The sequence below is a fragment of the Tupaia chinensis genome, unplaced genomic scaffold (genome assembly GCF_000334495.1).
Source record: "Tupaia chinensis unplaced genomic scaffold, TupChi_1.0 Scaffold000238_1, whole genome shotgun sequence".
Lineage (NCBI taxonomy): Eukaryota > Metazoa > Chordata > Mammalia > Scandentia > Tupaiidae > Tupaia > Tupaia belangeri.
This window is the reverse complement of record NW_006159716.1, coordinates 4,185,920-4,257,894: the sequence shown is the minus strand read 5'-3', so window position 1 is coordinate 4,257,894 and position 71,975 is coordinate 4,185,920. Positions and strand designations below refer to the sequence as shown.

At 45.4% G+C, this 71,975-nt stretch overlaps 1 pseudogene; it reads left to right on the top strand.

Moving 5' to 3' along the window:
* The first annotated feature begins 49,837 nt into the window (after positions 1 to 49,837).
* Positions 49,838 to 58,294, top strand: LOC102473671 (elongation factor 2 pseudogene; annotated as a pseudogene).
* The last annotated feature ends 13,681 nt before the right edge of the window (positions 58,295 to 71,975 follow it).

Here is a 71,975-nt window from a genome sequence, read left to right as displayed (position 1 = left end):
CCCCCCCCACAAGATGAGGCTACTGTTGCTGATCCTGACCGTGTCCCTGATTCCAATGAGTCAAGCTAAACATCACGAATCCCCTTGCATCTTGCTGTATAATCAGACGGCTGTGTGGATCCCCAAGAGTGGATCCAGAAGTGGCCCACACCCTGTCTTCCTGGATCGCCCAGGCCGCTGTGCACCTGAAGGAGTGGGTGGGAATGGGCTCCCTGGCACTGTTGATCGTGTTCCTGTGTGCTCTATGCCTCTTCTGCCTACTCAAAATGCTCCGCCAACAAAAGCGTGATCGCGCGCTTGTAGCACAAGCCTTCGCAACTATTGAAATAGGACAGTCGCCAGAGATGTAGCTCGTGGATTTGGGCAAACCTTAATGGCAGGATGACAGCATTGTTACTGCACTCGGGGCCCCTGAAAGGGATGCCCTGAGGAGGGCATGACCAGCTGCATATGGGTCGACACCGCTATTTCCCATCCCCAATAAATCGGTGTCGGACAGGTGGGCAATTGGCTCGATGCCCTAGAGCATAGAACAGTTTGCCTAACATGGTCCTCAAACATCTAGGGGCTGAGTCCTCTACCCACTCCTGCTTTAAAAACAAAAAAGGGGGACCTGTGGAGCGCCCCCGCGCATTACCTACAGCGCTCATCTTAAAGATGGCACCTACCGAAAGCTCACTAAGCGCTCGAAGTTGTAAACAACTTCGAGGAAGTGGTGCGCGAGGAGCGTGGAGAGCACGGGAACATTACATGCAGCCAATCCCTACCCGAGAACTGATTTCCGCACACATGGACAAAGTCCCGATTGGCCAGGGGCCGTTTATAAAGTCCTAGGGTTGGGGAGGAAGGGAAGAACTTCTGTATTCAGAGCCTGGGGAAATAAAGTGCTGAAGAGAAGACAGCCTCCAGAGTCGTCTGTTGCGCGGCACCTAACCCTAGCTCAAGCCATTTACCTGACCCTAACTCCTGGCCCTGAACATAATGAAAAACAAAACCGTCAACCTAAGCCGGAAACTAACCCTAATCCTCATGCGTAAGCCTCGTTCTTACCCAACATCTAACCAGAACACACACCTATCACAATTGGAACTGTAAAACTAACCCTAGACTCTTACCATAAACTTCACCCCTAACTCTGACCATGACACCGACCCAAACAGAAACACTTACCGAAACCCCACACCTAAGCCAAAAACTCACCAATAAACCTAACACACAATCAAACAGTAATTGAAAAACCAACAATCACCCTAAAAGTAACTGAGAACCTATCTTCCAACCATAACCAATACCCCAAAAACTAAAGGTCAGATTTCAACCTGTCTGAAGCCTAGCCCGGACCCTGACCCTAAGCCTAATACTCACACCTATTCCTCGCCCTAAATCTAAATTTAACACAAATGGTACCCTCCTGTTACCAGAACCCGAACCCTAATCCTAGCTCAAGCCATTTACCGAGCCATAACTCCAGGCCCTAACCGTCACGCTAGTGAAAAATATCAATTGAACACGGAAAATAACCCTAATCATCATGCATGTGACTCGGTCTGACCCTAAATCTAACCATAACACACCCCTAACATCACTGGAACCATAACCCTAACCCTAGCCCCTAACCCTAAACTTCATCCCTTACCCTGACCATAATCCCGACCCCAATAGAAACGCTAACCCAAAACCCACACTTGTCCCAAACACTCACTCCTCAACCTAAGAGTCAATGTAAGCCATAATTCCAACACTTCCATAACCCTGCGCCTAACCCTGACCCTATTTTTAACCTTAACCCAGACCCCTAAACCGAATGGACAGCCATCACCCAGACTTAAACCAAGGCAGGACCCTGATTTTAAACCTAATATTCACACCTACCCCATGCCCAAAACCTAAATTTAACACAAACGGTATCCTGCTGTCACCAGAACCCGAACCCTAACCCTAACTCAAGCCATTTACCTAACCCTAACTCCTGGCCCTGAACATAACGAAAACCAAAACCGTCAACCTAAGCCGGAAACTAACCTAATCCTCATGCATAAGCCTTGTTCTGGCCCAAAATCTAACCAGAACACACACCTATCACAATTGGAACCGTAAAACTAACCCTAGACCCTAACACTAATCTTCACCCCTAACACTGACCCTGACACCGACCCAAACAGAAACACTTAGCGAAACCCCACACCTAATCCAAAAACTCACCAATAAACCTAACACTCAATCTAACAGTAATTTAAAAACAAACAATCACCCTAACAGTAACCGAGACCTTATCTTCCAACCCTAACCGATACCCAAAAAACTAAAGGTCAGCCTTCAGCCCGTCTGAAGCCTAACCTGGACCCGGACCTTAAGCCTACTACTCACACCTATCCTTCGCCCTAAACCTAAATTTAAAACAAACGGTACCCTCCTGTTAACAGAACCCGAACCTTAACCCTAGCTCAAACCATTTACCAAGCCCTAACTCCAGGCGCTAACCGTCACGCTAGTGAAAAATATCAATTGAACACGGAAAATAACCCTAATCATCATGCATGTGACTCGGTATGACCTAAATCTAACCATAACACACCCCTAACATCACTGGAACCCAAACCCTAACCCTAGCCCCTAACCCTACACTTCATCCCTTACCCTGACCCTGATCCTGACCACAATAGAAACGCTAACCCAAATCCCAAACTTGTGCCAAACACTCACCCCTCAACCTAAGAGTCAATCTAGGCCATAATTCCAACACTTCCATAACCCTGAGACTAACCCTGACCCTATCTTTGACCTTAAACCAGACCCGTAAACCTAATGGACAGCTGTCACCAAGACGTAAACCATGGCTGCACCCTGACACAAACCCTAATATTCACACCTATGCCGCGCCCTAAACATAAATTTAACACAAACGGTATACTCCTGTCACCAGAACCTGAACCCTAGCCCTAGCTCACACCATTTACTAAACCCTAACTCCTGGTCCTGAACACAACGAAAACCTAAACCGTCAACCTAAGCCGGAAACTAACCCTAATCCTCATGCATAAGCCTCGTTCTGACACAAAATCTAACCAGAACACAAACGTATCACAATTGGAACCGTAACACTAACCCTAGACCCTAACCCTAATCTTCATCCGTAAATCTGAACCTGACACCGACCCAAACAGAAACAACTTAGCGAAACCCCACACCTAATCCAAAAACTCACCAATAAACCTAACACTCAATCTAACAGTAATTGAAAAACCAACAATCACCCTAACAGTAACCGATACCCTATCTTCCAACCCTAACCGATACCCCAAAAACTAAAGGTCAGCCTTCACCCCGCCTGAAGCCTAGCCCGGACCCTGATCATCAGCCTAATACTCAAACCTATCGCTCGCCCTAAACCTAAATTTAACACAAACGGTACCCTCCTGTTACCAGAACCAGAACCCTAACCCAAGCTCAAGCCATTTACCGTGCCCTAACTCCAGGCCCTAACCGCACGCTAGGGAAAAATATCAATTGAACATGGAAAATAACCCTAATCATCATGCATGTGACTCGGTCTGACCCTAAATCTAACCATAACACACCCCTAACATCACTGGAACCCTAACCCTAACCCTAGCCCCTAACCCTAAACATCATCCCTTACACTACCCCGACCCCGACCCCAATAGAAAGGCTAACCCAAACCCAACACTTGTCCCAAACACTCACTCCTCAACCTAAGAGTCAATCTAAGCCATAATTCCAAAACTTCCATAACTCTGAGCCTAATACTGACCCTATCTTTGAACCTTAACCGAGACCCGTAAACCTAATGGACAGCCGTGACCCACTTAAACCTAGGCTGGACCCTGACACTAACCCTAATATTCACACCTACCCCGCGCCCTAAACCTTAATTTAACACAAATGTATCCTCCTGTCACAAGAACTCGAACCCTAACCCTAGTCCATTTACCTAACCCTAACTCCTAGCCCTGAACATAACGAACACCAAAACCGTCAAAATAAGCCGGAAAATAACCCTAATCCTCATGCATAAGCCTCGTTCTGACCCAAAAACTAACCAGAACACACAGCTATCACAATTGGAACCGTAACCCTAACCCTAGACTCTTACCATCAACTTCACCCCTAACTCTGACCCTGACACCGACCCAAACAGAAACACTTAGCGAAACCCCACACCTAATCCAAAAACTCACCAATAAACCTAACACTCAATCTAACAGTAATTGAAAAACCAACAATCACCCTAACAGTAACCGAGACCCTATCTTCCAACCCTAACCGATACGCCAAAAACTAAAGGTCAGCTGTCACCCCGTCTGAAGCCTAGCCCGGACCCTGACCCTAAGCCTAATACTCACACCTACCCTCACCCTAAACCTAAATTTAACATAAACGGTACCCTCCTGTGTCCAGAACCTGAACCCTAACCCTAGCTCAAACCATTTACCGAGCCCTAACTCCAGGCCCTAACCGTCACGCTAGTGAAAAATATCAATTGAACACAGAAATAACCGTAATCATCATGCATGTGACTCGGTCTGACCCAAAATCTAACCATAACACACCCCTAACATCACTGGAACCCTAACCATAACCCTAGCCCCTAACCCTAAACTTCATCCATTACCCTGACCCTGATCCCGACCCCAATAGAAACGCTAACCCAAACCCCACTCTTGTCCCAAACACCCACCCCTCAACCTAAGAGTCAATCTAAGCCATAATTCCAACACTTCCATAACCCTGAGTCTAATACTGACCCTATCTTTCAACCTTAACCCAGATCCCAAAACCTAATGGACAGCCGTCACCCAGACTTAAACCTAGGCTGGACCCTTACACTAACTCAAATATTCACACCTACTCCGTGCCCTAATCCTAAATTTAACACAAACGGTATCCTCCTGTCACCAGAACCCGAACCCTAACCCTACCTCAAGTCATTTACCTAACCCTAACTCCTGGCCCTGAACATAACGAAAACCAAAACCGTCAACCTAAGCTGGAAACTAACCCTAATCCTCATGCATAAGCCTTCTTCTAACCCAAAATCTAACCAGAACACAAACGTATCACAATTGGAACCGTAACACTAACCCCAGACCCTAACCCTAATCTTCACCCGTAAATCTGACCCTGACACCGACCCAAACAGAAACACTTAGCAAAACCCCACACCTAATCGAAAAACTCACCAATAAACCTAACACTCAATCTAACAGTAATTGAAAAACCAACAATCACCCTAACAGTAACCGAGACCCTATCTTCCAACCCTAACTGATACCCCAAAAACTAAAGGTCAGCCTTCACCCCGTCTGAAGCCTAGCTTTGACCCTGATCATCAGCCTAATACTCACACCTATCCCTCGCCCTAAACCTAAATTGAACATAAACGGTACCCTCCTGTTACCAGAACCAGAACCCTAACCCAAGCTCAAGCCATTTACCGTGCCCAAACTCCAGGTCATAACCGCACGCTAGGGAAAAATATAAATTGAACATGGAAAATAACCCTAATCATCATGCATGTGACTCGGTCTGACCCTAAATCTAACCATAACACACACCTAACATCACTGGAACCCTAACCCTAACGCTAGCCCCTAACCCTAAACTTCATCCCTTACACTACCCTGACCCCGACCCCAATAGAAAGGCTAACCCAAACCCAACACTTGTCCCAAACACTCACTCCTCAACCTAAGAGTCAATCTAAGCCATAATTCTAACACTTCCATAACCCTGAGCCTAACCGCGACCCCATCTTAGCATCGTTCTGACTCAGAAACTAACCAGAACACACACCTATCACAATTGGAACCGTAACCCTAGCCCTAGATCCTAACCATAAACTTAACCACTAACTCTGACCCTGACACCGACCCAAACAGAAAAACTTAGCGAAACCCCACACCTAATCCAAAAACTCACCAAGATACCTAACACTCAATCTAACAATAATTGAAAAACCAACAATCACCCTAACAGTAACCGAGACCCTATCTTGCAACCCTAACCGATACCCAAAAAACAAAGGGCAGGCTTCACCCCGTCTGAAGCCTAGCCTGGACCATGACCATAAGCCTCATACTCACACCTATCCCTCGCCCTAAACCTAAATTATACACAAACGGTACCTTCCTGTTACCAAAACCCTAACCCTAACCCTAGCTCAAGCAATTTACTGAGCCCTAACTCCAGGCCCTAACCGTCACGCTAGTGAAAAATATCAATTGAACACGGAAAATAACCCTAATCATCATGCATGTGACTCGGTCGGACCCTAAATCTAACCATAACACACCCCTAACATCACTGGAACCCTAATCCGAACCCTAGCCCCGAAACCTAAACTTCATCCCTTACCATGACCCTGACACCGACCACAATGGAAACGCTAACCCAAAGCCCCCACTTGTCCCAAACATTCACCCCTCAAACTAAGAGTCAATCTAAGCCATAAGTTCAACACTTCCATAAACCTGAGCCTAACCCTGACCGTATATTTTAACCTTAATCTAGACCACTAAACCTAAAGGACAGCTGTCACCCAGACTTAAACCTAGGCTAGACCCTGACACTAACCCTCATATTCACACATACCTCGCGCCCTAAACCTAAATTTAACACAAACGGTATCCTCCTGTCACCAGAACCGGAACCCTAACCTACCTCAAGCCATTTACCTAACCCTAACTCCTGGCCCTGAACATAACGAAAACCAAAACCGTAAACTTAAGCCGGAAACTAACCCTAATCCTGATGCATAAGCCTCATTCTGATCCAAAATATAACCAGAACACACACGTATCATAATTCGAACCGTAACCCTAACCCTAGACCATAAACCTAAACTTCACCCCTAACATTGACCCTGACACCGAACCAAACAGAAACACTTGTCGATACCCCACACCTAATCCAAAAACTCACCAATAAACCTAACACTCAATCTAACAGTAATTGAAAAACCAACAATCACCCTAACAGTAACTGAGAACCCATCTTCCAATCCTAACTGATACCCCAAAACTTAAAGGTCAGCCTTCACCCCGTCTGAAGCCTAGTCCGGACCCTGACCCTAAGCCTAATACTCACACCTATCCCTCGCCCTAAACCTAAATTTAACACAACCGGTACTCTCCTGTTACCAGAACACGAACTCTTACCCTAGCTCAAGCCATTTATGAGCCCTAACTCCAGGCCCTAACCGTCACGCTAGTGAAAAATATCAATTGAACACGGAAAATAATGCCAATCATCAAGGATGTGACCCGGTCTGACCCTAAATCTAAACATAACACACCAATAACATCACTGGATCCCTAACCCTAACCCTAGCCCCTAACCCTAAACTTCATCCCTTACCCTGACGCAGACCCCGACACCAATGGAAACGCTAACCCAATCCCCACACTTTTCCCAAACACTCACCCCTCAACCAAAGAGTCAATCTAAGCCATAATTCCAACACTTCCATAACCCTGAGCCTAACCCTCACCCTATCTTTTAACCTTAACCCAGACCCCTATACCTAATGGACAGCCGTCACCCAGACTTAAACCTAGGCTGGACCCTGACACTGACCCTAATATTCATACCTACCCCGCACCCTAAACCTAAATTTAACACAAACAGTATCCTCCTGTAACCAGAACACGAACCCTAACCCTAGCTCAAACCATTTACCTAACCCTAACTATAGGCCCTAAACATAACGAAAACCAAAACCGTCAACCTAAGCCGGGAACTAACCCTAATCCTCATGCATAAGCCTTGTTCTGACCTAAAATCTAACCAGAACACACACCTATCACAATTGGAAACGTAACCCTAACCCTAGACCCTAACCCTAAACTTCACCCCTAACTCTTACCCTGACACCGAACCAAACAGAAACACTTAGCGAAACCCCACACCTAATCCAAAAACTCAACAATAAACCTAACACGCAATCTAACAATAATTGAAAAACCAACAATCACCCTAACAGTAAACGAGACCCTATCTTCCAACCCTTACCGATACCCCAAAAGCTAGAGGTCAGCCTTCACACCGTCTGAAGTCTAGCCCGGACCCTGACCCTAAGCCTAATACTCACACCTATCCCTCACCCTAAACCTAAATTTAACACAAACGGTACCCTCCTATTACCAGAACCCGAACCCTAACCCTAGATCAAGCCATTTACCGAGCCCTAACTCCAGAACCTAACCGTCACGCTAGTGAAAAATATTAATTTTACACGGAAAATAACCCTAATCATCATGCATGTAACTCGGTCTGACCCTAAATCTAACCATAACACACCCCTAACATCACTGGAACCCTAACCCTAACCCTAGCCCCTAACCCTAAACTGCATCCCTTACACTGACCGTGACCCCGACCCCAATAGAAAGGCTAACCCAAACCCCACTCTTGTCCCAAACACTCACCCCTCAACCTAAGAGTCAATCTAAGCCATAATTCCAACACTTCAATAACCCTGAGCCTAACCCTCACCGTATCATTTAACCTTAACCAAGACCCCTAAACCTAATGGACAGCCGTTACCCAGACTTAAACCATGGCTGGACCATGACAGTAACCCTAATATTCACACTTACCCCGCGCGCTAAACCGTAATTTAACACAAACGGTATCCTGCTGTCACCAGAACCCGAACCCTAACCCTAACTCAAGCCATTTACCTAACCCTAACTCCTGGCCCTGAACATAACGAAAACCAAAACCGTCAACCTAAGCCGGAAACTAACCCTAATCCTCATGCATAAGCCTCGTTCTGAACCAAAATCTAACCAGAACACACACCTATCACAATTGGAACCGTAACCCTAAACAAAACCCTAACCCTGAACTTCACCACTAACTCTGACCCTGACACCGACCCAAACAAAAAAACACTTAGCGAAACCCTACACCTAATCCAAAAACTCACCAATAAACCTAACACTAAATCTAACAGTATTTGAAACACCAACAATCACCCTAACAGTAACCGAGACCCCATCTTCCAATCCTAACCGATGCCCCAAAAACTAAAGGTCAGCCTTCACCCCGTCGGAAGCCTAGCCCGGACCCTGACCCTAAGCCTAATACTCACACCTATCCCTTGCCCTAAACCTAAATTTAACAGAAACGGTACCCTCCTGTTACCAGAACCCAAACCCTAACCCTAGCTCAAGCCATTTACCTAACCCTAACTCCTGGCCCTGAACATAACGAAAAACAAAACCGTCAACCTAAGCTGGAAACGAACCCTAATCCTCATGCATAAGCCTCGTTCTGACCCAAAATCTAAGCAGAACACACACCTCTCACAATTGGAACCGTAACCCTAACCCTAGACCCTAAACCTAAACTTCACAACTATCTCTGACCCTGACACCGACCTAAACAGAAAAACTGTGCGAAACCCCACACCTAATCCAAAAACTCACCAATAAACCTAACACTCAATCTAATAGTAATTGAAAAACCAACAATCACCCTAACAGTAATCGAGACCCCATTTTCCAATCCTAACCGATGCCCCAAAAAGTAAAGGTCAGCCTTAACCGCGTCTGAAGCCTAGCCCGGACCCTCACCCTAAGCCTAATACTCACACCTATCCCTCGCCATAAACGTAAATTTAACACAAACGGCACCCTCCTGTTACCAGAACCCGAACCCTAATCCAAGTTCAAGCCATTTACCGAGCCCTAACTCCAGGCCCTAACCATCACGCTAGCCGGTCTGACCCTAAATCTAACCATAACACTCCCCTAACATCACTGGAACCCTAACCCTAACACTATCCCTAAACCCTAACCCTAAGCCCAACCCAAACACTATCCTTAAACTCTAACCCTAACCCTAGCCCCTAACCCTAAACTTCATCCCTTACACTGACCCTGATCCCGACCCCAATAGAAACGCTAACCCAAACTCCACTCTTGTCCCAAACACTCACCCCTCAACCTAAGAGTCAATCTAGGCCATAATTCCAACACTTCCATAACCCTGAGCCTAACCATGACCATATCTTTTAACCTTAACCCAGACCTCTAAACCTAATGGACAGCCGTCACACAGACTTAAACCAAGGCAGGACCCTGAAACTAACCCTAATATTCACACCTAATTCGCGCCATAAACCTAAATTTAAAACAAACGGTATCCTCCTGTCACCAAAACGCGAACCCTAACCCTAGCTCAAGCCATTTACCTCACCCTAACTCCTGGCCCTGACCATAAGGAAAAACAAAACCGTCAACCTAAGCTGGAAACTAACCCTGGTCCTCATGCATAAGCCTCGTTCTGACCCAAAATCTAACCAGAACACACACCTATCACAATTAAAACCATAACCCAAACCCTAGACCCTTACCCTAAACTTCACCCCTAACTCTGACCCTGATACCGACCCAAACAGAAACACTTAGCGAAACCCCACACCTAATCCAAAAACTCACCAATAAACCTAACACTCAATCTAACAGTAATTGAAAAACCAACAATCACCCTAACAGGAACCGAGACCCTATCTTCCAACCCTAAACGATACCCCAAAAACTAAAGGTCAGCCTACACCCCGTCTGAAGCTTAGCCCAGACCCTGACCCTAAGCATAATACTCACACCTACCCCTCCCCCTAAACCTAAATTTAACACAAATGGTACCCTCCTTTTACCAGAACCCGAACCCTTACCCTAGATCAAGCCATTTACCGAGCCCTAACTCCAGGCCCTAACGGTCACGCTAGGAAAAATATCAATTGAACATGGAAAATAACCCTAATCATCATGCATGTGACTCGTTCTGAACTTAAATCTAACCATAGCACACCCCTAACATCACTGGAACCCTAACCCTCACCCTAGCCCCTCACACTAAACTTCATTCCTTACTCTGACCCTGACACTGACCCCAATAGAAACGCTACCCCAAACACCACACTTGTTCCAAACCCCCACCCCTCACCCTACAAGTCAATCTAGGCCATAATTCCAACACTTCCATAACCCTGAGCCTAACCCTGACCCTATCTTTTAACCTTAACCCAGACCCCTAAACCTAATGGACAGCCGTCACCCAGACTAAAACCTTGGCGGAACCCTGACAGTAACCCTAATATTCACATCGACCCCGCGCCCTAAACCTAAATTTAACACAAACGGTATCCTCCTGTCACCAGAACCCGAACCCTAACCCTAGCTCAAGCCATTTACCTAACACTAACTACAGGCCCTAAACATAACGAAAACCAAAACCGTCAACCTAAGCCGGAAACTAACCCTAATCCTCATGCATAAGCCTCGTTGTGACCCAAAATCTAACCAGAACACACAACTATCATAATTGGAACCGTAACCCTACCCGTAGACCCTAACCGTAAACTTCACCCCTAACACTGACCCTGACACGTAGCCAAACAGAAACACTTAGCGAAACCCCTCACCTAATCCAGAAACTCACCAATAATCCTAATAATCTAACAGTTATTGAAAAACCAACAATCACCCTAACAGTTACCGAGACCCTATCTTCCAACCCTAACCGATACCCCAAAAACTAAAGGTCAGCCTTCACCCCGTCTGAAGCCTAGCCCGGACCCTGACCCTAAGCCTAACACTCAAACCTATCCCTCGCCCTAAACGTAAATTTAACACAAGCGGTATCCTCCTGTTACCAGAACCCGAACCCTAACCCTAGATCAAGCCATTTACCGAGCCCTAACTCCAGGTTCTAAACATCACGCTAGGGAAAAATATCAATTGAACACGGAAAATAACCCTAATCATCATGCATGTGACTCGGTCTGACCCTAAATATAACCATAACACACCCCTAACATCACTGGAACCCTAACCCTAACCCTAGACCCGAACCCTAAACTTCATCCCTTACCCTGAACTTGAACCAGACCCAAATAGAAACGCTAACCCAAACCCCAAACTTGTCCAAAACACTCACCCCTCAACCTATGAGTCAATCTAAGCCATAACTCCAACACTTCCATAACCCTGAGCCTAATTCTGACCCTATCTTTTAACCTTAAGCCCGAACAATAAACTTAATGGACAGCCGTCACCCAGACTTAAACCTAGGCTGGACCCTGACACTACCACTAACATTCACAAATACCCCATGCCCTAAACGTAAATTTAACACAAACAGTATCCTCCTGTCACCAGAACCCGAACCTAACCCGAGGTCAAGCCATTTCCCTAACCCTAACTCCTGGCCCTGAACATAACCAAAACTAAAACCGTCAACCTAAGCCGGAAACTAACCCTAGTCCTCATGCATAAGCCTTGTTCTGACCCAAAATCTAAACAGATCACATACCTATCATAATTGGAACCGTAACCCTAACCCTAGAACCTAACCACTAACACTGACCCTGACACCGACCCAAACAGAAACACTTAGCAAAACCCCACACCTAATCCAAAAACTCACCAAAAAACCTAACACTCAATCTAACAGTAATTGAAAACCAACAATCACCCTAACAGTAACCAAGACCCTATCTTCCAACCATAACCCATACCCCAAAAACTAAAGGTCAGCCTTCAGCCCGTCGGAAGCCTAGCCCGGATCCTGACCCTAAGCCTAATACTCACACCTATCCCTCACCGTAAACCTAAATTTAACAAAAACGGTACCCTCCTGTTACCAGAACCCGAACCCTAACCCTAGCTCAAGCCATTTACCGAGCCCTAACTCCAGGCCCTAACCGTCACGCTAATGAAAAATATAAAATTGAACACGGAAAATAACCCTAATCATCATGCATGTGACTCGGTCTGAAACTAAATCTAACCAAAACACACCCCTAACATCACTGGAACCCTAACCCTAACCCTAGCCCCTAACCCTAAACTTCATCCCTTACTCTGACCCTGACCACAACTCCAATAGAAAGCACCAACCCCAATTGAAACGCTAAACAAAATCTCACACTTGTCCCAAACACTCACCCATCAACCTAAGAGTCAATCTAAGCCATAATTCCAACATTTCCATAACCCTGAGCCTAACCCTGACCCTGTCTTTTAACCTTAACCCAGACCCCTAAACCTAAAGGACAGCCTTCACCCAGACTAAAACCTAGGCTGGACCCTGACACTAACCCTAATATTCACACCTACCCTGTGCCCTAAACCTAAATTTAACACAAACGGTATCCTCCTGTCACCAGAACCCGAAACCTAACCCGAAGTCAAGCCATTTATCTAACCGTAACTCCTGGCCCTGAACATAACCAAAACTAAAACCGTCAACCTAAGCCGGAAACTAACCCTAATCCTCATGCATAAACCTCGTTCTGACCCAAAATCTAACCAGAACACACACCTATAACAATTGGAACTGGAACCCTAACCCTAGAGCCTAACCCAAAACTTCACACCTAACTCAGACCCTGAAACCGACCCATGCAGAAACACATAGCGAAACCGCACACCTAATCCAAAAACGCAACAATAAACCTTACACTCAATCTAACAGTAATTGAAAAACCAACAATCACCCTAACAGTAACCGAGACCCTATCTTCCAACCCTAACCAATACCCCAAATCTAAAGGTCAGCCTTCAGCCCGTTTGAAGCCTAGCCTGGACCCTCACCCTAAGCCTAATACTCACACCTATCCCTCGCCCTAAACCTAAATTTAACACAAACGGTACCCTCCTGTTACCAGAAACCGAACCCTAACCCTAGCTCAAGCCATTTACCGAGCCCTAACTCCAGACCCAAACCGCACGCTAGGGAAAAATATCAATTGAACACGGACATAATCCTAATCATCATGCATGTGACTCGGTCTGACCCTAAATCTAACCATAACACACCCCTAACATCACTGGAACCCTAACCCTAACCCTAGCCCCTAACCCTAATCTTCATCCCTTACCCTGACCCTGACACCAACCCCAATTGAAACGCTAAACAAAATCTCACACTTGTCCCAAACACTCACCCATCAACCTAAGAGTCAATCTAAGCCATAATTCCAACACTTCCATACCCCTGAGCCTAACCCTGACCCTATCTTTTACCTTAACCCAGACCCCTAATCCTAATGGACAGCCGTCACCCAGACTTAAACCAAGGCTGGAATCTGAAACAAACCCTAATATTGACACCTACACCACGCCCTAAACCTAAATTTAACACAAACGGTATACTCCTGTCACCAGAACCCGAACCCTAACCCTAGCTCAAGCTATATACCTAACCCTAACACCTGGCCATGAACATAATGAAAACCAAATCCGTCAACCTAAGCCGGAAACGAACCCTAATCCTCATGCATAAGCCTCGTTCTGACCTAAAATCTAACAAGAACACCCACCTATCACAATTGGAACCGTAACCCTAACCCTAGACCCTAACCCTAAACTTCACCCGTAACAATGACCCTGACACCGACCCAAGCAGAAACACTTAGCGAAACCCCACACCTAATCCAAAAACTCACCAATAAACCTAACACTCAATCTAACAGTAATTGAAAAACCAACAATCACCCTAACAGTAACCGATACCCTATCTTCCAACCCTAACCGATACCCCAAAAACTAAAGGTCAGCCTTCAGCCCGTCTGAAGCCTAGCCCGGACCCTCACCCTAAGCCTAATACTCACACCTATCCCTCGCCCTAAACCTAAATTTAACACAAATGGTACCCTCCTGTTACCAGAACCCGAACCCTAACCCAAGCTCCAACCATTTACCGAGCCTTAACTCCAGGCGCTAACCGTCACACTAGGAAAAAATATCAATTGAACACGGAAAATAACCCTAATCATCATGCATGTGACTCGGTCTGACCCTAAATCTAACCATAACACACCCCTAACATCACTGGAACCCTAACCCTAACCCTAGCCCCTAACCCTAACCTTCATCCCTTACCCTGACCCTCACAACGACCCCAATAGAAACGCTAACCAAAACCCCACACTTGTTCCAAACACTCACCCCGCAACCTAAGAGTCAGTCTAGGCTATAATGCCAACACTTCCATAACCCTGAGTCTAACCGTGACCCTATCTTTTAACATTAACCCAGACACCTAATCCTAATGGACAGCCGTAACCCAGACTTAAACTAAGGCAGGACCCTGACACTAACCCTAATAGTCACACCTACCCCGTGCCCTAAACCTAAATTTAACACAAACGGTATCCTCCTGTCACCAGAACCCGAACCGTAACCCTAGCTCAAGCCATTTACCTAACCCTACCTCCTGGCCCTGAACATAACGAAAACCAAAATCGTCAACCTAAGACGGAAACTAACCCTAATCCTCATGCATAAGCTTCGTTCTGACTCAAAATCTAACCAGAACACACACCTATCACAATTGGAACTGTAACCCTAACCCTAGACCATAAAGCTAAACTTCACCCCTAACACTGAACCTGACACCCTTCCAAACAGAAACAATTAGCAAAACCCCACACCTAATCCAAAAACTCAACAATAAACCTAACACTCAATCTAACAATAATTGATAAACCAACAATCACACTAACAGTAACCGAGACCCTATCTTGCAACCCTAACCGATAACCCAAAAACTAAAGGTCAGCCTTCAGCCCGTCTGAAGCCTAGCCCGGACTCTGACCCTAAGCCTATTTACTCACACCTATCCCTCGCCCTAAACCTAAATTTAACACAAACGGTACCCTCCTGTTACCAGAAGCGGAACCCTAACCCTAGCTCAAGCCATTTTCCGAGCCCTAACTGAAGGCCCTAACCGTCAGGCTAGAGAAAAATGTCATTTGAACATGGAAATAACCCTAATCATCATGCATGTGACTCGGTCTGACCCTAAATCTAACCATAACACACCCAGAAAATAACTGGAACCCTAACCCTAACCCTAGCCCCTAACACTAAACTTCATCCCTTATCCTGACCCTGATCCCGACCCCAGTAGAAACTCTAACCCAAACCCCGCACTTGACCCAAACCCTCACCCCTCAACCTAAGAGTCAATCAAAGTCATAATTCCAACACTTCCAGAACCCTGAGCCTAACCGCAACCCCATCTTTTAACCTTAACCCAGACCCCTAAACCTAATGGAGAGCCGTCACCCAGACTTAAACCAAGACTCAACCCTGACAGTAACCCTAATATTCACACCTAAACCGTGCCCAAAACCTAAATTTAACACAAACGGTATCCTCCTGTCACCAGAACCCGAACCCTAACCATAGCTCAAGCCATTTACCTAACCCTAACTCCTGGCCCTGAACATAACGAAAACCAAAACCATCAACCTAAGCCGGAAACTAGCCCTAATCCTCATGCATAAGCCTCGTTCTGACCCAAAATCTAACCAGAAAACACACCAATCACAATTGGATCTGTAACCCTAACCCTAGACCCTTACCCTAAACTTCACCCCTAACTCTGACCCTGATACCGACCCAAACAGAAACACGTAGCAAAACCCCACACCTAATCCAAAAACTCACCAAGATACCTAACACTCAATCTAACAGTAATTGAAAAACCAACAATCACCCTAACAGGAACCGAGACCCCATCTTCTAATCCTAACCGATACCCCAAAAACTAAAGGTCAGCCTTCACCCCGTCTGAAGACTAGCTCGGATCCTGACCCTAAGCCTAATACCCACACCTCTTCCTCGCCCTAAAACTAAATTTAACACAACCGGTACCCTCCTGTTACCAGAACCCGAACCCTAACCCTTGTTCAAGCCATTTACCGTGCCCTAACTTCAGTCTCAAACCGGCACGCTAGGGAAAAATATCAATTGAACACGGAAAATTACCCTAATCATCATGCATGTGACTCAGTCTGACCCTAAATCTAACCATAACACACCCCTAACATCACTGGAACCCTAACCCTAACCCTAGCCCCTAACCCTAAACTTCATCCCGTACCCTGACCCTGATCCCGACCCCAATAGAAATGCTAACTCAAACCCCACACTTGTCCCAAACACTCACCCCTCAACCTAAGAGTCAATCTAAGCCATAATTCCAACACTTCCATAACCCTGAGCCTAAACCTGACCCTATCTTTTAACCTTAACCCAGACCCCTAAACCTAAAGGACAGCCGTTACCCAGACTTATACCAAGGCTGGACCCTGACACTAACCCTATTATTCACAGCTACCCCGCCTCCTAAACCTACATTTAACACAAACGGTATCCTCCTGTCACCAGAACCAGAACCCTAACCCTAGCTGAAGCCATTTACCTAACCCTAACTCCTGGCCCTGAACATAAGAAAAAACAAAAGCGTCAACCTAAGCCGGAAACTAACCCTAATGCACATGCATAAGCCTCGTTCTGACCCAAAATCTAACCAGAAAACACACCTATCACAATTGAAACCGTAACCCAATCCCTAGACCAGTACCCTAAACTTCACCCCTAACTCTGACCTTTATACCGACCCAAACAGAAACACTTAGCGAAACCCCACACCAAATCCAAAAACTCACCAATAAACCCCACACCAAATCCAAAAACTCACCAATAAACCTAACACTCACTCTAACAGTAATTGAGAAACCAACAATCACCCTAACAGGAACCGAGACCCCATCTTCCAATCCTAACCGATACCCCAAAAACTAAAGGTCAGCCTTCACCCTGTCTTAAGCGGATCCCGGAACCTGACCCTAACCCTAACACTCACACCTATACCTCGCCCTAAACCGAAATTTAAAAAAAAACGGTACCCTCCTGTTACCAGAACCCGAACCCTAACCCTCACTCAAGCCATTTACCGAGCCCTAACTCCCGGACCTAACCGTCACGCTAGGGAAAAATATGAATTGAACAAGGAAAATAACCCTAATCATCATGCATGTGACTCGTTCTGACCCACAATCTAACGAGAACACACACCTATCACAATTGGAACCGTAACCCTAACCCTAGACCCTAACCCTAAACTTCACCCCTAACACTGACCCTGACACCAACCCAAACAGAAACACTTAGCGAAACCCCACACCTAATCCTAAAACTCACCAATAATCCTAACACTCAATCTAACAATTATAGAAAAACCAACAATCACCCTAATAGAAACCAAAACCCTTTCTTGAACCCTAACCGATACCTCAAAAACTAAAGGTCAGCCTTGACCCCGTCTGAATCCTAGCCCGGACCCTGACCTTAGGCCTAATAGTCACACCTATCCCTCGCCCTAAACCTAAATTTAACACAAACGGTACCCTCCTGTTACCAGAACCCGAACCCTAACCCTAGCTCAAGCCATTTACCTAACCATAACTCCTGGCCCTGAACATAACAAAAAACAAAAGCGTCAACCTAAGCCGGAAACTAACCCTAATGCACATGCATAAGCCTCGTTCTGACACAAAATCTAACCAGAAAACACACCTATCACAATTGAAACCGTAACCCAATCCCTAGACCAGTACCCTAAACTTCACCCCTAACTCTGACCATTATACCGACCCAAACAGAAACACTTAGCGAAACCCCACACCAAATCCAAAAACTCACCAATAAACCTAACACTCAATCTAACAGTAATTGAGAAACCAACAATCACCCTAACAGGAACCGAGACCCCATCTTCCAATCCTAACCGATACCCCAAAAACTAAAGGTCAGCCTTCCCCCTGTCTTAAACGGATCCCGGACCCTGACCCTAACCCTAATACTCACACCTATACCTCGCCCTAAACCGAAATTTAAAAAAAACGGTACCCTCCTGTTACCAGAACCCAAACCCTAACCCTCGCTCAAGCCATTTACCGAGCCCTAATTCCCGGACCTAACCGTCACGCTAGGGAAAAATATCAATTGAACAAGGAAAATAACCCTAATCATCATGCATGTGACTTGGTCTGACCCTAAATCTAAGGATAACACACCCCTGTAACATCACTGGAAAACTAACCCTAACCCTAGCTCCTAACCCTAAACTTCATCCCTTAATCTGACCATGATCCCGACCCCAATAGAAACGATAACCCAAACCCCACTCTTGTCCCAAATACTCACGCTCAACCTAAGAGTCAATCGAAGCCATAATTCCAACACTTCCATAACCCTGAACCTAACCGTGACCCTATGTTTTAATCTTAACCCAGACCCCTAAAGCTAATGGACAGCCATCACCCAGACTTAAACCAAGGCAGGACCCTGACATTAACCCTAATATTCACACCTACCCCGTGCCCTAAACCTAAATTTAACACAAACGGTATCTTCTGTCACCAGAACCCGAACCCTAAACCTAGCTCAAGCCATTTACCTAACCGTAACTCCTGGCCCTGAACATAACGAAAACCAGTCAACCTATGCGGGAAACTAACCCTAATCCTCATGCATAAGCCTCGTTCTGACCCAAAATCTAACCAGAACACACACCTATCACAATTGGAACTGTAACGCTAACCCTAGACCCTAATCCTAAACTTCACCCCTAACACTGACCCTGACACCCACCCAAACACAAACACTTAGCGAAACCCCACACCTAATCCAAAAACTAATCAATAAACCTAACACTCAATCTAACAATAATTGAAAAACCAACAATCACTCTAACAGTAACCGAGACCCTATCTTCCAACACTAACCGATACCCCAAAAGCTAAAGGTCAGCCTTCACCCCGTGTGGAGCCTAGCCCGACCCAGACCCTAAGCCTACTACTCACACCTATCCCTTGCCCTAATCCTAAATTTAACACAAACGGTACCCTCTTGTTACCAGAACCCGAACCCGAACCCTAGTTCAAGCCATTTACATAACCCTAACTTCTGGCCCTGAACATAACGAAAACCTAAACCGTCAACCTAAGGCGGAAACTAACCCGAATCCTCAAGCATAAGCCTCGTTCTGACCCAAAATCTAACCAGAACACACACCTATCACAATTGGAACCGTAACCCTAACCCCAAACTCTAACCCTAAACTTCACCCCTAACTCTGACCCTGACACCGACCCAAACAGAAACACTTAGAGAAACCCCACACCTAATCCAAAAATTCACCAAGATACATAACACTCAATCTAACAGTAACTGAAAAACCAACAATCACCCTAACAGAACCCGAGCCCCCATCTCCCAATCCTAACCGATACCCCAATAACTAAAGGTCAGCCTTCACCCCGTCTGAAGCCTAGCCCGGACCCTGATCCTAAGCCTAATACTCACACCTATCCCTCGCCCTAATCCTAAATTTAACACAAACGGTACCCTCCTGTTACCAGAACCCGAACCCTAACCCTAGCACAAGCCATTTACCTAACCCTAACTTCCGGCCCTGAACATAACGAAAACCAAAACCGTCAACCTAAGGCGGAAAATAACCCGAATCCTCATGCATAAGCCTCGTTCTGACCCAAAATCTAAGCAGAACACACACCTCTCACAATTGGAACCGTAACCCTAACCCTAGACCCTAACCCTAATCTTCACCCCTAACACTAACCCTGACACCCACCCAAACAGAAACACTTAGCGAAACCCCACACCTAATCCAGGAACTCACCAATAAACCTAACACTCCATCTAAAAATAATTGAAAAACCAACAATCACCCTAACAGTAACTGAGACCCTATCGTCCAACACTAACCGATACCCCAAAAACTAAAGGTCAGGCTTCACCCTGTCTGAAGCCTAGCCGGACCCTGATCCTAAGCCTAATACTCACACCTATCCCTCGCCCTAAACCAAAATTTAACACAAACGGCACCCTCCTGTTACCAGTACTCAAACCCTAACCCTAGCTCAAGACATTTAACGCTCACTAACTACAGGCCCTAACCGTCACGCTAGGGAAAAATATCAATTGAACACGGAAAATAACCCTAATCATCATGCATGTAACTCGGTCTGACCCTAAATCTAACCATAACACACCCCTAACATTACTGGAACACTAGCCCTAACCCTAGCACTATCCTTAAACCCGAACCCTAACCCTAACACTATCCCTAAACTCAAACCCTAACCCTAGCTCAAGACATTTAACGCTCACTAACTACAGGCCCTAACCGTCACGCTAGGGAAAAATATCAATTGAACACGGAAAATAACCCTAATCATCATGCATGTAACTCGGTCTGACCCTAAATCTAACCATAACACACCCCTAACATTACTGGAACACTAGCCCTAACCCTAGCCCCTAACCCTAAACTTCATCCCTTACCCTGACCGTGACCCCGACCCCAATAGAAACGCTAACCCAAACCCCACACTTGTCCCAAACACTCACCCGTCAACCTAATAGTCAATCTAGGCCATAATTCCAACACTTCCATAACCCAGAGCCTAACCCAGACACTATCGTTTAACCTTAACCCAGACCCCTAAACCTAATGGACAGCCGTCACCCCGACTAAAACCTTGGCGGAACCCTGACAGTAACCCTAATATTCACATCGACCCCGCGCCCTAAACCTAAATTTAACACAAACGGTATCCTCCTGTCACCAGAACCCGAACCCTAACCCTAGCTCAAGCCATTTACCTAACACTAACTCCTGGCTCTGAAAGTAACGAAAACCAAAACCGTCAACCTAAGACGGAAACTAACCCTAATCCTCATGCATAAGCCTCGTTCTGACCCAAAATCTAACCAGAACACACACCTATCACAATTGGAACCGTAACCCTAACCCTAGACCCTAACCCTAAACTTCACCCCTAACTCTGACCCTGACACCGAGCCAAACAGAAACACTTAGCGAAACCCCACACCTAATCCCAAAACTCACCAATATACCTAACACTCAATCTAACAGTAATTGAAAAACCAACTATCACCCTAACAGTAACCGAGACCCTATCTTCCAACCCTATCCAACACTTCCATAACCCTGAGCCTAACCCTGACCCTGACACCGACTCCAATAGAAATGCTACCCCAAACCCCACAGTTGTCCCAAACACTCACCCCTCAACCTAAGAGTCAATCTAGGCCATAATTCCAACACTTCCATAACCCTGAGCCTAACCCTGACCCTGACACCGAGCCAAACAGAAACACTTAGCGAAACCCCACACCTAATCCCAAAACTCACCAATATACCTAACACTCAATCTAACAGTAATTGAAAAACCAACTATCACCCTAACAGTAACCGAGACCCTATCTTCCAACCCTATCCAACACTTCCATAACCCTGAGCCTAACCCTGACCCTGACACCGACTCCAATAGAAATGCTACCCCAAACCCCACAGTTGTCCCAAACACTCACCCCTCAACCTAAGAGTCAATCTAGGCCATAATTCCAACACTTCCATAACCCTGAGCCTAACCCTGACCCTATCTTTTAACCTTAACCCAGACCCCTAAACCTAATGGACAGCCGTCACCCCGACTAAAACCTTGGCGGAACCCTGACAGTAACCCTAATATTCACATCGACCCCGCGCCCTAAACCTAAATTTAACACAAACGGTATCCTCCTGTCACCAGAACCCGAACCCTAACCCTAGCTCAAGCCATTTACCTAACACTAACTACAGGCCCTGAACATAACGAAAACCAAAACCGTCAACCTAAGCCGGAAACTAACCCTCAACCTTATGCATAAGCCTCGTTCTGACCCAAAATCTAACCAGAACACACACCTATCATAATTGGAACCGTAACCCTATCCCTAGACCATAACCCTTAACTTCACCCCTAACACTGACCCTGACACCGACCCAAACAGAAACACTTAACGAAACCCCACACCTCATCCTAAAACTCACCAATAAACCTAACACTCAATCTAACAGTAATTAAAAACCAACCATAACCCTAACAGTAACCGAGACCCCATCTTCCAACCCCAACCGATACCCCAAAAACTAACGGTCAGCCTTGACCCCGTCTGAAGCCTAGCCTGGACCCTGACTCTAAGCCTAATACTCACACCTATCCCTCGACCTAAAGCTAAATTTAACACAAACGGTCCCCTCCTGTTACTAGAACCCAAACCCTAACCCCAGCTCAAGCCATTTATCTAACCCTAACTCCTGGTCTTAACTGTAACGCTAACGAAAACCGTCAACCTAACCTGGCAACTAACCCTAATCCTCATGCATAAAACTCGCTCTGACCCAAAATCTAACCAGAACACACACCTATCATGACCGGATCCGGAACCTTAACCTTAGCCCCAACCCCTAAACTTCATCCCTAACAGTGACCCTGACACCAACCCAAACAGAAACACTAAGCCAATCCCCACACCTAATCCTAAAACTCACCAATAAACCTAACACTCAATCTAACAGTAATTAAAAACCAACAATATCCCTAACAGTAACCGAGACCCAATCTTCCAACACTAACCGTTACCCCAAAAACTAAAGTTCAGCCTTCACCCCGTATGAAGCCTAGCCCGGACCCTGACCCTGACCCTAATACTCACACCTATCCCTTTCCCTAAACCTAAATTTAACACAAACAGTACCCTCCTGTCAACAGAACCCGATCCCTAAACCTATCTCAAGCTATTTACTGCTCCCTAAATCCAGGCCCTAACCATAACGCTAGAGAAAAATGATAATTTTACTCGGAAAATAACCCTAATCCTTATGTATGTTCCTCACTCTGACACTAAGTCTAACCATAGCAGACACCTAACATAACTGGAACCATATGCCGAACCATAGCCCCTAACCCTCAACCTCATCCCTTACTGTGAACCTGACCTTGACCCAAATAGAAACACTAACCCAAAACCCACACTTGTCCCAAACTCTCACCCCTAAATGTAAGAGTCAATATAAATCTCATTCCAACACTTCCATAACCCTGAGCCTAATCCTGACCCTATCTTTTAATCTTAACCTATACGCCTAAATCTAATGGACAGCCATCACCCAGACTTAAACCTAGGTTGATCCCTGACATTAACCCTAATATTCACACCTACCCCTCACCCTCAACCTATATTTAACACAAACAGTACCCTCCTGTCACCAGAAACCGAACACTAACTCTAACTCAAGCCATTTACCTAACCCTAATTCCAGGCCCTTACCATAACGAAAACGAAAACCATCAACCTAACCCAGAAACTAACCCTAATCCTCATGCATAAGTCTCGCTCTGACCCAAAATCTAACCAGAACACACACCTATCATAACCAGAACCGGAACCCTAACACTAGCCCCAAACCCTTAACTTCATTCCTAACAGTGACCCTGACACTGACCCAAACAGAAACACTAAGCCAAACCCCACACCTAATCCAAAAACTAACCAATAAACCTAACACTCAATCTAACAGTAATTAAAAACCAACAATAACCATTATAGTATCCGAGACCCTATCTTCCAACCCTAACAGGTACCCCTAAAACTAAAGGTCAGCCTTCACCCTGACTGAAGCCTAGCCCGTACCCTGACCCTAACCCTAATACTCACACCTATCCCTCGCCCTAAATCTAAATTTAACACATACGGTACCCTCCTGTCACCAGAACCCGAACTGTAACCCTAGCTCAAGCAATTTACCGAGCCCTAAGTCCTGGCCCTAACCATAACGCTAGTGAAAAATGTCAATTTAACACAGAAAATAACCCTAATCCTTATGTATGTGCCTCGCTCTGACCCTAAATCTAACCATAACACACACCTAATGTAACTGGAATCATAACCCTAACCCTAGCCCCTAACCCTAAACTTCATCCCTTACTCTGATCCTGACCCCGACCCAAATAGAAACGATAACCCAAACACCACACTAATCCCAAACACTCACCCCTCAACCTAACAGTCAATCTAACCCTATTTCTAACACTTCCATAACCCTGATCAAAACCCTGAACCTATTTTTTAACCTTAACCCAGACCCCTAAACCTAATGGACAGCCGTCACCCAGACTTAAACCTAGGCAGGACCCTGACACTAACCCTAATACTCACACTTAACCCTTGCCCTAAACCTATGTTTAACAAAAACGGTACCCTACTGCCATCAGAACCTTAACCCTAACCTTAGCTCAAGCCATAGATCTAACCATAACACCTGGCCCTAAACATAACGCTAATGAAAACCATCAACCTAACCGGGATACTAAAACTAATCCTCATGCATAAGCCTCGCTCTAACCCAAAATCTAACCAGAACACACACCTATCATAACCGGAACCGTGACCCTAACACTAGCCCCTAACCCTAAACTTCATCCCTAACACTGACCCTGTCACCGACCCAGAAACACTAAGCCCAACCCCACACCTAATCCAAAAACTCACCAATAATCCTAGCGCTCAATCTAACAGTAATTAAAAACCAACGATAACCCTAAGAGTAACCGAGACCCTATCTTTCAAACCAAAAAGATACCCCTAAAACTAAAGGTCAGCCGTCACCCCGACGGAAGCCTAGCCCAGACCCTGACCCTAACCCTAATATTCACACCTACCCTATGCCCTATACCTAAATTTAACACAAATGGTATCCTCCTGTCACCAGAACCTGAACCCTATCCCTAGCTCAAGCCGTTTACCTAACAGTAACTCCTGGTCCTAACCATAATGCTAATGAAAACCGTCAACCTAAACCAGAAATTAAACCTAATCCTCATGCATAAGCCTCGCTTTGATCCTAAATCTAACCATAATATTCACCTAGCATAAACAGAACCATAAACTTAACCCTAGCCTCTAACCGTAAACTTCATCCCTAACACTGACCCTGACTCCGACCAAAACAAAAACACTAACCCAAACCCCACACCTAATCCAAACACTCACCACTAAACCTAACACTCAATCTAACAGTTATTTCAAACCTACAATAACCCTAACAGTAACCGAGATACTATCTTCCAACCCTAACTGATACCCCTAAACCTATAGGTCAGCCCTCATTCCGACTGAAGCCTAGGCCGGACTCCGACCTAACCCTCATCCTCACACCTAACATTCGCTCTAAACCTTAATTTAACACAAACGGTAACCTCCTGTCACCAGAACCTAATCCCTAACCGTAGCTCAAGTAATTTACCTAACCCTAACTCCTATCCCTAACCGTAAAGTTAAAGAAAACCGTCAACCTAAGCCGGAAACTAACCCTAATCCTCATGCATAAGCCTCGCTTTGACCCAAATCTAACCAGAACACACACCTATCATAACCGGAACCGGAACCCTAACCCTAGCCCCTAACCCTAAACGATATCCCTAAATCTGACTCTGACCACGACCCAAATAGAAAAGCTTTCACAAACCCACACTTGTCACAAACACTATCCCCTAAACCTAACGATAAATCTAACCCTAATTGCAACACTTCAATAACCCTCTCTCTAACCTTGACCCTATCTTTTACCCCTAACCCAGACCCCTAAACCTAAGGGTCAGCCTTCACCCTGACTGAAATCTAGGTTGGACCCTGACCTTAACCATAATACTCACATCTACCGATCGCCCTAAAGTTAAATTTAACACAAATGTACCCTTCTGTCAGCAGAACCCAAACCCTAACTCTAGCTCAAGACATTTACCTAACCCTAACACCTGGCTCTAACCGTAACGTTAACGAAAACCGTCAACCTAACCAAGAAACTAACACTAATCATCATGCATAATCCTCGCTCTGACCCAAAATCTAACCAGAACACACACACAACATACTCGGAACCACAATCCTAACCCTAGCTTCTAACCCTAAACTTCATCCCTAATACTGATCCTGATGCCGACCCAAACAGAAACACTAAGCCAAACCCTACAGCTAATCCAAACACTCACCAATAAACCTAACACTCAATCTAACAGTAATTTCAAATCAACAATAACCCTAACAGTAACCGAGACCCTATCTTCCAACCCTAACCGATACCCAAAAAATAAAGGTAAGCCTTCACCCTGATTGAAGCCTAGCCCAGATCCAGACCCTAACCCTAATGCTCACACCTATCCCTCGCCCTAAACCTAAATTTAACACAAACGGTACCCTCCTGTCACCAGAACCCGAACCCTAGCCTTAGCTCAAGCCATTTACCTAACACTAACACCTGGCTATAACAGTAACACTAACGAAAACCGTCAACCTAACCCGGAAACTATATGTAATCCTCATGCATAAGCCTTGCTATGACCCAAAATCTAACCAGAACACACACCTATCATAACTGAAACCGTGACCCTAACCCTAGCCCCTAACCCTAACCTTCATCCCTAACACTGACCTTGAAACTGACCCAAACAGAAACACTAAGCCAAACCCCACACCTAATCCAAAAACTCACCAATAAACCTAACACTCAATCAAACAATAATTAAAAACTAACAATAACCCTAAGAGTAACCAAGACCCTATATTCAAGCCAAACAGATACCCCTAAAACTAAAGGTCAGCCATTACCCCAACTGAAGCATATCCCGGAGCCTGACCCTAACCCTAATACTCACACCTATCCCTTGCCCTAAACCTAAATTTAACACAAATGGTACCCTCCTGTCACCAGAACCCGAACCCTATCCCTAGCTCAAGCCATTTACCTAACACTAACACCTGGCCCTAACGGTAACAGTAACAAAAACCGTCAACCTAAACCAGAAACTAAACCTAATCCTCATGCATAAGCCTCGCTCTGATCCTAAATCTAACCATCATATTCACCTAGCGTAATCAGAACCTTAAACCTAACCCTAGCCTCTACCTCTAAACTTCATCCCTAACACTGAGCCTGACACCGACCCAAACAGAAACACTAACCCAAACCCCACACCTAATCCCAACACTCACCACTAAACCTAACACGCAATCTAACAGTTATTTCAAACCTACAATAACCCTAACAGTAACCGAGACACTATTTTCCAACCCTAACCAAGACGCCTAATCCTAAAGGTCAGCCCTCACTTCGACTGAAGCCTAGCCCGGACAGTGACCCTAACCCTCATCCTCACACCTACACTTCGCCCTAAACCTAAATTTAACACAAACGGTACCCTCCTGTCACCAGGACACGAACCCTAACCCTAGCTCAAGCAATTGACCTAACCCTCACTCCTGGCTCTAACCATAACGCTAAAGAAAACAGTCAACTTAATCCGGAAACTAACCCTAATCCTCATGCATAAGACTCGCTCTGACCCAAAATCTAATCAGAACACATACCTATCATAACCGGAACCGGATCCCTAACTCCAGCTCCTACCACTAAACTTCATCCCTAACACTGACTCTGACACTGACCCAAACAGAAGCACTAAGCCAAACCCCACACCTAATCCAAACACTCATCAATAAACCTAACACTCAATCTAACAGTAATTTCAAACCTACAATAACCCTAACAGTAAACCAGACCTAATCTTCCAACCCTAACCAATAGCCCTAAACCTAAAGGTCAGCCTTCACCCTGACTGAAGCCTAGCCTGTATGCTGACACTTACATTAATCTTAACACCTACTCCTCACCCTAAACCTAAATTTAAAAGAAACGGTACCCTTCTGTCACCAGAACCTGAACCCTAACCCATGCTCAAGCAATTTAACTAACCCTAATTCCTGGCCCTAACTGTAACGCTAGTGAAAACCGTCAACTTAACACGGAAACTAACTATAATCCACAATAATAAGCCTAGCTCTGACCCTAAATCTAACCAAAACGCACACCTAACGTAACCAGAACCGTAAGCCTACCCATAGCCCCTAACGATAAACTTCATCCCCAACTCTGACCCTGACACAAACCCAAATAGAAATGCTAACACAAACCCCACACTTGTCCCAAACTCTCACCCCTAAACCTAACAATCAATCTAACCCTAATTCCAACACTTCAATAACACTGACCCTAACCCTGCCCTGTCTTTTAACCCTAACCCAGACACCTAAACCTAAAGATCAGCCTTCACCCGACTAAAGCCTGGGCTTGACCCTGACCATAACCCTAACACTCACACTTACTCCTCGCCCTAAACCTAAATTGAACACAAACGGTACCCTCCTGTCACCAGAACCCGAACCCTAATCCTAGCTCTAGCCATTAACATAACCCTAACTCATGGCCCTAACCGTAATGCTAATGAAAACTGTCAACCTAACCTGGAAACTAACACTAATCCTCATGCATAACCCTTGCTCTAATCCTAAATCTAACCATAGTAATCACCTAGCATAATCACAACCTTAACCCTAACCCTGGCCTCTAACCCTAAACTTCATCCCTAACACTTACCCTGACATCGACCCAAACAGAAACACTAACCCAAACCACACATCTGATCCAAACACCCACCACTAAACCTAACACTAAATCTAACAGTAATTTCAAAAGTACCATAACCCTAACAGTAACCCTGATCCTATCTTCCAACCCTAACCAATACCCCGAAACCTAAATGTCAGCCTTCACCCCAACTGAAGCCTAGCCTGGACCCTGACCTTAACACAAATCCTCACACTTACCCCTCACCCAAAACCTAAATTTAACACAAATGATACCCTCCTGTCACCAGATCCTGAACCCTAACCCTAGCTCAAGCCATTTACCTAACCCTAACTCCTGGCCCTAACCGTAACACTAGTGAAAACCATCAATTTAACACGGAAACTAACCCTAATCCTCATGCATATGCCTCTATCTGCTCGAAATCTAACCAAACACACACCTAACGTAACCGGAACCATCACCCTAACCATAGCCCCAAACCCTAAACTTTATCACTAACACTGACCCTGACCCCGACCCAAATAGAAACGCTAACCCAAACCCCACACTTGTTCCAAACACTCACCCCTAAACATAACAGTCAATCTATCCCTAATTCCAACACTTCAATAACCCTCACCCAAACCCTCACCCTATCTTTTAACCCTAACCCAGACCCCTAAACCTGAAGTTCAGCCTTCACCCTGACTTAAGCCTAGGCCGGACCCTGACCCTAACCCTAATACTCACATCTACCCCTTGCCCTAAACCTGAATTTAACACAAAAGCTCACACTCCTGTCACCAGAACCAGAATACAAACCCTAGCTCTAGCCATTAACATAATCCTACCTCCTGGCCTTAACTGTCATGCTAATGAAAACCGTCATCCTAACCTGGAAACTAACCCTAATCCTCATGCATAAGCCTAGTTCTGATCCTAAATCTAACCATAAACATCACCTAGCGTAATGAGAACCTTAACCCTAACCCTTGCCCCTAACCCTAAACTTCATCCCTAACACTTATCCTGCCACCGACCCAAACAGAAACACAAACCCAAACCCCACTTCTAATCCAAACACTCACCACTAAACCGAACACTCAATCTAACAGTAATTTCAAACCTACAATAACCCTAACAGTAACACTGACCCTATCTTCCAACCCTAACTGATAACCTTAAACCTAAAGATCAGCCTTCACCCCGACTGAAGCCTAGTCCGGACCCTGACCCTAACCCTAATCCTCACATCTACCCCTCGCCCTAAACCTAAATTTAACACAAACGATACCCTCCTGTCACCAGAACCCAAACCCTAACCCTAGCTCAAGCCATTTACCTAATCCTAACTCCTGGCCCTAACTATAATGGTAGCCTAACATTACCAGAACCGGAAGTATAACCCTAGCCCCTAACCATAAACTTCATCCCTTACGCTGACCCTGACCCCACCCAAATAAAAACGCTAACCCACACCCCACCCTTGTCCCAAACACTCACCCCTAAACCTAAGAATCAAATTAACCCTAATTCCAACACTTCAATAGCCCTCACCCTAAACCTGACCCTATCTTCCAACCCTAACCCAGACCCCTAAAGCTAAATCTAAGCCTTTACCCCGACTGAAGCCTAGCCCAAACCATGACCATAAACAGAATCCTCACTCCTTCCCCTCGCACTAAACCTAAATTTAACACAAATGCTCACCTTCCTGTCACCAGAACCCGAACCCTAAGCCAAGCCCTTGCCATTAACATAACCCTAACTCCTGGCCTTAACCATTTCACTAGTGAAAACTGTCAACCTAACTCGGAAACTAACGCTAATGCTCATGCATAAGCCTCGCTCTGACCCTAAATCTAACCATAACACTCACCTAACGTGACCAGAATCGTAACCCTAACCCTAGCCCCTAACCCTAAACTACATCCCTAACACTGATCCCAACCCAAATAGAAAAGCAAACTCTAACCCCACACTTGACCCAAACACTCACCCCTAAACCTAACAATCAATCTAACCCTAATTCCAACTCTTCAAAAGCCCTCACCCTAACCCTGACCCTATCTTCCAACCCTAACCCACACCCCTAAAGCTAAATCTCAGCCTTCACCCTGATTTAAGCCTAGACCGGACCCTGATCCTAACCCTAATCCTTACACCTACCCCTAGCCCTAAACCTAAATTTAACACAAACGCTCACACTCCTGTCACAGGAACCCAAACTCTAACCCTAGCTCTAGCCATTAACAAAACCCTAACTCCTGGCCCTAACTGTAATGCTAAGGAAAACCGTCAACCTAACCCGGAAACTAACCCTAATCCTCATGCATAAGCCTTGCTCTGATCCTAAATCTAACCATAATAATCACCTAGCATAATCAGAACCTTAATCCTAACCCTAGCCTCTAAACGTAAACTTCATCCCTAAACCTAACCCTGACACCCAGCAAACAGAAACACTAACCCAAACCCCACATCTCATCTAAACTCTCACCACTAAACCTAACACTCAATCTAACAGTAATTTCAAACCTACAATAACCTTAACAGTAATCCTGATGCTATCTTCCAAACTAACCGATACCCCTAAACCTAAAGGTCAGCCTTCACCCCGACTGAAGCCTAGCCCGGACCCTGACCCTAACCTTAATTTTCACACCTATCCCTCACCCTAAAGCTAAATTTAACACAAACGGTACCTTCCTGTCACCAGAACCTGAACCCGAACCTGAACCCTATCTCAAGCCATTTACCTAACCCTAACTCCTGGCCCTAACCGTAACGCTAGTGAAAACCGTCAACTTAACACAAAACTAACCCTAATCCTCATGCATAAGCCTCACTCTGACCCTAAATCTAACCATAACACACACCTAACGTAAATGAAACCAGAACACTAAGCCTAGCCACTAACCCTAAACTTCATCCCTAACTCTGACCCTGATCCTGAAACAAATAGAAACCCTAAACCAAACTCCACATGTGACCCAAACACTCACCTCTAAATTAATAATCAATATAACCATAATTCCAACACTACAATAACCCTCACCCTAACCCTGAACCTATCTTCCAACCCTAACCCAGAACCCTTAACCTAAACCTTAGCCTTCACCCCTACTGAAGCCTAGCCCGAACCCTGACCATAACCAGAATCCTCACTCCTACCTCTTGCCCTAAACCTAACCCTGTCACCAGAACTCGAACCCTAACCCTAGCTCAAGCCATTTACCTAACCCTAACTCCTGGTCCTAACCGTAACGCTAACGAAAACCGCCAACCTAACCCGGAACCTAACCCTAATCCTCATGCATAAACCTTGCTCTGACCCTAAATCTAACCATAACACTCACCTAACGTAACTGTAATTGTAACCCTAACCCTGGCCCCTAACCCTAAACTTCATCCTTAACCCTGACACTGAACCTGGCCCAAATAGAAACCCTAACCCAAACACCACACGTGTCACAAACACTCACCCCTAAACCTAACCCTAACCCTAGAACTATCCTTAAACTCTAACCCTAACCCTAACCCTAGACCTACACCTTAACCCTAACCCAAACACCACACGTGTCACAAACACTCACCCCTAAACCTAACACTCATTCTAACTGGAATTCAAACACTGCAATAACCCTTGCCATAACCCTGACCCTATTTTCCAACCCTAACCCAGACCCCTAAACCTAAAGGTCAGCCTTCACCCCGACTGAAGCCTAGCCCGGACCCGGACCCTAACCACCCTGACCCTAACCCTAATCCTCATGCATAAACCTTGCTCTGACCCTAAATCTAACCATAACACTCACCTAACGTAACTGTAATTGTAACCCTAACCCTGGCCCCTAACCCTAAACTTCATCCTTAACACTGACCCTGAACCTGGCCCAAATAGAAACCCTAACCCAAACACCACACGTGTCACAAACACTCACCCCTAAACCTAACACTCATTCTAACTGGAATTCAAACACTGCAATAACCCTTGCCATAACCCTGACCCTATTTTCCAACCCTAACCCAGACCCCTAAACCTAAAGGTCAGCCTTCACCCCGACTGAAGCCTAGCCCGGACCCGGACCCTAACCCTCACCCTCACTCCTACACCTCGCCCAAAACCTAAACTTAACACAAACACTCACCCTCCTGTCACCAGATACCAAAAACTAACCCTAGTCCTAGCGATTAACCTAACCCTTACTACTGGCCATAACCATAACACTAACGAAAACTGTCAACCTAACCCAGAAACTAACACTCCTCCTCATGCATAAGCCTCACTCTGACCCTAAATCTAACCATAATACTCACCCTAACATAACCCGAACCGTAACCCTAACCTTAGCCCCTAACCCTAAACTTCATCCCTAACCCTGACCCTTCCACCAACCCAAACAGAAACACTAGCCCAAACCCCACACCTGAGCCAAACACTCACCACTAAACCTAACAATCAATCTAACCGTAATTCCAACACTATAGTAACCCTCACCCTAACCCGGACCCTATCTTCCAACCCTAACCCAGACCCCAAAATTAAAAGGTCAGCCTTCACCCCACCTGAAGCCTAGACCGGACCCTGACCCTAACCCTAATCCTCACACCTACCCCTCACCCTAAACCTAAATTTAACACTAATGCTACCCTCATGTCACCGGAACCTGAACCCTAACCCTAGCTATAGCAATTAACCTAACCCTAACTCCTCACCCTAACCGTAACACTAACGAAAACAGTCAACCTAACCCAGAAACTAACCCTAATCCCCTGGCATGAGCCTCACTCTGACCCTAAATCTAACCATAATACTCACCTAATGTAAATGGAACCATAACCCTAACCCTAGCATCTACCCTAAACTTCATCCCTAACCCTGACCCTGACCCTGACCTAAATATAAACCCTAACCCAAACCCCACACCTGACCCAAACACATACCCCTAAACCTAATACTCAGTCTAACCTGAATTCCAATGGTACAATTACCCTCACCCTAACCCTGATCCTATCTTCCAACCCTAACCCAGAACCCTAAATTTAAAGGTCAGCCTTCACCCCCACCTGATGCCTAGCCCAGACCCTAACGCTAACCCTAATCTTCACACCTACCCTTCACCCAAAACCTAAATTTCACACTAATGCTACCTTCCTGTCACCAGAACCCAAACCCTAACCCTAGCTATAGCCATTTACCTAACCCTAACTCCTGTCCCTAGCCATAATGCTAAAGGAAACTGTCAACCTAACCCTTAAACTAACCCTAATCCTCACGCATAACCCTTGCTCTGACCCTAAATCTAACCATAACATTCAACTAACGTAAACGGAACCGGAACCCTAATCCTAGCCACCATCCATAAACCTCATCCCTAACCCTGACCCTGACCCCGACCCAAACACAAACCCTAACCCAAATTCCAAACCTGACCCTAACACTCACCCCTAAACCTAACACTCAATATAACCATAATTTCAAACCTACAATAATTCTCACCCTAACCCTGACCCTATCTTCCAACACTAACCATGACCCCTTAACCTAAAGGTCAGCCTTCACCCCAACTGAGGCCTAGCCCAGACCATGATCCTAACCATACTCTTCACCCATACCCATTGCACTAAGCTAAATTTAACACAAACACTCACCCTCCTGTCACCATAACCCAAACCCTAACCCTAGCCGTAGCCATTAACCTAAAACTTACTCCTGGTCCTATCCATAATGTTAATGAAAACCGTCACCCTAACCCAGAAACTAACACTAATCCTCATGCATAAGCCTTGCTCTGACCCTAAATCTAACCATAACACTCACCAAATGTAACCGAAACTGTAACCCTAACCCTAGACCCTAACCCTAAACTTGATCCCTAACCCTGACCCTGACCCTGACCCAAATAGAAACCCTAACCCAAACACCACACCTGACCCAAACACTCACCCCTAAACCTAACACTCAATCTAACTGTTATTTCAACACTACAATAACCCTCACCATAACCCTGACCCTATATTTTAACCCTAAACCAGACCCCTAAACCTAAAGGTCAGCCTTCACCCCGACTGAAGCCTAGCCCGGACTCTGACCCTAACTCTAATCCTCACACCTACCCCTTGTCCAAAACCTAAATTTAACACAAATGCTCACCCTCGTGTCACCAGAACCCGTACCCTAACCCAAACCCTATCCATTAACCTAACCTTTACTCCTGGCCCTAACCATAACGCTAATGAAAACCGTCTACCTAACCCGGAACTAACACTACTCCTCATGCATAAGCCTCGTGCTGACCCTAAATCTAACCATAATACTCACCGTAACGTAACCCAAACCATAACCCTAACCATAGCCCCTAACCCTAAACTATATCCCTAACAATGACCCTGACACTGACCCAAACAGAAACCCTAACCCAAACCTCACACCTGATCCAAACACTCACCACGAAACCTAACAATCAATCTAACCATAATTCCAACACTACAATAACCCTCACCCTAACCCTGACCTATATTTAAACCCTAACCCAGACCCCTAAACGTAAATGTCAGCCATCACCCTGACTTAAACCTAGGCCGGACGCTGACCCTAACCCTAATCCTCACACCTACCCCTCACCCTAAACCTAAATTTAACACAAACGCTCACCATCCTGTCACCAGAACCCGAACACTAACCCAAGCCCTAGCCATTATCATAACCCTAACTCCTGGACCTAACCGTAACGCTAAAGAAATCCGTCAACCTAACCATGAAACTAACCCTAATCCTCATGTGTAGGCCTCGCTCTGACCCTAAATCTAACCATAACACTCACCTAACGTAACTGTAACCGTAACTCTAACCCTATCCTTAAACTTCATCCTTAACCCTGACCCTGACCCCAACCCAAATAGAAACCCTAACCCAAACCCCACACCTGACCCAAACATTCACCCCTAAACCTAACACTCAATCTAACCCTAATTTCAAACCTACTATAACCCTCACCCTCACCTGGACCCTGTCTTCCAACCCTATGCCTGACCCCTAAACCTTAAGGTCAGCCTTCCATCTGACTGAAGCCTAGCCCAGACCCTGACCCTAACCCTAACCCTCACACCTACACCTCGCCCTAAACCTAAATTTATCACAAACACTTACCCTTCTTTCACCGGAACCCGAACCCTAACCCTACACTAGCCATTAACCTAAACCTAACTCCTGGCACTAACAGTAGCGCTAACTAAAACCGTCAATCTGACCCGGAAACGAACACTAATCCTCATGCCTAACCCTTGCTCTGACCCTAAATCTAACCATAACACTCACTCTAATGTAACCAAAACCGTAACCGAAACCCTAGCACCTAACCCAAAATCACTTTTTGAACCCTGACCCTGACCTCGACCCAAACACAAACACTAACACAAACAACAAAACTAACCCTAACGCTCAAACCTAAACCTAACACTCAATCTAACCGCACCTCAGATCCTTCAATAACCCTCACCCTAACCCTGACTCTATCTTCCAAACCTAACCCTGACCCCTAAACCTAAATATCAGCCTTCATCCTGACTGAAGCATAGCCCGGACCCTGACAATAACCCAAACCCTCACCCCTACCCCTCGCCCTAAACCTAAATTTAACACAAATGCTCACCCTCCTGTCACCAGAACCCGAACCCTATTCCTAGCCCTAGCCATTAACCTAACCCTTACTCCTGGCTCTAACTGTAACGCTAACAAAAACCTTCAACCTAATCCGGAAACTAACCCTACTCCTCATGCATATGCCTCACTCTGACCCTAAATCTAACCATAACACTCACCTAATGTAACCGGAACTGTAACCCTAACCCAATCCCCTAAACATAAACTTCATCCCTAAGCCTGACCCTGACCCCGACCCAAATAGATACCCTATCCCAAACCCACACCTGACCCAAACTCTCACCCCTAAACCTAACACTCAATCTAACTGTAATTACAACACTACAATAACCCTCACCCTAACCCTGACCCTTTATTCCAACTCTAACCCACACCTCGAAAACTAAAGTTCACCCTTCACCCCAAATGAAGCCTAACCTTGACCCTGACCCTCTCCCTAATCCTCACACCTACCCCTCACCCTAAACCTAAATTTAACACAAACACTCACCATCCTGTCACCCAAACCCGAACCATAACCCTAGCCCTAGCCTTTAACCTAAACCTAACTCCCTAATCCTCACACCTACCCCTCACCCTCCGTCAACCTAACCCAGAAACTAACCCTAATCCTCATGCATAAGCCTTGCTCTGACCCTAAATCTAACCATAACACTCACAAAACATAACCGGAACTGTAACCCTAACCCTAACACTATCCCTAACCTCAATCCCTAACCCTAACCCCTAACCATAAACTCCATCCCCGACCTCTGACCCCGACCAAATAGAAACCCTAACCCAAACCCCAAACCTGAAACAGACACTAACCCCTAAACCTAACACTCAATCTAACCAGAATTCCAACACTACAAAAACCCTCACCCTAACCCTAACCCTAACCCTAACCCTGACCCTAACCCAAACCCTAACCAAAACCGCAACAATGACCCTAGCACTCACCCCTAACCCTAACCCTCAATCATAACCCTAATCCTAACCATAACCCTACCATAACACTCACCCTAATCCTGACCCTATCGCCCAACCCTAACCCTATCCCCTAAACCTAAAGGTCACCCTTCACCCTGACTGAAGCCTAGCCTGAACCTTAACCCTCATCCTAACCCTCACTCCTACAGCTCACCCTATACTTTAATTGAACCCTAACACTCACCCTCCTGTCACCAGAACCTAAACCCTAACCCTAGCCCTAACCACTCAACCTAACCCTAACTCCTGGCCCTAAACATAACACTACCCAAACCATCACCCAAACCTGAAACCTAAGCTTAGTCCTCATCCCTGATCCTAATCCTAAACCTAAATTGAACCCTAACGTAACCCTACCATAAGCCTAATAATAATCCTAAGCCAAACACCGAAACCCAACCCTGACCGTAATCCTGAGGAAAACTGTCAACCCAACCTGAAAATTAACCCTACACATCACCCTAACCCTCGCCCTGACCCTAATTCTAACCATAACACTCACCCTATCGTAACACAAACCATAACCCTAAACCTAGCCTCTAACCCTAAACCTTATCCCTAACCCTTACCCTGACACTGACCCTAACCCAAACCCTAACCCAAACCCCAATCATGACACTAGCACTCACCCCTAACTCTAACCCTCAATCTAACCCTAACCACAACCTTACTGTAACCCTCACCCTAACCCTGACCCTATCGCCAAACCCTAACCCTGACCCCTAGACCTAATGGTCACCCTTCACCTGGACTGAAGCCTAGCCCGGACACTAACCCTAACCCTAAGCCTCACCCCACCCCTCACCCTAGACCTAAACTGAACCCTAACACTCACCCTCCTGTCACCAGAATGCCAATCCTAATCCTAGCCTTAACCACTCAACCTAACACTAACTCCCGGCCCTAAACATAACACTAAAGGAAACTGTCACCCAAACCCGAACCCTAAACCTAATCCTCACCCCTGGTCCTAATCCTAAACCTAAATCAAACCCTAAGCCTAACCCTACCGTAAGCCTAAAGCTAACCCAAAGCCTAACACCAAAACTGAACCTGAACGCCTAACTATGACCGTAATGATAACCAAAACAGTCAACCTAACCCAAAAACTAAACCGAACCTGAATCCTTAACCCTCACCCAGACCCTAAGTCTAACCATAATATTCACCCTACCATAACCCAAACCATGACCCTAACCCTAGCCTCTAACCCTAAACCTCACCCCTATCCCTTATCCTAACTCTGACCATAACCCAAAACCTAATCCAAACCCCACCCTGACCCTAACACTCACCTCTAACCCTAATCCTCAATCTAACCCTAACCCTACTGTAACCCTCACTGTAATCCTGATCCTATCACCCAACCCTAATCCTGACCCCTAAACCTAACGGTCACCCTTCACCCAATGAAGCCTAGCCCAGACCCTAACCTTAACCCTAACCCTCACTTCTACACCTCACCCTAAACTGAAATTGAACACTAACACTCACCCTCCTGTCACCAGAGCCCGAACACTAACCATAGCCCTATCCTCTCAACCTAACTCTAACTTCAAGCCCTATCCGTAACACTAACCCAAACCATTGCCCAAATCCGAACCCAAAGCCTAATCCTCAACCCTGAACCTAATTCTAAACCTATATAGAACCCTAACTGTAACCCTACTGTAAGCATAACCCTAACCCTAAGTCTAATGCTGAAACCGAACCTTAACGCCTAACCCTGACTGTAAAGCTAACCAAAACCATCAACCTTACCCAAAAACAAACCCTAACCCTCGCCACTATCCATCGCCCTGACCCTAAATCTAACTATAACAGTCACCCTAACTCGAGTCCCTAACTCTAACCTTCATACCTAACACTGACCCTGATCCTAATACAAACCCTAACCCAGTCCCCAACACTGACCCTAACACTCACCACTAAACCTAACCCTCAATCTAACCCTAACCCTAACCCTATCGGAAACCTCACCCTAAACATGACCCTATCGCCCAACACTAACCCAGACCACTAAACCTAATGGTCACCCTTCATCCCGACTGAAGCCTAGCATGAAACTAACACTAACCCTTACCCCCACCCCTTGCCCTAAATGTAAATTTAACCCCAGCACTCTCCCTCCTGTCACCAGAACCCGAATCCTAACCCTAGCCTTAACCACTCAACCTAACACTAACTCCTGGACCTAACCCTGACTCATAAAGAAACCATCACCCAAACCCTAACCCTAAGCCTACTCCTCAACCCTGACCCTAATCCTAAACCTAAATCGAACCCTTACTGTAACCCTACCGTAAGCCTAACCCTAACTGTAATTCTAATGTGGAAACTGAACCCTAATTCCTTACCCTGACCGTAACACTAACCAAAACCGTCAACCTAACCTGAAAATTAACCCTGACCCTGACTCCTAACCCTCGCCCTAACCCTAAATCTACCTATAACACTCACCCTACCATAACCCGAACCATAACACTAACCCTAGTCCTTAACCCTAAACCTCACCCCTAATGCTGAGCCTGACCCTGACCCTAACCAAACCCTAACCCAAACCCAAACCATGACCCTAACACTCACCCCTAACTGTAACCCTCAATCTAATAATAATCCTAACCCTTCACCCCGACTGAAGCAATGCCCGACCCTAACCCTAACCCTCACCCCTACCTCTCACCCTAAACCTACATTTAACCCCAACACTCACCTTCCTGTCACCAGAACCCGAACCCTAACCGTAGCCTTCACCACTCAACCTAACCCTAACTCCTGGCCCTAACCCTATCACTAAACAAAACTTTCACCCAAACCCAAACTCTAAGCCTAATTCTCACCCCTGACCCTAATCCTAAATGTAAATCAAACCCTAACTGTAACTGTATCGCAGACCTAACCCTAACCCTAAGCATAACCCCAAAACCGAACCCTAATATCCAACACTAACTGTAAAGTTAACCAAAACCATCAACCTAACCCATAATCTAATCCTAACCCTCACCCCCTAACTCTCGCCCTAACCCTAAATCTAACCATAACACTCACCCTACCATAAACCGATACGTAACTCTAACCCTAGCCTCTAACGCTAAACCTCACCCCTAACCCTGACCCTGACCATGACCCTAACCCAAAATCTAACCCAAACCCCAACCCAGATCCTAACACACACACCCCTAACCCTAACCCTAAATCTAACCCTAAACCTAATCCTACCTGAACGTTCAGCCTACTGCCGAACTCTAACCCTGACCACTAAACCTAAAGGTTACCTTTCAACCCGACTAAAGCCTAGCCCAGACCCTAACCTTAACCCTATGCCTCACCCCTAGCCCTCGCCCTAAACCTAAATTTAACCCCAACACTCACCCTCCTGTCACCAGAACCTGAATGATAACCGTAGCCTTAACTACTCAATCTAACCCTAACTCCTGTCCCTAACCGTAACACTAACCAAAACCATCACCCAAACACGAACCCTAAGCCTAATCCTCACCACTGACCCTAATCCTAAATGTAAATAGAACCCTAACCATAACCCTACTATAGGCCTAACCCTTAACCTAAGCCTAACGCCAAAACCAAACCCTAACACCTAACCTTAATATTAACGCTAATCAAAACCAACAACTTACCAGAAAGCTAACCCTAAAACTCACACTTAAACCTCACCCTTACCCTAAATCTAACCATAACACTCACCCTACCATAACCCTAACTGTAACACTAACCCTAGCTTCTAACCCTAAACTACACACTTAACTTTGACCATGACCCTAAACCAGACCCTAACCCAAGCCCCAACCCTGACCCTAACACTCACCCCTAACCCTAAGCCTCAATCTAAACCTAACTCTAACCCTACCGTAACCCTCATCCTAACCCTAACCCTATGGTCCAACCCTAACGCTGACCATAAACCTAATGGTCACCATTCACCCTGACTTAATCCTAGCCTGGACCCTAACACTAACACTAACACTCACCCCTATCCCTCGCCCGAAACCTAAATTTAACCCTAACACTCACCCTCCTGTCACCAGAACTCGAACCATAACCCTAGCCCTAACCACTCAACCTAACCCTAACTCCTGGCCCTAACCGTAACACGAATTGAAACTGTCACCAAAATCTGAATCCTAAACTTAATCCTCACACCTGACCCTAATCTTAAACCTAAATTGAACCCTAACGATAACTCTACCATGAGCCTAACCCTAACCCTAAGACTATCACTGAAACCAAACTCTAATGCCTAACCCTGACCATAAAGCTAACCAAAACTGTCTATCTTACCTGGAAACTAACCATAACCCTCAGCAATAACCCTCGCCCTGACCCTAAATCTAACCATAGGTGTCAATCTACTGTAACCCATACCATAAGCCTAACCCTAGCCCCTAACCCTAGACCTCAGCCCTAACACTGACCCTGATTCTGATCCTAACACAAACCCTAACCAAAACCCCAACCCTGACCCTAACACTCACCACTGAACCTAACCCTCATTCTAACCCTAACCCTAACTCTACAGTAAACATCACCCTAACCCTGATCCTATCACCCAACCCTAACCCTGAACCCTAAACCTAACATTCTTCCTTTACCCCAATTGAAGCCTAGCCCAGACCCTAACCTTAACCCTAACTCTCACCCCAACCCCTCACCCTAAACCTAAATTTAACCCTAACTCTCACCCTCCTGTCATCAGAACCCAAACACTAACCCCTGCCCTAACCACTCAGCCTAACCATAACTAATGGCACTAACCGTAAAACTAACTGAATCCATCACCCAAACCCGAACCCTAAGACTAATCCTCACCCTGACCCAAATCCTAAACCTAAATCAAACCCTAAAGGTAACCCTACCTTAAGCCTAACCCTAACACTAAGCCTAACACTGAAACCGAACCCTAACACCTAACACTGACTGTAATGCTAACCAAAACTGTCAACCTAACCCGAAAATTAACCCTAACACTCATCCCTAACCATCACCCTCACCCTAAATATAACCATAACACTCACCCTAGTATAACCAAAACCATAACCCTAACCCTAGTCCCTAACCCAAATCCTCACCCCTAACCCTTAACCTGAAACTGATCCTAACCCTAACCCAAACCCAAACCCTGACCCTAACACTCATCCCTAACCCTAACCCTCAATCTTAACCTTAATTCTAATGTAACCCTCACCCTAAACCTGACCCTATCACCCAAACCTAACTCTGACCCCTAATCCTAACGGTCACCCTTCACCCCGACTGAAGCCTAGCCCGGACCCTAACAGTAAATCTAACCCTCACCCCTATCCCTCACCGTAAACCTAAATTTAGTCCTAATGCTCATCCTCCTGTCACCGGAACCCAATCCCTAACTCTAGCCCTAACTGCTCTATCTAACACTAACTTCAGGCCCTAACTATAACACTAACCGAAACCATCGCCCAAACCCGAACCCTAAGACTAATCCTCACCATTGACACAAATCCAAAAGCTAAATTTAACCCTAACCATAATCCTACCATAAGCCTAACCTGAACCCTAACCCTAACGCCAAATCCAAACCCTAACACCTAACCCTAATCCTAATGCTAACCAAAACCATCCTCCTAACCCAAAAACTAACTATGACCCTCACCCCTAACCCTCCCCCTGACCCTAAATCTAACCATAACAGTCTCCCTACCATAACCCGAACCGTAACCCTAACCCTAGCCCCTAACCCTAAACCTCACCCCTAACCCTGAGCTTGACCCCGACCCTAACCCAAACAGTAACCCAAACCCCAACCCTGACCCTAACACTCACCCCTAACTCTAACCTTCAATCTAACCATAACCCTAAGCCTTTAATAACCCTAACCCTAACCCTGACTCTATTGCTCAACCCTAACCCTAAACACTAAAACTAACTGTAACCCCTCACCCTCACCCTCACCAAAGCCTAACCTGGACCCTAACCCTAACCCTAATCCTCATCCTACTCCTCACCCTAAATGTAAATTTAACCCAAACACTCACCCTCCTGTAACCAGAACCTGAACCCTAACCCTAGCCCTAATCACTAAACCTAACCCTAACTTTTGACCCTAAACGTAACATGAACCGAAATCGTAGCACAAACCAGAACCCTCAGGCTAATACTCACCCCTAACACTAATCCTAAACCTATATCTAACCCTAACCATAACCGTACCGGAAGCCTAATCCTAACACTAACCCTAATGCCGAAACTGAAACATAACACCTAAGATTAACTGTAACGCCAAGCAGAATTGTCAACCTAAGCTGAAAACTGACCCTAACCCTCGCCCCTAACCCTAACCCTAACCCTAACCCTAACCCTAACATTCACCCTACCATGACCCTTAACATAACCCTAACACTATCCACTAACCCTAACCCTATCCCCTAACCCTGAGCATAACCCTATCCCAAACCCTAACCCAAACCCCATCCCTGACCCTAACACCACTAACCCTAACCCTCAATCTAACCCTAACTGTAAGTATCCCGTAACCCTAACTCTAAAACTGACCCTATCGCCCAACCCTTAACCTGACCCCCAAACCACAACCCCTTACCCCTACTGAAGCCTAGCCCGGACCCTAACCCTAACCCTCTACCCTACCCCTCACCCTAAACCTAAATTTAAACCTAATGCTCACCCTCCTGTAACCAAAACCTGAACTCTAACCCTAGCCCTAACCACTCAACCTAACCCTAACTCCAGGCCCTAACTGTAACACTAACCAAAACCAAAGCCCATACCTGAATGCTAAGCCTAATCTTCACTCCTGACCCTAATCCTAAACCTAAATCTAACCCTAACCCTAACCCTAACACCGAAACCAAAACTGAACACCTAACCCTAACCGTAACGCTAGCCAAAACCATAAACCTAACCCAAAACTGACCCTAAAACTCACCCCAACCCTCTCCCTAACCCTAAATCTAAACATAACACTCACCCCACCGTCAACCTAACTGTAACCCTAACCCTAGCCCCTAACCATAAGACTTACCCATAACCCTGAACATAACCCTAACCCAAACCTGAACCCTGACCCTAACACTCACCCCAACCCTAACCCTCAATCTAACCATAACCCTAAGTCTTCTATAACCCTAACCCTAACCCTGACCCTATTGCTGAACACTAACCCTGAACCCTAAACCTAACCAAAACCCCTCACCCACACTGAAGTCTAGCCCGGACCCTAACCCTCACCCTATCCCACACCCCTCCCCATCACCCTAAACGGATATTTAAACCTAACACTAACCCTCCTAAAACCATAACTCGAACCCTATCCTTAACCCTAACCCCTAACCTAAATGTAACTCTTTTTATTTATTTTGGAGAAGTTATTTTTTTTTTGCTATAGGGCGCATGCGCTCGCCAGCCAGCCAGAGAGAGACATAGAGACAGAAAGCAAGAAATCACCTCCCAGAGGGGATGGTCATAACGCAATCCCTTCTCCTTCATTCTCCTCTCAGGATCTTGGGCACGCATGCACATGCACCCGGCGTGAGTTTTAAGCCACCGGGTCTGGGACACGAACCGCAGTCAACTATGTGGGAGTCCAGCGACATAGCAATTACGACGCTAACTGCTGGTTCCCCCCTAAATGTAACTCTTGACCGTAACCGTAACACTAACCGAAACCGTAGCCCAAACCTGAACACTATCCTAATCTTCACCCCTGATTCTAATCCTAAATCTAAATCTAACCCTAACCATAACCCTACTTTAAGCCTAACCCTAATCCTAACACCGAAAATGAACCCTAACACCTAACACTCACCATAACGCTAACCAAAAACATCAACCTAACTGGAAAACCCACCCTAACCCTCACTCCTAACACTAGTCCTGACACTAAATCTAACCATAACACTCAGCCTACCTTAACCCTAACTGTATGCCTAACTGTAACCCACAACCATCTACCTAAACTGTAAACCTGACCAGAAGCCTAAACCAAACCATAACTGAAAAACCAACCCTGACCCTAACACTCAACACTAATCCTAACCCTCAATCTAACTCGAACCCTAACCCTACCTTAACTCTAACCCTAACTCTGACCCTATCGCCCAAACCAAACCCTGATCTCTAAAACTAACCATAACCATTCACCGAGACGTAAAGCTAGCCTGGACCTAAACCCTAACCCTAACCTTCACCCCTACCCCATGACCTAAAGCTAAATTTAACCCTAACACTAACCCTCCTGTAACCATAACCTAAACCCTAACCCTAGCTTAAACCATGAAACCTAACCTTAACTCCTGATATTAACCATAACACTATCCAAAACTGAAGCAGAAAACCCGAACCCTACGCCTAATCCTCATGCCTGGCCCTAATCTTAAACCTAAATCTAACCCTAACCATAATCTTACTGTAAACCTAATCCTCACCCTAACCCTAATGCAGAAACTGAACACTGACACCAAAACCTAACTGAAACACTAACCAAAACCGTCAACCTAACCCGAAAACTAACCCCAACTCTCACCCCTAACCCTCACCCTGACCCTAAATCTAACCATAACACTCACCCTACCATCACCCTAACTGTAACCCTAACCCTAGCCAGTAACCCTAAAAATAACCCCTAACCATGACCATAATCCTAATCTGAACACTAACCCAAACCCCAACACTGACCCTAACACTCACCCCTAACCCTAACCCTCAATCTAACCATAACCATAACCCTATCGTAACCCTCACCCTAACCCTAACCCTATCGCCCAACCGTAACCCTGCCCCCTAAGCCTAACTGTAGCCCCTAAACCCCACTGAAGCCTAGCCCAAACCCTAACCCTAACCCTAACACTCACCCCTACTCCTCGCCCTAAAACTAAATTTAACCCTAACACTCGCCCTCCTGTAACCATAAACTGAACCCTAACCATAGTCCTAACCACTAAACCTAACCCTAACTCCTGACTGTAACCATAACACTAATTGAAACCGTAGCCCAAACCCGAGCCCTAAGCCTAATCCTCACTCCTGGCCCAAATCCTAAACTGAACTCTAACTATATCTATAAACCTACTGTAAGCCTAACCCTAACCCTAACATCAAAACCGAATCCTAGCACCTAACCCTCACCATAATGCTAACCCAAACCGGCAACGTAACATGAAAACTAACCCTAGCCCACACCCCTAACCCTAGCCGACCCTAAATCTAACCATAACACTCATCCTACCGTAACCCTAACCGTAACCGTAACCCTGACACATAACCCTCAAACTAACCCCCTAAACCTGACCTGAACCTTAACCCAAACCGGAACCCAAACCCCAACCCTAATCCTAACACTCACCCCTAACACTAACCCTCAATCTAACCATAATCCTAACCCTAATGTAACACTGACCCTATCACCCAACCCTAACCCTGACCCCTAAAACTAATTGTAACCCTTCACCTAGATTTAAACCTATCCCTGACCCTAACCCTAACCCTCACCCTTACACTTCACCATAAACCTAAATTTAACCCTAACACTAATCATCCTGTAACCATAACCCGTACTCTAAACCTAGCCCTAACCACTAAACCTAACCCTATCTCCTGACTGTAACCGTAACACTAACCAAAAGCATAGCCCAAACCCAAACCATAAGCCTAATCCTCACCCCTGGCTCTAGTCTTAAACCCAAATGTAACCCTAACCAGAACCTACCATAAGCCCAACCCTAACACTAACCTAAACGATGAAACCAAACCCTAACACCTAACCCTCACTGTAATGCTAACCAAAACATTCAACCTAACCTAAAGACTAACCCTAACCCTCACCCCTAACCCTGAACCTGAACCTAAATCTAAACATAACACTCACCCTACCGTAACCCTAACTGTAACACTAACCCAAACTCCTAACCCTCAACCTAACCCCTAACCCTGAACAGAAACCTAACCAAAACCCTAATCCAAACTCCAACCCAGTCCCTAACACTCACCCCTAATCCTAACCCTCAATCTAACCCTAACCCTAATTCTACCTTAACCCTCACCCTAACCCTGACCCTGTTGCACAACACTAACACTGACCTGTTAAACCTAAACCTAACCCTTCACCCAGACTTAAGCCTAGTCCGAACCATAATACTAACCCTAACCATCATCCCTACCCCTCGCCCTAAACCTAAATTTAACCCTAACACTAACTCTACTGTATCCATAACCTGAACCCTAACCCTAGCCCTAACCAGTATACCTAACCATAACTCCTGAAAATAACTGTAACAATAACCGAAACCATAGCCCAAACCCAAATCCTAAGCCTAATACACACATCTGGCCCTAATCCTAAACCTAAATCAAACCATATCTGTAACCCTACCGTAAGGCTAAACCTATCCCTATCTCTAATGCCGAAACCAAATCCTAGCCTAATGCTCACCGTAACGCTAACCAAAACCATTAACCTAACATGAAAACTAACCCTAAACATCACCCCTAATCCTAGCCTACCCAAAATCTAACCATAACGCTCACCCTCCTATAGCCCTAACCGTAATCGTAGTCCTAACACATAACCCTCCATCTAACCCCTAAACCTGACCAGAACCCTAAAACAAAGCATAACCCAAACACCAATCCTGACCCTAACACTCATGCCTAACCCTAACCCTCAATCTAACTGTAACCCTAACCCTAACTTAACCCTAAACCTAACCCTGACCCTATCACACAACCCTAACACTGACCCGTAAACCTAACCATAACTCTTCACCCAGACTTATGCCTAAATGTGGACCATAACACTAGCCCTAACACTCAACTCTACCCCTAGCCCTAAACCTAAATTTAACCCTAACACTAACCCTCCTGTAACCATAATCCGAACCCTAACCCTAACCCTAACCACTAAACCTTACCCTAACTCCTGACCATAAAAGTAACACTAATCAAAACTGTAGCCCCAACACAAACCCTAAGCCTAATCCACACCCCTGGACCTAATCTTAAACCTAAATCTAACCCTAACTGTAAACCTACCATAAGCCTAAGCCTAACCCTAACCCTAATGCTGAAACCAAACCCAAACAACTAACCTTCACAGTAATACTAAACAAAACCGCCAACCTAAGCCAAAAACTAACCCAACTCTCACCCCTAACCCTAGCCCTAACCCTCAATCTAACCCTAACCCTAACCCTACCTCAACTGTAACCCTATCACACAGCGCCAACACTGACCAGTAAACCCAACCCTAACACTTCACCCAGACTTAAGCCTACCCGGACTATAACACTAAACCTAACCCTCAACCCTACCCCTCGCATTAAATCTAATTTTAACCCTAACACTAACCCTCCTGTAACCATAACCCGAATGCTAACCGTAGCCCAAACCATTAAATCTAACCCTAACACCTGATAGTAATTGTAACACTAACCGAAACCGTAGTCCAAACCTGAACCTTAAGCCTAATCTTCACCCCTGGACCTAATACTAAACCTAAATCTAACCCTAACCATAATCCAACCATAAGCTTAAGCTTAACCCTAACCCTAACCCTAATGCTGAAACTGAACCCTAACCCCTAACCCTCACCGTAACGCAAACTAAAACCGTCAACCTAACCAAAAAACTAACTCTAACCATCACCCCTAACCCTACCCCTGACACTAAATCTAACCATAACACTCACCCTACCATAACCCTAACTGTAACCCTATCCCCTCTCAACCTAAATCCTAAACCTGACCAGAACCCTAAACCAAACCATAACCTAAACACCAACCCTGACTCTAACACTCACCCCTAAGCCTAACCCTCAATCTAACCCTAAACCTAACTCTAACATAACCCTAACCCTAAGCCTGACCCTATCACCCAACCCTAACCCTGACCCCTAAACCTATCTGTAACCAATCACCCAGACTTAAACCTATCCTGGACCCTAACCATAACCCTAACCCTCACCCCTACTCCTCACACTAACCCCTGAACCTAACAAGAACCCTAAAACAAACCACAACCTAAACACCAACCATGACCGTAACACTCACCTCTAACCCTAACACTCAATCTAACCATAACCCTAACCTTACCTTAACACTAACCCTAAACCTCACCTCTACACCTCGCCCTAATCCTAAATTTAACCCTAACACTAACCATCCTGTAACCATAGCCCGAACCCTATCCCTATCCCTAACCACTAAACTTTACCCTAACTCCTGACTGCAACCATAACACTAACCAAAACCATAGCCCAACGAGAACCCTAAACCTAATCCTCACTTCTGGACCTAATCCTAAACCTAAATATAACCCTAACCATTACTCTACCATAAGCCTAACCCTAACCCTAATGCCAAAACCAAACCCTAACACCTAACCTTCACCATAACACCAACCAGAACCATCAGCCTAATGCAAAAACTAACCCTAACCATTACCCCTAACCCTAGCCCTAACCCACAATCTAACACTAACCCTAATCCTATTTTAACCATAACCCTAACCCTGACCCTATCACACTACACTAACACTGACTGGTAAACCTAACCCTAACCCTTCACCCAGACTTAAGCCTAATCCCAACCATAACACTAACACTAACCCTCACTCCTACTCCTCACCCTAAACCTAAATTTAACCCTAACACTAACCCTCTTGTAACCCTAACCTGAACCCTAACCCTAGCCCTATCCACTATATATAACCCTAACTCCTGACCATAACTGTAACACTAACCGAAACCGTAGCCCAAACTCGAACCCTAAGCCTAATCCTCACCCTTTGCCTTAATCCTAAACCTAAATCTAACCCAAACCTTAACCTTAACATAAGCCTAATCCTAACCCTAACGCCAGAACCGAAACTAGAACTGAACCCTCACCAAAATGCTAACCAAAACCGTCAACCTAACATGAAAACTAACCCTAACCGTCACCCCTAATCCTAGCCCAGACTCTAAATCTAACCATAACACTCACCCTAATGTAACACTATCCATAACCGTAACCCTAATGCCTAACCCTCCACCTAACTCCTAACCCTGACCAGAACCCTAACATAAACCATAAACCAAACCCCAACCCTGACCCTAAAACTTACCCCAAACTCTAACCCTCAATCTAACCCTAATCCTAATCCTACCGTAACCCTAACACTAACCCTGACCCTATCGCCCAAACTGACCCTGACCCCTAAACCTAACTGTAACCCTTCACCCAGACTTAAGCCTAGCCCGGACCTTAACCCTAACCCTATGACCTACCCCTCACCATAAACCTAAATTTAACCCTAACAATAACCTTCCTGTAACCATAAACAGAACCCTAAGCCTAACCCTAACCAATAAACCTAACCATAATTCCTGACTGTAACCGTAACACTAACCAAAATCATAGCCCAAACCCAAAACCTAAGCCTAATATCACTAGCCCTAATCCGAAACCTAAATCAAAACCTAAACATAACCCTAAGGTAAGCCTAACCTAACCCTAATGCATAAATTGAACCCTACCACCTAACCTTCACTGTTACGCTAACCAAAACCATCAACCTAACCCCAAAACTAAACCTTACGCTCACTCCTAACCTTAGCCTTGACCCAAAATCTAACCATAACACTCATCCTACTGTAACCCTAACTGTAACCCTAACCCTAAAAACAAACCCTCAAGCTAACCACTAACCATGACTGGAACACTAAACTAAACAATAACCTAACCCGAACCCTGACCCTAACACTCACCCCTAACCCTAACCCTAAATCTAACCCTAATCCAAACCCTACCTTTACCCTAACCCTAACCCTGAACCTATAGCACAACCCTAACACTGACCCGTAAACCTAACCATAATCCTTCACCCACACTTAAGCCCAACCCGGACAATAATACTAACACTAACCCTAACCCTCACCCTAAACCCTCGCCCTAAACCTAAATTTAACCCTAATACTACCCCTCCTATAACCAAAATCTGAATCCTAACCCTAGCCCTAACGACTAAACCTAACCATATCTCCTGACCGTAACAGTAACATTAACTGAAATTGTAGCCCAAACCCAAACCTTAAGCCTAATCCTCACCCCAGACCCTAATCCTAAACCTAAATATATCCCTAGCTGTAACCCTACCATAAGCCTAACCCTAACACTAACCCTAACACCAAAACTGAACACTAACACCTCTCACCGTAACGCTAAACAAAACCGTCAACCTAACCTGAAAACTAACCCTAACATTCACCCCTAACCCTAGCTCTGACCCTAAATCTAACCATAATACTCACCTTACCATAACCCTAACCATATCTCTAACCCTAACCACTAACCCTCAACCTAACCTCAAATACTGACCAGAACCCTAATCCAAACCATAATCCAAACCCCAACCCTGACCATAACACTCACCCAAACCCTAATCCTCAAACTAACACTAACCCTAACCCTACCCTAACCCTAACACTAACCCGGACCCTATAGCACAACCCTAACACTGACCCATAAACCTAAACCTAACCCTGTGCCCAGACTTAAGCCTATTCCGGACCATAACAGTAACCCTAACTCTCACTCCTACCCCTTGCCCTAAGCCTAAACTTAATCCTAACACTAATCCTCCTGTAACCATGACCAGAACCCTAACCATAGCCCTAATCACTAAACCTAACCCTAACTCCTGACCGTAACTGCAACACTAAACAAAACCGTAGCCCAAACCCAAACCCTAAGCCTAATCCTCACCCCTGACCATAATCCTAAACCTAAATCGAACCATAACCGTAACCCTACTGTAAGTCTAACACTAACACTAACAACAAAATGAAACCCTAACCCTGACCCTCACCATAACGCTAACCAAAACCGTCAACCTAACCCAAAAACTAACCCTCAACCCAAACCCTAGCCTTGACACTAAATCTAACCATAACATTCACCCTACCATAACCTTAACCTTAACTCTAACCCTAACCGCTAAACCTCAAACTAACCCCTAAACCTACCAGAACCCTAAATCAAACCATATCCCAAACACCAACCCAGATCCTAAAACTCACCCCTAACCCTAACCCTCATTCTAACCCTCATCCTACCTTAACCCTAAACATGAGCTGAGCCTATCGCCCAACCGTAACCCTGACCCCTAAACCTAACCGTAATCCTTTATCCAGACTTAAGCCAAGCTCAGACATTAATTCTAACCCTGTGATCCCTACCCCTCACACTAAACCTAAATTTAACCCTAACACTAACCCTCCTGTAACCATAACCCGAACCCTAACCCTAGCCCTCACCACTAAACCTAACCCTAACTCCTGACTGTAACCTTAACAGTAAATGAAACTGTAGCCCAAACCCAAAACTTAAGCCTAATCATCACTCTGGCCCTAATCCTAAACCTAAATCTATCCCTAACTTTAACCCTACTGTAAGCCTAACCCTAAGTCTAACCCTAACACCGAAATAGAAACCTAACACCTAACCCTCACTGTAACACTTACCAAAACCGTCAACCTAACCCATAAACTAACCCTAACCCTCACTCCTAACCCTAGCCCAGACCCTAAATCTAACCATAACACTCATCCTAACATAACCATAACCGTAATCCTAACCCCTAAATTTCAACCTAACCCCTAACCCTGACCAGAACCCTAACCCAAACCATAACCCAAATCCCAACCCTTACTCTAACACTCACCCCTAACCCTAAACCTCAATCTAACCCTAACCCAAACCCTACCATAACCCTAACACTAACCCTGACCCTATCGCCCAAACCTAACTCTGATCCTTAAACCTAACCGTAACCCTTCACCCAGACATAAGCCTAGCCTGGACCTTAACCCTAACCCTAACCCTAACCCTTGCCCTAAACCTAAATTTAACCCTAACACTAACCCTCCTGTAACTATAACTCGAACCCTAACCCTTGCCCCAACCAATAAATCTAACCATAACTCTTGACCGTAACCATAACACTAACCGAAACCATAGCCCAAAACTGAACACTAAGTCTAATCCTCACCCCTGGCCTTAATCCTAAACCTAAACCTAAATCTAACCCTAACCCTAACCCTACTGTAACACTGACCTTATCACCCAACATTAACCCTGACCCTGAACCCAAATAAAACCCTTGACCCAATTAAGCCTAGCCCGGACATTTACCCTAAAGTTAACCTTCACCCCTACCTCTCACGCTAAACCTAATTTTAACCCTAACATTAACCCTCCTGTAACTATAACCCAAAAACTAATCCTAGCCCTAACCACTAAATCTAACCCTAACTCCTGACCGTAACTGTAACACTAACCGAAACCATAGCTCAAACCTGAACTATAAACTTAATCTTCATCCCTGGCCCTAATCCTAATCCTAGCTCTAATCCTAACAATAACCCTACCATAAATCTAACCCTAACCCAAATGCTGAATGTGAACCCTATCACCTAAACCTCACCGTAACGTTAACCAAAATCGTTAACCTAACCCGAAAACTAACCCTAATCCTATCCCTGGCCTTAAGTCTAACCATACCACTCACCCTACCATAACCCTAACTGTAATCCTAACCCCTAACCCTCAACCTAATCCCTACACCTGACAAGAACCCTAACATAAACCCTAACCCATACCCCAACCCTGACCTTAACATTCACCCCTAACCCTAACCCTCTATCTGACCCTAACCCTAACCCTACCATAACACTGACCCTAACCCTGATCCTATCGCCCAGCTCTAACACTGACCACTAAATTTTACCATAACCCTTCACCAAGACTTAAGCCTAGCCCGGACCCTAACACTAACCCTAACAATAACCCTTATCCCTCATCCTAAACCTAAATTTAACCTTAACACTAACCCTCCTGTAATCATAACCTGAACCCTAACCCTAACCTTAACCAGTAAACCTAACTTTAACTCCTGACCGTAACCATAACACTAACGGAGACAGTAGCCCAAACCTGAAACCTAAGCCTAATCCTCACCCCTGCCCAATCCTAAACCTAAATCTAACCCTTTCCATAACCCTACCATAAGCCTAACCCTAACGCTAACCCTAACTCCAAAACAGAACCCTAACACCTAAACCTAATCATGAGGCTAACCAAAATCATTAACATGACCCAAAACTAAGCTTAACCCTCACCCCCTAATCCAAGCCCTGTCCCTAAATCTAACCATAACACTCACCCTACTGTAACCCTAACCCTAACCCCTAACCCTCAACCTAACCCCTAACTCTGACCAGAACCCTAAACCAAACCATAACCCAAACCCCAACCCTGATCCTAACACTCACCCTTAACCCTAAGCATCAATCTAACCCTAACCCTAACCCTAACCCTACCGTAACCCTATCCCTAAACCTGGCCCAATTTCCCAACCCTAAATTCGACCCTCAACCCTAAACCCTAACTGTCACCACTACCCCTCACCCTAAACCTAAATTTAAACCTAACACTAACCCTCCTGTAACCATAACCCGAACAGTAACCCTATCTCAAACCACTAAACCTAACCCTAACCCTGACTCCTGAACTTAACTGTAACACTAACTGAAACCATAACCTAAACCTGAACCCTAAGCCTAATCCTCACCCATGGCCCTAATCCTAATCCAAAATCTAACCCTAACCATAACACTACCGTAAGCCTAACCCTAACGCCGAAACCAAACCCTAACACCTAGCCCTCACTGTAATGCTAAACAAAACCGTCAATGTAACCAGAAAACTAACCCTAACCCTCACCCATAACCCTAGCCTAGACCCAAAATCTAACCATAAACTCACCCTACCGTAACCCTAACCGTAACCCTAACCCTAACCCTGAACCCTCAACCTAACACCAAACCCTTACCAGAACCCTAACCCAAACCATAACCCAATTTCCAACCCTGACCCTAACACTCAACGCTAACCCTAAACTTCAATTTAATGCTGACCATAATGCTATCATACCCTTAAATCTAACTTACCTATTGCCTAACCCTAACCCTGACCCGTAATTCTAACCGTAACCCTTAATCTAACCCCAACTCTAACCCTAACACTGAACACTAACCTAACCCTAATCCTAATTTAACCCTAACCCTACCCCTAATCCATTATGTAGCCCAAACCTTAATGAAAACTCTAACTCTGATTCTAACTGTAACCCTTACACTAAACACTAACTTAACCCTAACCCTAACCTAACCCTAACAATACCCCTAAGCCATAATGGAACCTAACTCTAAACTAACCCTAAGACTAATTCAAAACCCTAACATAACTCTAAACCTCACCCTGAAACCTAACTCTAAACCTCACCTTACCCTAAGCCTCAGAAAAAACCCTAACGTAACCTTAACCCTTTCCCTAAACCCTAAACTAAGCCAAACCATAATGAAAATATGAACCCTAAACCTAAGGCAAGTTCTAAACCCTAAACTAACCCTAAAACTAACCCTAACCTCCACCCTAAACCTAACCCTAACTCTAACCTCAAGCCTACCCTAAACTTTGCCTAACCTTTAATCCTATCCCAAGCCTTATACCATAATATAACCATAACTCTAAACCTATTTTCATTTCCAACCCTAAACCTAACCCAAACCTTAAATTTTAAACTAACCCTAACCCTAAACAAAACTGTATCCATAAACCTAACCCCAAATATAACCTAACACAAACCTAACACTACCTCTAAGAGTAAACCTTATCTCTAAACTTAACATTACCCTAATCCTAACCGTAATCCTTAATCTAACCCCAACTCTAACCCTAACACTAAACACTAATCTAACCCTAACCCTAACCTAACCCTAACCCTACCTCTAATCCATAACACAGCCCGAACGTTAATGAAAACCCTAACCCTAATCCTAACCCAGGCTCTAAACACTAGCTTAACCCTAAACCTCACCATTATCTCAACCCTAAACCTAACCCTAATCCTGATTCTACTGAAATCCCTAAACCTAAACCCAACCCTAATCCCTAACCTAATCATAACCGGAATGCTGACAATAACCCTCACCAAAACTTTTAACTTAAATCTAAATGAACCCTAAGACTAATTCAAAACCCAAACTTAACTCTGAACCTCACCCTGAAACCTAACTCTAAACCTCACCTTACCCTAACCCTCAGAGAAAACCCTAATGTAAACCTAACCCTTTCCCTAAACCCTATCTAACCCAAACCATAATGAAAATATAAACCCTAAACCTAAGCCAAGTTCTAAACCCTAACCTAACCCCAAAACTAACCCTAGCCTCCACCCTAAACCTAACCCTAACTCTAACCTCAAGCCTACCCATACCTTGCCTAACCCTTAAAGCTATCCTAACCTTAACCCTAAACCTAATGAATATACTAACCCTAATCCTATCCCGAGTTTTATACCATAACTTATCCATAACCCTAACTCTAAACCTAACCCCATTTCCAATCCTAACCCTAACCCAAACCCTAAATTTTAACCTAACCCTAACCATAAACATAACCCTCTCCATGAACCTAACCCCAAACCTAACCTAATGCAAACCTAACACTACCTCTACCTGGGGATCTGCCAGAAGGATCTGGAGGATCTGGAGGAGGACCACACCTGCATCCCCATGAAGAAATTCAACCATGTCATCTCTTACCACGAGACCGTCAGCAAGGAGTCCAACGTGCTGTGTCTGTTCAAGTCCCCCAACAAGCACAACTGGATGTACATGAAGGCATGGCCCTTCCCCGATGGCCTGGCCAAGAACATCGACAAGGCGAGGTGTCTGCGCACCAGGAGGTCAAGCAGTGGGCCCACTACCTGGCCGAGAAGTACGAGTGGGACGTGGTCGAGGCCCTAAGATCTGGTGCTTCTGGCCGACAGCACTGGCCCCAACATCCTCACTGACATCACCAAGGGCATGCAGTACCTCAACGAGATCAAAGACAGCATGGTGGCCAGCTTCTAGTGGGCCACCAAGGAGCGTGCTCTGTGCGAGGAGAACATAAATGGTGTGTGCTTTGAAGTCCATGACATGATGCTGCACGCTAACACCATCCACCACAGAGGCGGCCAGATCATCCCCACGGCCCCGCGCTGCCTCTACTGCAGCGTGCTCACGGCCCAGCCGCGCCTCGTGGAGCCCATCTATCTTGTGGAGATCCAGTGTCCTGAGCAGGTGGTGGGCAGCATCTACAAGGTCCTGAACAGAAAGCACAACCACGTCTTCGAGGAGTCCCAGGTGGCTGGCACCCCCATGTTCATCGTGAAGGCCTACTTTCCTGTGAACGAGTCCTTTGGCTTCACCGCCAACCTGAGGTCCAACACCGGTGGCCAGGCCTTCCGCAATGTGTGTTCGACCACTGGCAGATCCTGCCCAGGGACCCCTTCGACAACTCCAGCCATCCCAGCCAGGTGGTAGCGGAGACCCGGAAGTGCAAGGGCCTGAAGGAGGGCATCCCTGCCCTGGACAACTTCCTGGACAAGTTGTAGGCGCCACCACAGCTTCTCGTCAGCTCACCCGGGGCTCAGCACAGCCTGCCCGGGCCACAGGCTCAGTCCTCGCATCCTCAGATATGTGGGACTGTCCTGGGAGCATAGCGATGCTGCTCCTGAGGGGATCAGGGGCCGCACCATCACTCCTTGACACGATGCAGTTTCTCTCTATTTATTTCAAGGTTCCAGGGAGCAGACAGCCTCCTCGCTGGGACCCATTCGGCTGGTGGGTGGGGGAGGCAGGATGGGATAACCTACAGTTACTTTTGCATTTTTTCAGAGGGAAACTCATGTCTGGCAAATTTAAAATAAATGCATTATGAGGTTGATTTGGGTTCATGCCCGTGGTGGCCCTTCCCCAGTGGGAAGAGATGAGTGGGTGGCTACTCTACGGGAGGCAGGAAGTCCTGTGTGATGTCACCATGTGCACCTCAGCTGTGCCAGTGCCATTGGGATAATAAACTTGACATGGTGGAAAAAAAAAAAAAAGAAAAAAAAAAAAAACCACCACCTTATCTCTAAATTTAACATTACCCTAACACTAACCATAATCCTTAATCTAACCCCAACTCTAACACTAACACTAAACAATAACCTAACCTAAACCACCCCTACCCCTAATTGATAACGTAGCCCAAACCTTAACAAAAACCATAACCCTAATCCTAACCCAGGCTCTAAACACTAGCCAAACCCTAAACCTCACTGTAATCTCAACCCTAAACCTAACCCTAACCCTGATCCTAATTCTATTGAAATCCCTAAACCTAAACCTCATCCTAATCCCTAACCTAATGATAAAAGTTACCCTGATCATAACCCTCACCAAAACATTTAACCTAACTCTAACCTAACCCTAACATTAATTCAAAACCCTAACATATACCTAAACCTCATCCTGAACCCTAACTCTAAACCTCACCTTACCCTTACCCTCAGCCAAAACCCTAACATAACCCTAACCCTTCCCCTACACCCTATGCTAACCCAAACCTTAACAAGAACGTTAACCCTAAACGTAAGCCAAGCTCTGAACCATAACCTAACCCTAAAACTAACCCTAACCTCCACCCTAAACCTACCCCTAATGCTAACCTGAAGCCTATCCCTAAATCTTGCCTAACCCTTAATCCTATCCTAACCTTGACCCTAAACCTAATGAAAACATTAACCCTAATCCTATCCTGAGACTTATACCGTATCTTAACCATAACCCTAACTCTAAACTTCACCCCATTTCCAACCCTAACCCTAACCCTAAACATAACCCTATCCTTAAACCTAACCCCAAACCCACCCTAACTAAAACCTAACATTACTTCTAAGAGTTAACCTTATCTATAAACTTGACATTACCCTAACCCTAACCGTAACCCTTAATCTGACCTCAACTCTTACCCTAACATTAACACTAACCTAACCCTAAAAATAACCTAAAACTAACCCTACCCCTAATCCATAACCTAGCACAAACCTTAACGAAAATCCTAACCCTAATGCTAACCTGGCCTCTAAACACTAGCCAAACCCTAAACCTCACTGTAATCTCAACCCTAAACGTAACCCTAATCCTAACCCTAATTCTATTGAAATCCCTAAACCTAAACCTCATCCTAATCCCTAAGCTAATGATAAAAGTTACCCTGATCATAATCCTCACCACAACATTTAACCTAACTCTAACCTAACCCTAACTCTAATTCAAAACCCTAACTTAAACCTAAACCTCACCCTGGGCTACTCACTGTTTCCTGAACATACATCTTCTTTCCTGCCTCTGGACCTTTGCAGTTGCCATTCCCTCCACCTGGAACATCCTCTTCCAACTTCATCTCTTCCTTTCATAACATCATTTATCCTTAAAGACCTAGACATTCCTTATCTCCCCCATCTCAGCATAAGGTCCCCAGGGACAGTGTCCTTGTCTCATATTGGAGATTTGCTGTGTGGTTAGCAGTGCAGGTTGTAGAACTAGTGGCTTGGATTCAACTTAATACTGTTTCTTACCAGCTGTACAATTTTGAACAAGTTACTAAATCTCTCCTGCCACCCCTGCTTCCCATCATGAGATAAGGATAATATCCACATCTGCCCTATGGGGATGCTGAGAGAATTTTCACAGCAATGGATGTTCATTGTTACTGGATCAGAAAAGTCATGATGTATTTTTCTGTTTCTAACCAAAAATGTGTCATGACTTTTCTAAAAACCTGATATTATCATTATCCTTCCTGGGACTGCAAACACAGAGCTGGGCCCTTGAAGGAGCTCAGGCTGGCTCTAGATATGAAATGTAAGAACAAGGGATTGGCTGCAGCCCACTGGGAAAATGGAGGCACAGAGGGACAGTAATGCAGGAGGGAAAGCTCCAGGAGAAACATGGGGGCCCAAGGGAAAGAGTGGAGCTCCGCATCCCCTGGTTGCCTTTTCTAGGGCCTGAGATTTTTCTCAGCCCCAACTCTTGCCACCTCCTTTTGACTCACAAGAATGATCTAAGAGCAGACTTGAAAGGGAGCCTGCCTCAAATCCTCTCTGCAGGGAATTGTACACAGCGATTAACTGTAATATTTGAATAATCAGATTCCTAGGCCAGGGAGGAAAAATTGTGATTTGTAATGTACACCAATTTCTATGGTGTAAATACTCCCACTGTGGCTGATTTAAAGCTATGAACATACATCACCAAATACAGAGTTGAGAGAAGCACAGTTGCACACCATTACATAACATTTCTGTTACATGCCTATAATAGATGGAAATAACTGGAAGAGCATGGATTACTATAACAAATATCTGCATAACTAGGAAGTGATGGGCTTTGAATATGTACTACATTTCTTTTAGATCTAATATTATTTCATTGTAAGTTTATATAATTTAGACCAACAGTCATGTTTAACAAGCAGCTGACAAAATTCCTGAAACTCTAACCATGGTCTCTTCCTTCATTAATAACCTTGCAGTTCTCTGCAGTCCACTTTCATTTAGGGTCTTTGCACTTGACTTGTTCTTTCTGTTTTGTACATTCCTTCCCCCTGGTAACTATATGATTCAATTCCTTCCCCCATTTTCTTCATTCCTACTCAAGTATCACTTTGTGATAAACAGTCTTCTTATTACTTACTAAACAGTCTTCTAATTCCCTAACTCTGATTTATTTCTCCTTCTCTCAAGCCCTTAACACCGTGGATGTACTATGTTCACTGTCTGTCTTCTCCCAGTAGACTGGAGGCACCATGAAGGCAGGAATGTCTCCATTGTGTCCACAGAGCTCCACTGCTTCAACCATGTCTGGAACATAGTGAGTGCTAACTGTGTATGTGGGGAGTCAGTATCTATAAATTCCCATAGTGTGCAAAAGACAGCCACATTATCTCATGTTGCTAACCACAGCGCAGTTATGACAACTCCCATCTTACAGAGAATTCCTTCCCCCACCAAGTAATGTATGGAGGCTCTGAGAAAACATAATTTCTTAAGATCACAGCAGAGGATCTGCTGGAGCTAGTATTCAACTCTTCTCACTGCTAAACCAGGCCTCTACTCCCCAAATCATAAGACCTCTCAGAAAACTTGGGAAGAACTCCATAGGGAGGCCCAAAGTTTGAGGGTCATGCTATTGCTGCTCTTATGTCCCTGATTGAGTGTCTATGGCACATTAACTACCCAATACACATGTTTCCAAGCTGAAGTCAGACAAGTTTTTCTCCAGTGTCCTCTTACTCTTTCTCCCCCAAAGGTCCATTGCTTTTACCTATAAGGTCTCCTTATTAGTTGTTGGGAAGATCTGATGTTGCTCCTAGGGTTAAACTTTGTTTGCTGGGACCAGCAGTTAGCATAATGGCTATGTCACCAGACTCCCACATAGTCAATAATGGTTTGAGTCCTGGAGCCAATGGCTTAAACTCATACCGGGCATGTGTGTGTGCATGCCCAAGATCCAGAGAGGAGATTGGAGAAGGGATTGTGGCATGACCACCCCCCCCGGGGGGTGATTTCTCACTTTCTGTCTCTCTTTCTGGTGAGCACATGCACCCTATAACCCTATAGCAAAATCCTCTCAAAAAAAAAAAAAAAAGAATTAAAAAGAACAAAAACAACTTTGTTTGCTAAGGTCTGAAATATTTTTCAGGCCATGTGCAATTGCAAGCATCCTCAATTCCTAGCACAATACCTGGAGTGAGAATGTGTTCAGTAAATAAATGTTGAATGAATGAATAAATAAATTAAGTATGTGTGTGTGGGCGAGAGCATGGGAGGCTCACAGCATAGATGGTAGAATTTTAGACACTCTGTATGAAAAGGACAAGAACAGAGGACTTTCTGGAGCCACAAAACTGGGGAGGAAGCAGAGGGGCAGGCAACTTATAACCTCCCTTCCCCCTTTGAAATAGTGGGTCTGTTCTAGAATTAGTGTTTGAAGGGGAAAGCAGAAGGAGCCATTCATTTCTCCCATCACTGGTAGGCCCAAGGGCTTGCTCTAATCTTGTTATTCTTAGAGGGGTGCTCTTGCAGTGGGGACAGAGGGAGGAGGTGGGCTGGTAGACTGTCAGCCAGACTCCATGGGTCGCCTTGGAGAAAATGAGATGTCAGCTGGAGGGAATGAATTAATAAAAGGAAGTAGACCCTGCTGACTGGCCTCATCCTCTATAAATTTAAGTTTTAGAAGTTTTTCCATGGCTCTGCTTCTTGCGGGAGTGCCCAGAGGCCAGGCGTGGAGGAGTGGATGTGTGTACATGCATGGTGCAGGGTTTTTATGTACCTAACCCCAATCCTTTGGAATGATACTTGCTCATAAAGGGGAGACCCTGACTGTTGCTTAGACACCTTTGCCTGGAGAGGCCCAGAGGCTAGGAGAGGCTAGGGGATGACAATTAAAGACTTCTAGAGCCTTAGGCACCAAGCAGCAGGGAGAGCCTTTGATACTTCCAAGGTTTCCCAGCCTTTCCAGGTGCTGAGAATCACCTATAAAACTGTGAAAAATTGTTAAAGGACACAAACCCTGGGTCAGTTATTCTCTTACTTTAGCATTGTTATTTTAAGATTCGCCTGGACGTGGGCCAGCAGGTGGTGTGGACATTAAGGCAGCTGGATCCCACATGGCTGACTAACTTTGTAGTTTGAGTCCCAGACCTGGTGGCTTAAAAAGTCACATAGGTATGTGTACATGGATACCCAAAATCTCAAGAGGAGAATAGAGGATAGGGTTGTGGGATGCCCATCGCCCTGGGGTTTGCTTTCTCACTTTCTTTCTCTGCCTCTCTTCATCAAGATCAGCTGTTTCACTGATACTGCAACTGGACCCACAGGAGAAGGCCCTGGATTCAAGTCCTAGGACTTTCCTGTACACAAAAAAGTGTGCCCATGACCTGTGCTTTCTGAGACTGGATGTGAATCATGGTGTGGGAACTTGGTTGGGGGTATCTCTTTCACTTTTTCTCTCTGAGGAAATGAATAAATAAACTTTTAAAAAAAGCTGACTTTATCCACCAGAGTTTTTGGTTCAGCTGGTCTAGCGTGTGCTTGAGAATTTATACGTATAACAAACCCTGCACTGGGCCAGCCAGGTGGTGTGTGGGCAGCTGGATCCCACATGGTCTGTTTGCGGTTCAAGTTTTAGACCCAGCAGCTTGAAAAACACACCAGGCGTGTGTGCAAAGTATGCCTAAAATCTTTTGTTGTTTGTTTTTTGAGAGGTTTTTGCTATAGGGTGTGTGCACTCATCAGAAAGACAGAGAGAGACAGAGAGACAGAAAGCGAAAAATCACCCCACCCCCTTGGGGGAAAGGCCATGCCACAATCCCTTCCCCTTCTTTCTCCTCTCAGGATCTTGGGCATACACACATATGCACCCTGTGTGAGTTTAAGCCACCGGGTCCGGGACTTAAACAGCAGTCAACTACATGGGAGTCCAGTGACATAGCCATTACGCTAATGGCTGGTCCCAGTATGCCTAAAATCTTGAGAGGAAGATGGGGGAGAAGGAATTGCAGCATAGTCATCCCTCCTGAGGAATGCTTTCCCTCTCTTCTGGGGAGCACACATGCCCTATAGCAAAACAAATAGAAACAAAAAACCCACAAACCCAGGTGCTGCTGCTGCTTCTCCTGCTCCTGAGAACACCGGGAGAGGCCCAGAGGCTAGGAGAGGCTAGGGGATGACAATTAAAGACTTCTAGAGCCTTAGGCACCAAGCAGCAGGGAGAGCCTTTGATACTTCCAAGGTTTCCCAGCCTTTCCAGGTGCTGAGAATCACCTATAAAACTGTGAAAAATTGTTAAAGGACACAAACCCTGGGTCAGTTATTCTCTTACTTTAGCATTGTTATTTTAAGATTCGCCTGGACGTGGGCCAGCAGGTGGTGTGGACATTAAGGCAGCTGGATCCCACATGGCTGACTAACTTTGTAGTTTGAGTCCCAGACCTGGTGGCTTAAAAAGTCACATAGGTATGTGTACATGGATACCCAAAATCTCAAGAGGAGAATAGAGGATAGGGTTGTGGGATGCCCATCGCCCTGGGGTTTGCTTTCTCACTTTCTTTCTCTGCCTCTCTTCATCAAGATCAGCTGTTTCACTGATACTGCAACTGGACCCACAGGAGAAGGCCCTGGATTCAAGTCCTAGGACTTTCCTGTACACAAAAAAGTGTGCCCATGACCTGTGCTTTCTGAGACTGGATGTGAATCATGGTGTGGGAACTTGGTTGGGGGTATCTCTTTCACTTTTTCTCTCTGAGGAAATGAATAAATAAACTTTTAAAAAAAGCTGACTTTATCCACCAGAGTTTTTGGTTCAGCTGGTCTAGCGTGTGCTTGAGAATTTATACGTATAACAAACCCTGCACTGGGCCAGCCAGGTGGTGTGTGGGCAGCTGGATCCCACATGGTCTGTTTGCGGTTCAAGTTTTAGACCCAGCAGCTTGAAAAACACACCAGGCGTGTGTGCAAAGTATGCCTAAAATCTTTTGTTGTTTGTTTTTTGAGAGGTTTTTGCTATAGGGTGTGTGCACTCATCAGAAAGACAGAGAGAGACAGAGAGACAGAAAGCGAAAAATCACCCCACCCCCTTGGGGGAAAGGCCATGCCACAATCCCTTCCCCTTCTTTCTCCTCTCAGGATCTTGGGCATACACACATATGCACCCTGTGTGAGTTTAAGCCACCGGGTCCGGGACTTAAACAGCAGTCAACTACATGGGAGTCCAGTGACATAGCCATTACGCTAATGGCTGGTCCCAGTATGCCTAAAATCTTGAGAGGAAGATGGGGGAGAAGGAATTGCAGCATAGTCATCCCTCCTGAGGAATGCTTTCCCTCTCTTCTGGGGAGCACACATGCCCTATAGCAAAACAAATAGAAACAAAAAACCCACAAACCCAGGTGCTGCTGCTGCTTCTCCTGCTCCTGAGAACACACTTTGAACTGGGCTGGCTCATTGACCAGAACCTCCAGGAGAAGGGTTCCAAAGTTACATCTTTCACAACTTCCAAAGTGAGTCTCGGCATCAGGAAGTTTAGGAGCTATCTGTAGCAAGAAACTGCAAGGCCACCTGCAGTAGAAGCAAGGTATCCCTTGCTGAAATTCAGATGCCCAGACCTTGCCTTATCTCTTGGCACTCAATCTCTACTGGGTCAACCCAGAACCAGTATTTAGCTAGTTTTCTGGGTGTTTCTAAGCTAATTATAATTTGAGATCCTATATAGTTTCCTATATTCCAAAGGAGTAAACTGAGGCCCAGGAGACGAATTTGTTGGCAAAGACCTCATCATAAATTAACAACCAAGCGGAACCCCACAAATAGCTGCTTTTAATAAGAGAAGAATGAACCAAGGGTAGAGTGAGCTCAAACAGGTAGACTGGCCAGGGTGCTCTGAGCTCCTGCCTCAGGTTCAAGCACCACCAGGCACCATTTTCCAACATGCTACACTCCTGGAGGTGGTGTTACCTTAGTACAACCTGAAGAACACCCTCTCCTCTTCCTGCAGTGTTTCACATCTTAGCTCTTCCTCTGTGAAACTCACTCCTCTGTGAAGCTCCTGTGACCCACCCCACAGCAGGCAGGCATACTCTAGGAATTCTCACTTACCTTGCCCTTCATCCACTCTGCCCTTCTCACTGTGATCAGGTCAACATATTAAAGGATCATAGCTTCCTCCACTTTTGGAGGGAGCTTGTGCTGCTGAGTGACTCACCTGTTACACAGGTTATGGTTAACAGGTTGGGGAAGAATGTTGGGACAGGTGCAACCAGTAGAAGCACTGGGGAGGCAGGATATAGACAACTAGATGGGCTAGAGTTCTGGAAAAAGTGAGTATGTCTGGAGAGCATTTTCCATAAGGAAAAGGAAGTAAAGAAGATTCTTAAGTAGTTTTTCCCTTAAGATGCCCATTATTTTCAATAGCTTTTAGAGTCAGGTTTTCTGTAATTTTATTGTGACACTGCGCTGATGTGTGCTTTATGTGGAACAAAGAAGGCTCATTTTCACTGAGATCCCGGTACTCTGTACTGTCATTGTATTCGTTATCTCTTGCTATCTAACAAATTTCCCTAAAATTCAGTGGCTTAAAACAACAAGTACTCTCTCTTCTGGTTTCTGGATAAGGCTTTTGGATGCAGCTTAACTGGGTGGTTTCAGTTTGGGTCTCTCCAGAGGTTGCAGTCAAGGCAGCAGTCAGGGCTATCATCATCTGAAGGTCAGAATGGGACTGGAGAGTCCCTCCAAGATGACTCCCACCCATGACTGACAAGTGGATGCCAGCTCCTGATGGGATGCTATGGTTCCTCCTCATGTCAGCTTCTTCCAAGGTAGCATGAGCACCCTCAGAACATGCTGCCTGGTTTCCTCCAGAGCAAGAAATTTAAGAGAGAGAGGCAGGTAAGAGCAGCAATGTCTTTTATGACCTACCTTTGGAAGTCACATGCCATCATGTCTTCTACATTCTCTTAACTAGCAAAATAAATCACTAGGTCTAGCTTACTTCCACTAGGTCCAGAAGGTGGAATTAGTATCTACCTTCTGAAAAAAAGAGTGTTGACTGTTCGATAGACAGATTTTAATATACCACAGTCATATAGTATAAGTCTTTTCTCAGCAGACATATCCCTGAAGCTAGGACTTGCTCTCATTCTCTCCTCTCTGCCTATCTAGACCAGTGTCTAGTATGTCGTAGATACTCAGTGAATGTCTGCTGGACTGAACTGACAGCCATCTTTGCCAAATGCTACCTGAAGTAGCAAGGGGATGAGGCAGCTCTGGCCTTGGGCATCTCTGACTCCACAGTGCTGTTTTCTTGGGCTCTGGACTCTCAGACACAGGCAGTAGCACTTGTTGACCTAAGTCTCAGGCCTACAGTGTGCTTCCTGCCCAGTGCCTACGTGGACCCCCAGCCCCCAGCCTCCTGCTCATTTCCTCCTCTGGCCATGAGCCTTTCAGACCTGGCCTTGCCATGCTCCTGTGGCTCCTGAATGGATGCCACATTCACTTGGAATTGGCCTCCAGGCCTGGATTTCTTCTAGATGAGAACTATTTTATTCCACATGATGTAGTGGGCAGGGATTGTGGAGGTCAGCTTACCTCCAACTCTGAGTGAGTTACTGTTAATGAACATGGCATTATATTGACTATTAATGAAACCAGGTCCATTGCCTCATAGTCTTCTCTTGCCCATTTCAGTATCCAAAACTGCTCACGTTTTCCCTCACACTTCTTTTGCTCTCTGCTTGCTAGATCCTGTCCCAGGAGAGATAGTATGGTATAGCAGAAAGAACGTGATCTTCAGAACCAAAAGACAGAACTCAGAGAACTGCTTCACCCCAAGGTACTTGAGCAACTTGGATGAGTCAGTCCTATGACCTTGCTGAGCCTCGATTTTTCTCCTTTGTAAAATGGGAATGTTGTACAATCTCAGAGTTGGAATTCAATCTCAAATGAGAAGATAGATGGAAGATTAGTTTTTGTAAAGTGTAAAACACTGTATGTATGCAAGAAACCCCTTTATTTTTCTTTCCATCCTCCTGAGCTCAGTTCAAGTCTGAATTCTCCTTGGAAACACTTCCTACATTTATGAACTCTTTCAGTAACTATATCTCAGTCACAAATCTCTGTATTTAATCTGAACACCCTTAAAATGTTTTTCTCCATTGCTCTTAGACCAGTCTCTGACCTAGAGTGAGCATCCAGTAGGATTTTCTATATCTCCACCACAGCACACAACACAGCCCTGGGTCCCTGAAAATGCTTAGAGTTTCTCAACCCACAGAGAACAAGATAGGGGTGCTGACCTCTGGGGGCTTGAAGCAGAATCGCTCTCCATTCTCTAGTCTGCTGTTTGTTAAGCAGATCCTGATCTTGTTGATCTGCTTTAGTGAGCACTGTAGGCTCCTGAGCTGGATCCTTTTGAATCTCTTTTATAAAAGAAAAAAATTTTAAGGTTTTTGCCATAAGGTATGTGCAGTCACCAGAAAGACAGTGAGAGGGAAAGTGAGAAATCACCCCCTAGGTGGATGACCTCAGCACAATCCCTTCTCCTCCAGAGATTTTGGACATGTTCACACATGCCTGCATGATTATCAAGCCACTAGATCTGGAACTCGAATCATGGTCAGCCATGTGGGAGTCCAGTGCCTTAACCAGTATGCCACCTGCTGGATCTCTTTAATGATTCTGTGTGCTTAGTTTCCAGCTTGTGTCTACCTTGTTTCTAGTGGCCCATACCTGAAATTCTCTCTCCTTTTTAAGTTTATTTTTATTTATTTCTTCCAAGAGCAAGAAAGAGAGAAAAAAAAGGAGAGAAACAGCACCCCAAATGGTGTCTTAACACCATAATCTGCCCCAGGCTCATGGGCACACTCATACCCAGCATAATCAGAGAAGTCTCTGGACACAAATCCAGAACTTTCCCATGTGGGTCAGACTCACAGAGCATCACATTTCCCCCTCTGCCACTGTTGGGTGTGCTCCTAAAATTCTCTTTGAAGAATTGCCTGATGTTACTGGAACTGCGTAGTTCACACTTGGAATCAGGGGGCAGGTGCTCTCCATCCATGGTCAATGACTAGTTGCTGCAAGAACCTGGAAGTCCAGCTCCTTTGTTTTACAAATACTGAGGTGTAACTTAGGCCCCCAAACTTTCCACAGGATAGGCTGAGGCTGGGACTTTGATGGAAACCACAACTTGCCTGGTTTCTTCCCCTTTGCTGTCCTGTTTCACCCACTCACTCCTTTCCAGCTTGCTAAGTAAATCATTTGCACATGGATCTTCAGTTCAGCCTCTGCTTCTGGGGAACTGACCTAAGAAACCACCATCCAGGGTCCCATCAGACATGAGTGAGGTGGTGCTGAAGAATGCAATGCACCAAGGCTTTGCAGAAAAAGGTAGAGAAGAAAACCTTATCGCGTTTCCTCTCTTGGCTGCTTCCTGATCACCACCAACACCCACTACAGGGGGGAAAAGTGATTAATTTTCAATTTACCTTTTCTTTAACATAACAAACTTCTGCTTTTTGAGGCTTAATTGGATCTATTCTTGGATATGACAAAAAAGTTAGTGGAAAATGAAAGGGGCATATCAAGGAAAAAAAAATCCAAGTGAATAATTTAAGATCACATCCATAATTAATGGCATTTGGCACGCTTCCCCTGGAAGCCTAATCATAGCATGGATGTGCTAATTAGAGTGGTTTGGTGCAAATCAGCTGGTGCAGGTGTGGAGAGGCGCCTCTGTTCTTTTCAGCACGGGTGGCCACCACAAGCAGGAGTCCCTCAGGGTGGGCAGGGCTTGAATCAGGATCCCTTCTGAAACACATTATGGTGTAAAACAAGTTTTTCTCTTTTAAGAGAGGTGGACCTCTCGGTGTGTGTGTATGTGTGTATGTGTGTTTGATTGTTTGATCATGGAGCACAGCAGGACAAACCTGGGGAGAGACTTTGAGTGAGCTTTCCCCTGCTGTGGGAAACATGAAAGATTCAAATAGGGCCAGAGCAGGGAGGAGGGGGCTTAAGGGAAGAGCTAACTTCTTCTGGCACCACCCAGCACACAGTCAGATGCCCAAGAGGACCCAGCACAGACCTAGTTGCAGCGGGAAGAGGTAAATCAACAGTCTGTCTTCCACTTACTCTTCCATGCCTACCTACCACCCTCCTCCCCTTGCCCTCTGCCCCTGGAAGCTGGAATCATGAACTCAACTCTTTTTTTTTTTTTCTTTTTTTGGAGAGGTTTTTGCAATAGGGTGTGTGTGCTCGCCAGAAATACAGAGAGAGAGAGAGAGTGAGACAGAACACAAGAAATCATCCCCCGAGGGGATGGCCATACTGCAATCCCTTCTCCTCCAATCTCCTCCTGGGATCTTGGGCATGCACACACACACACCCAGCGTGAGTTTAAGCCGCTAGGTCCAGTACTCAAACTGTGGTCGATTACATGGGAGTCCAGCGACATAGCCATTTCTCCAACTGCTGGTCCCTGAACTCAACTCTTCATGTCTGACTTTGGTTGGATTTAGCACATGAGGAGTCTCCAAAAGAGACTTGAGGGAGGGAGGAGAGAGAGCTCAGTTATATTTCTCATCTCTCTGAGGTCGCTGCCCACCTCCCTAGAGCTAAGTTGGCAACCTTACAGCTGTCCTATCTCAGGGTCCTAGTGACCTGGGCTTCAGGCTAAGGGGTGTTAACACCCCACACTTAGCAGCCTAGTCTCCAGCATTCCCCCTCGTGATTTTCCAATATGATCACGTTTTTGTCGACAGACACTTTATGCAACTCCTCATATGATCCTAATTTGTGGGTGGCATCCCTGAACAGTTTTGTCATGACCCTGATGGAGATAGCTAAAAAAGAACTGTTTTATAAGAGTGACATTCTTTTTAAATAATTGAAGCTCTTTCCTTAAAACTCAGCATTTGGGCAAATAGTCTCTTCCTTTTCAAGGGAAATCTTTATAAAATGAATCCCTTATTTCTCTATCATCTTAAAGAGAAGTAACTACACATGACTTAAAAGGTGCTCTAGATAACACTTTGTGAGCATCAGTTGTGCATACAGGGCACTGCAGACCTGGGGACTGTTGTAGACTGTGTCCCCTCAAAACTCACATGATAAAGGTCTACCCCTTGTGACTGTATTTGGAAATGGTGCTTTTATGGACATAATTAAGATTAAATGGGGTCATATTGATGGAGCCCTAATCCAACAAACCCTAATCTGGCTTCCTTATTAGAAGAGAAAGTGACATCAGAGCTCTGTGCAGGCACAAATGTGTGACAAACGTGGGCACACAGAGAAATAGCCATGTGAGGATACAGCCCGAGTTTGCTACCTGCAAGCAACGAAGAGAGCCTTGGCCAGAAACCAGTCCTTCCAGCACTTTGATCTTGGACCCCCCAGCCTCTAAAAATGTAACAGAGTAAAGGTCTGTTGTTTAAGCCACCGGATCTCTAGCAGTTTGTTATGGTGGCCCAGATAGACTAATGCAGGACATGAGAGAGCACAAGGGTTTACCTTTGCCCTTGCCCTTCAGGGGCCCCTTTCCAGGCTCCCTGTGGCCTGCTCACCTCCCCAGTGCTGAGTTCAGTTCTTGTTGACCATCTTTTTCCTTATGGCCTTCCTTCGTCCCCATGCACTCCCAGCCTCCAGTTCTTTGCCTTAGCTGTGTTGCTTAGCTCTGTTTAAGTTAGCAATGACCTCTTCCTGC